The 71401-nt window shown below is 37.2% G+C and overlaps 5 protein-coding genes and 1 pseudogene across 10 annotated transcripts; 2 read left to right on the top strand and 4 right to left on the bottom strand.

Moving 5' to 3' along the window:
- Positions 1–22004: 22004 nt before the first annotated feature.
- Positions 22005–24115, top strand: LOC113282050 (annotated as a pseudogene).
- A 105-nt stretch (positions 24116–24220) lies between these two features.
- Positions 24221–26999, bottom strand: LOC113282051. Of its 4 annotated transcripts, none has more exons than XM_026530980.1 (2): positions 26884–26999; positions 24221–25908 (listed from the first exon to the last, which is right to left on the bottom strand). In XM_026530980.1, the coding sequence occupies exon 2, from the start codon at positions 25889–25891 to the stop codon at positions 24473–24475; it is 1419 nt and encodes a 472-aa protein (XP_026386765.1). In that variant the 5' UTR covers positions 25892–25908; positions 26884–26999; the 3' UTR covers positions 24221–24472. The 4 variants fall into 4 exon arrangements, with proteins under 4 accessions (XP_026386765.1, XP_026386767.1, XP_026386768.1 ...); XM_026530982.1 differs by having other exon boundaries at positions 24221–25903; positions 26884–26995; XM_026530983.1 differs by having other exon boundaries at positions 24221–25903; positions 26880–26981.
- Positions 27000–27137: 138 nt separating this feature from the next.
- On the top strand, positions 27138–31643 carry LOC113282053. Of its 3 annotated transcripts, XM_026530985.1 has the most exons (10): positions 27183–27262; positions 27693–27734; positions 27885–28126; positions 28257–28383; positions 28466–28541; positions 29714–29786; positions 30145–30240; positions 30481–30531; positions 30612–31001; positions 31154–31643. In XM_026530985.1, the coding sequence occupies exons 3-10, from the start codon at positions 28061–28063 to the stop codon at positions 31481–31483; spliced, it is 1209 nt and encodes a 402-aa protein (XP_026386770.1). In that variant the 5' UTR covers positions 27183–27262; positions 27693–27734; positions 27885–28060; the 3' UTR covers positions 31484–31643. The 3 variants fall into 3 exon arrangements, with proteins under 3 accessions (XP_026386769.1, XP_026386770.1, XP_026386771.1); XM_026530984.1 differs by lacking the exon at positions 27693–27734 and having other exon boundaries at positions 27138–27262; XM_026530986.1 differs by lacking the exons at positions 27183–27262; positions 27693–27734 and adding an exon at positions 27269–27419.
- Positions 31644–33061: 1418 nt separating this feature from the next.
- Positions 33062–34573, bottom strand: LOC113279238 (putative uncharacterized protein DDB_G0271606). Its single transcript, XM_026527940.1, has 2 exons — positions 33626–34573; positions 33062–33445 (listed from the first exon to the last, which is right to left on the bottom strand). Exons 1-2 carry the CDS (start codon positions 34571–34573, stop codon positions 33062–33064), a joined length of 1332 nt encoding a protein of 443 aa, XP_026383725.1.
- Positions 34574–49814: 15241 nt separating this feature from the next.
- On the bottom strand, positions 49815–54551 carry LOC113282049 (ERAD-associated E3 ubiquitin-protein ligase component HRD3A-like). Its single transcript, XM_026530979.1, has 6 exons — positions 53856–54551; positions 53273–53761; positions 52299–52514; positions 51059–51382; positions 50681–50923; positions 49815–50367 (listed from the first exon to the last, which is right to left on the bottom strand). The coding sequence occupies exons 1-6, from the start codon at positions 54438–54440 to the stop codon at positions 50143–50145; spliced, it is 2082 nt and encodes a 693-aa protein (XP_026386764.1). The 5' UTR covers positions 54441–54551; the 3' UTR covers positions 49815–50142.
- A 727-nt stretch (positions 54552–55278) lies between these two features.
- LOC113282048 (40S ribosomal protein S19-like) lies at positions 55279–57360 on the bottom strand. The gene is made up of 4 exons (XM_026530978.1): positions 57172–57360; positions 56663–56753; positions 56391–56574; positions 55279–55607 (listed from the first exon to the last, which is right to left on the bottom strand). Exons 1-4 carry the CDS (start codon positions 57253–57255, stop codon positions 55529–55531), a joined length of 438 nt encoding a protein of 145 aa, XP_026386763.1. The 5' UTR covers positions 57256–57360; the 3' UTR covers positions 55279–55528.
- Positions 57361–71401: the final 14041 nt, after the last annotated feature.

Below are 71401 nucleotides of genomic sequence, written 5' to 3'. Positions count from 1 at the left end.
GGAAGAAAACTGAAAATCAAGGGACTTCGAAATCTCACGGAGACTCATCTGTCCGTGATTCTGGCGGAGAACAAAATCAAATCCAGGGAACTTTATTTTTCACGGCGATGTGAATGTCCGAGATTTGACCGAGGAAAGATTTGCACTGTCAGTTACTTAGAACTGACAGGCTATTGAAAGTTGAGAGTATAAAGAAGCTGGACTGGGCTTTATTGTTCGCAAGCCCATGAAGGTTGTTGGACGTGGGATTTGTTGGTTTACACGAGTCTGGCCGAGTTTGGCAATGATTTGGTTAAGTTTTGGCAACTTAGTTCGCAGGGGATTTGGCAAGGGCGCAGCTATAATTTGGACACCTATAAAAGAGAGTTTCTATTAAGAATCTTTTAATTTTTTTATCAAGCCATTGGAGAGGAGAACTCAAGAGAAGAAAAGCTAGGGTTTGGAGCTATTTCCATCACCGTAACTATTTCTTTACCATTTTATCATATGAAACTCACGGGGTTTGTTAGTACCATGAGTAGCTAAACTTCTTAGTGATTGGGGATGAATTCTAAGTTCTATACATGATTTGAGTTATTATATAAATCTATTTTGAAGTTTTTCACATGATTATTGATTGTTTATACTAATTAGAATATTTATGATTGATTGATAGATAGATTGTTTAGGTGGCCAACTGAATTAATTTGTTGATTCAATCAAATGCTAGTATTGAGTTAGGAGATAAGTAATAGTCAAATAATTCATACAAAAGTAGAGAACACAAGACCTTGCAGAGGGATTCCGTGTAGCGATTGAGTGTGTAAACAACACTAGAAAGTGGACCTTGATCTAAGAGTCTAACTACTAGGATCAATCTATAATTCACAAAAGATAAAGCATTCGGACAAATTACACCTTGAGTGAGCTACTACTAGGTGGTTTCGAAGAATAGAATCTGGTTTTGGAGAGCTTCCGTACCCAGTGATATAAGAAATTTAGGGGATAGCACTGAGCTAGCTGTTATTCCACGGTTGGTAATAATCTGTGATTAATTGTATTAATGGATGAATATAATAACTTGATGACGGTTTAGTAACGAAGAAGGATTCTCTGATCATATTTCTCTCAATTAATTGCAACTTTATTATTTTTAATTGTTTTGTTATTTACTTTGTTCTAAAAACAAAAAAACCTCATTTGTGACCTTTTAGACAACTAAACTCCCTGCTCTTCGTGGGAACGATCCTTGATTCCATTATATTACCAGTTAACCTGGAAAACTAACCTGGAAAACTGAGTTTAAGCTTTTCTGTTTCGGGAAGAGCTTTCAAATTCTTATTATCCAACTGCAATAGAAGTACACAAACTCAATTTATCATTTAGAAGCATTTGGAAAGAAGTGTTATAACACAGTGAAGTTACGATTCTTAAGCCTACATGCACTTAAGAACCAAAGTTAGGGCACATTCACACCATTCATAGTCATTCTAGTGTGACACAGTTCAGGCTTGCAACATTCCAGCGCAAGGCTCAACCTAAAATCTCAATGTAATACCATAACAGTGCGACAACCTAATTACAGTTCTATTTCTACATCAACAGACCACCACCATACTTTCTGAAACTTTTCCGCCTTATGTTGATCTCAACTTCACCCACTATGCAACAACCTCCAACTATACCTAAACTATAAGTTCACCAACACAATCTGCATCAACCACCATTTATCCATTCTCTACACATCAGCTTCAACATGAATTACACTATAACTACATTTCAGTTAAGCTCAACGGAGCACACCCATCATTATAGTATCTGTAAACACCATAATGCACCATCTATTTTACTTCTTTAGAGATTCTTAACTGTAATAGCCTAACATTCATCTAAACTCAATCCATTTTAAGATTCAACAATAATTCCCATATTTCCCCCCTCCATGTGATTAAACACAAACCTAAACTACAATCACAACTTCCTTCTATACCCAATTCAATCTCAGTTTCATTCACAAACATAAAAACTCAACAATTCAAGAATTTCAACTACAAATACCAAATATTAAACAACATAGGGACTTACGCAAACATTAACCTTCTCTGAATTTTCATTCACAAACATATAAACTCAACAGTTCAAGAATTTCAACTTCAAATACTGAAAATTAAACAACATAGGGACTTACCAAAACATTAATATTCTCTGAATTGTTCATACACCAACCACTTCTGCTGAAACTCTAATTCAATTTCCAAATTAATATCCATGCGTCTCACTTCATATTGTTCTTCGATAAACCCAAAATTTAAAACCTAGGTTTTTTCAAGTTGCATGAGAACATTTGTATAGGGTTTTTTTGAAGTTGCAGAGAAGAAAGAGGGTGAAGAGAAAAATAGTTGGAGATTCTTTGATCACAATTACATTTTTTTTCTAGTATAGGGTTTTTTCAGAATTTAAGCTTAGGTTTCCATTACTTTCTACGGAGAAAAAAAAATGTGAAATCGCAAAATTGCGTTCAGTGGGGTTCGACGCTGGATCCTTTAGTTGCCTACTTTACAGATATAACCTTCCTAACTTCTACGTGCTAGTATTATTATTCGAGGGATAATTTGGATATTTCCATGGTGTGACACCAAAACTACCCAAAAAAGGGTCTTTTCTTTATATTAGTATAGTACTAGGTATCACCCAGGCCTTCGGCCTGGGCTCAACCTCTGTCTTTGCGTCAACTATCAACATCAGTGAAACTCAGGCCATATGGCCACATATCATCCTTATTTTCTTTTCCACTGCCGCAATTGCTTTATATTTTTGCGTGTCTTTATATTTTTTTCCTCCATGTTATCTAAGGAATTAGACTCATATAATTATCAACCGGCGTGGACTGCAGACTCCAAGCCCATGCCTTGCCCTTAGAACTGTTGTCTAATTAGAAAAATAACTTTCCGGAAGAACAATATATTCAGCTTTCTCATTTCGAACTTTGGATGTTAAGTTTTTCTTAGTGTACTGGAGACCTCATCTTATCAGTTTATAAGATGAGACAATGGTATTACAATAGGAATCTTTAAGCTGAGATCTTCCTGCTCATACTATCAATCTTTTCAAATGTTATGTATTATTGTACTAGTCTTCATTTTTTTTTTCTTCACTCAATAGATTTCAAGACATCCAAACGTAAGTAACAATACTAAAATAGTTACATGAGAAATTTGAGTTATTTCGAGCTGAGTTGATTGAATGCCTTTCATGTTTCCTAGATGGTGTGGTTGGTTGGTTTTCTCCGGCACCGCCAAAGCAAATTTTCTATGTAACTTTAGTTTTGAAATTCTTTGTCGAAACAATTATTTTTGATTGATAATGGATTATTGTCAGCGGATTTGCGAGGAAGTTGTCTATCAAAATCATTTTAGTATAAACGGCATTGAGAAATAATGAAGCATGGTTTCTCAGATGGGATAAATTAATCCCTCTAATCTGAAGTCCCCATGTTAACTTTTTTTTCGAATGAGAAAGTTTATATTAAAGAGAAAACCAAGAAGGAATTTTGAACATAGAACAACAGTTGATCCTACTGCCATCTGTACGGAGAGCAGAAAACGAATACTTGAAGAAATTTCAAAAGTGAAAAATACTAGAACCCCCTACTATATGGGTTCAATATATAGAAGCCCCATAAAATGGATCTTTCATGGTCAACTCCATACTTTAGGAAAATGATATTGCTAGCCCAATGTATCAAACTCTCTTCAGATCTGGCCCATAATTTTATATAATGTATTTTCATATTGACAAAACTACCCTTTTCAATAAATACAAGAGGAATATCAGTAGATTTTTTCATTTTTCCAATTTTCTTTCTCTCTCATCTTATCTCTCTCGGTTGCAAAGAAAAAAAAATTTAGGGTTCTTATGAGATTCATTTTCATCTTCTCATTTTATATCTTCTACTGCAACAAAGATGAAGAAGTTTTAGGGTTTTATCTCACCGTTTTTCATCTTCTCCATCGATTCCTCTGTAGTCTCAGTTGTTGCGAAGATCAATCGCATCTGATAAAGAGAGATCATATGGAAGATGAAGAAGATCAGCTGCACCTGAAGATTCATCTACAGAATCAAATCGACCTGCAGATAAGTTTCATTTGTTGTTACGAATTTTATATTTTGATTTTCGAAGTGATTCAAGCAAATATCTATCTGTATTTGTTCTTGAAAGTTTGATTTTCGGAGTAATTTAGTTATAATCTCACCTTAATCATACTTTTGAGAGAAAATCACTAAAAAAACAAGAAAAATTATAAGAAATTTTTTAGGGTTCTTGAACAAAGTTCGATCTATAGTTTAATCTCTTATCTCGATCGAATTTTTGTTTTTAGATTCGAAATCAATGAATCGTTATCTCTTTTACCCATCTATTTGATACGAATTTTATTTACTTTGATTTTCGAACTAATTTGAGCTCATATTTAACATTATCTGTTATTGATTGATTTTTTTAAGTTCGATCTAGATTTGTTTTAGTTCTTCAAATTTAAACAACAAGATGAAATACGATTTCAAGACTTAGATTATATATCTAATCGAATTTTTTATTTGTCATCAGCTAATATCTGTTATAGAAACTGATACATAATGCTCATTTCAGAATGAAACTTATTAAGTCTTTGCTTAATAGGGTGAAGGAGGAGTAGATGTTGTTGAAGCTAGGTTTCACATTTGCAAGTGAAAACAACTCTGATTTGGAGAAACAATTGAATTTCAATGATTTTAACTCTGCTACGAAGATAAAGGTAAGTGTACAACTTCCTAAATATGTTTTTGTTATGGCAATTGGATAATAAATCATCTATGTGGTTGGGCTAGTTCAACTTGACTTCAGATCCTAATGTTGTTATTATGTGATACAGTGGACTTTTCTTCTTGGAGCTGTAGAAAAACTAGGAGCTTCTGTGGTGACTTATCCTCTTATAGTTTTGAAGGTAATTATTCATACTAAGAGCTTGTTTTAAAGTGTGGTATACTGAACTTACAGTGTGGTAGTTAAGAGTCAAGATATTACAGGATATGAAACTTGTTTTATAGTGTGGTAGTTAAGAGTCAAGATATTACATGTATGGCTTCATAATATGCTGAAATATACAAAGTTCAGGTTATATGGATGTGTAACTAGAAGTTACACAAGCTATATGGATCTGTAACCACTAGTTACACAAGCTATATGGATGTGTAACTACTAGTTACACATGCTGGTAAAACCACAGATATTATCCAAGAAAACTTGCAAGATGGAGTAGAAGCCATGGAGAGTTTTTACAGTTTGGTGGTTGCAGAGAAGAGAAGATAGAGATGTTTGTTGTTGACTATACTGAATTTCAGGCAGTGAAACAGATGGTGGTTGCAATTGAAGCTGCAAAATGGACTTGGTGGTGAGCTTAGATGTATGCTTAGGTTGCAGTTACAAAGTTCAGGTGCAAGCTAGTAAGGCAGCAGGATGAGCTGCAGTGATGAAGTTCAGGAGTTAAATGGTTGTGTAACTTTTAGTTACACATGATGTCGTGTTGTAATTTGTGGTTTGTCTGCTTATTTCCTGTTATCTCTCTTGTACTAATGTGATTGAAATTCAATGCTTCAGGACATTAAGAAAGAGAAGCTGGAGAAGATCGCATGCAAGGTATGGGTTTCTTTTCATCATATTCTGTTAATCAATTGAACAACAGTATGCTATTATAATAGTAAACTCTTGCATAAATCATAATTAGAGTCCACTAGTTATCATTATTATAACTCTTAACTACACATCTGACCCATATATTTCTTGTATTTCCTACAGTATAGAATGAAACATTCGGCTCATCCGCAGTCTGCTGCCATGTGTAACTCTTAAATACACATGCCAAATGCATGTCTAACTTTTAGTTACATAAGCCAGATACATGTGTAAATTATAGTTACACAAGCCATATGCATGTGTAATTCTTAGTTACACATGCTAAGATTAGCAGACCTTACAAATAATTACACATGTCAGGTACACAAGTTTATATGGATGTGGTATGACATGAGCAGTTCGATCATTTTCACTTGAAGTTATGGTGTTGGAATCCATGGTGTTCTAATATCTTTTGTCGCATGTGTTTTCAAATAACAATGTGTTTGAAGCGATGACAAATTTTGAATTTTACTCTGCATTTTTGAATTTTGATGTAGTTATTATAGTTGTTGATCATGCATTTAGTAGACCTTAAATGATTCTGCTTTGGACGCCGAAAGTTGCTGATCATTCATTTAAGTATGTGTATCTGCTGATTACATTCCTCCATAACGTAACTTCTGGAGTCCACATTATAGTCGACCTTTTACACAAATAAAAGGATGATTAGAGCTGCAGCTACGAGCGGAACTTCTTATGGAATGTTGTTTTTATAAATGTTCCCTGTAATACAAAAGTACATTTGTTTTTAGATCTTTGTGAAAATTCTTATATGCATATGTTGATCTCAGGTATGAGGCTCTTGAGTTACGTGATGGTGACAATGGGAAATATCTTGGAAAAGGTGTTAGCAGAGCTGTTAAAAATATCAACAAGAAGGTGTCTGAAGCTCTAGTTGGAATGGATCCAACACTACAGTTCCAAAATAGACTATGATAGGCTATGATAGGCTTGGACAAGACTGAAAATAAGGTATGAGAGTCTACTTTGTACTTGGGTATCTTTTACATCAAAATATTTTGATATTCAAGTAGTGGGCTACTATACTTAACAAGATATATAGTTGTGGAGACTATTGATATTAGCTTTTGCACACACGAGCAGTATAAGAAAACAGACTTTAATTTTTCATTTTCTAAGTTATTATAGCTAAACTTCAGAATAGCCAACACTCAATCAGCTAGTCATATGCATGTGTAAATGAAAGTTACACAAAATTTTATGGATGTGTAACTGCTGATTACACATGCATATTGCATGTGTAACTATTGCATACACATCTATTTTTGTAGTCACCGAAATTTGAAGGTTCCACCAATTTCCCTTCAATTTCAGTGTTTGGAGTTTTAGACCATTTATGTTGCTTATGTTGTGTTGCTAGTGAAATTTATTTGGTATATTGTTGCTTATGTTTTAGACCATTTCTCTTTGTGTAACTGCTAGTTACACTAACAAGATGCATGTGTAACTGCTAGTTCATTGCCATCGACATTAAGCGATATTTGTTTTTCTCCTAAATATCGAACAATATTTGTTTGCATTTTTGTGTTGCCATTGGTTCATATGTCTGTTCATTGCTATCGACATTAAGCATTTTTATGAACTATTTTTTGTTGTTCTCCTAAATATTGAACAATATTCTTTCGCATTTTTCTATTGACACTGGTTCATGTTTGTTTGTTGTTATATTTCAGGTTTCCGATAACTTCATAAAAGTTAGTTGCTTATTTGTGGTATTGGTCTCGCTGGAATTGGAGTTGGCGCTGAATACACAAGTCAAATGCATGTGTAACTCTCGGTTACACTAGATAGATGCATATGTAACTCTCAATTACACTAGACAGATGCATGTGTAACTTCTAGTTACACGTGCTAAGAAATTATTGTAAATGAGTATTAAGGTAATACATGCCTTTTTTGTATGCATTCTTTTTTATGTCTATTTTTTTAATGTGTAACTTCTAATTACACATGCATATGAATGTGTAACTTCTGGATACACATGTAATATGCATGTGTAACTCCTGTTTATACATTCACATTGTACTTTAATAATTTTGGGCCTAGATTTTATAATTTTGGACTTAAATTTAAACTTTATTTAATTTGGGGCTTGACAATATATAAAAGGGCATGTATATCTTTTAATAACTCGGGAGTCGGGATCTAGATTTAAACTTCTTTTAATTAAGGACCTCATATTATGGGTTATCCATGGATTGGGGCTTAACATAATTTTCCCATTTCAAAAAGTATGCATGGTCTATGTCTACTTAATATATTTTGCACCAAACGTATATAGCATATTTTGTTGCCCAGGAAACATAAACCCCACTCGGTCCTAAGCCAATGTTGGTGATAACCGTATACATAGAATAACAGTTGGTCCTAGTGGAAGTTTTTACAACTCGCACAGGTAAGTACTTTTTTGGTTGAAACTTCAAAAAAGGTAATTTACAGCATAAGAAAATGTCTTCACTACCTACAAAATTAGTCTAGTCTTCATTGCAGGTAATTAAACATGACTATGGCCAAAGTATGTTTCGCACCGTTTCGCATATCACTTCACATCCCACAAAATAAGCGTGCCAGGCGTTTACCTAATTCTTCAAAGTTGTTAAAAGAAGTTCAAGGAATTGGAATGGCTATAACAATTTTGAGGTGCTGCGGATTCAGTTACCATCAAATGTTTGTCACGCTCATGTGGTTGGCCTTTTATGCTTCCGTCAAATGCTTGAATAGAGCTGGGTGACGACATCTGTAACAGACATGAAAGCTCCACTGGTACGGACAACAAATACTTGAAGCATATCTCAGGATTATACAAATAATCTATCCTTGAAGTTGAGGTACATCAAGATTAAAGTAGAGCTCGGTAGCATTCCTAGACGATGATTTGTACTTCCCTGCAAAAGTAAGTGAGAGTTTTTTAGTTAAATGTTGGTACCAAGTTTTTCTTTATAAAGTAAATAAAAGGCAAAGGGAAATGCAGGCGACTACCTAGGTATTTTTTCACAAAAGTTGAGTTAACCGCAACTATGACGACCAATATTCACGTGCTCTCCAACATTACAGTCTACACGCAGTGAACAGTCTTCCGAGAGACCGAGTACAAAAAAGAACAGCCTTCCGAGAGGGGGTGACAAATATTTATAAAACCAAACAGTAATTCGTTTCGAAAATTTTCTACAGTGATAACATCATCCGGCAGCAAGAGTATATAGCTATGAGCTAAGTCTTCTATGTTGTCTCCATTTACCTATAGTAATGTGGACATACCCACACGGATGCAATTTAGTAATTGTAATAAAATTTAGTATATAATCTAAACGGTAGACCGTAGTTGCGTCGATACTAATTGGTGTTAAGAAGGGGGCAACAAAATATAGATGTTTACCTTATGCCTACTTAGCCAATTTATATAGCCCAGTAGGAGAAACCAACCTGTTGATTATGCATCAGTGTTTCAACATACACTGAAGTCAGTGCCTACATTGCGAATCTAGTTTTGCAGAAATGAGATAGCTCTATACAATTATGCTTCCAGTTAAATCATAACTTGTTCGTCCTCGTCCTCGGATCAAAATACCAGCAGCCTAACCCTAACCTAGACTTCTTTTTGATCTTCTGCATTAGACAGCGAAAGAAGTTTGAAAGAATAAAATTAGTAGCAAGAGAGAGACGGGTGAGAAGAATTAGGGTTTAAGCTAGAGTCCGGCAAAGTCAAGGTTCGGAGGTGGTGCTAAGTCCTTATTTCTTTTTGGGCCGCGGCAGATCCTGGCCGTTCTTCTTGAAAGTCAATTTGGTCATCTCAACCGTCCTTGTTCCCAAGACACATAGACACCACATTTCCTTATATTCTATATTGATTGATAAAATTAAAAAAAAAAGACAAAGCTGCTCGATTTACCCAGAAATAGACATCGTGATTGGGCGGGCTATATTACCTGCACCTATCCCAATACTGACTACTGCCCAGACTACTCTTGGATTTCTTTTTGGAATTTAGACTGCAAGTTTAGCAGCACTCAAAGTAAAGGAAACAGAAACAAAAGAATCGTGGACTCAGCGAATCAACTCAAAGTGGACCCCAAGGTTGATTATTAGCTGTTGACCCGACCCATACTCTACTACTCCACATTGTTTGACCCGATTTGAATCCAAAATTCAGAAGGTAATAGACTTTGAGAAGGATGGTCCTGCCGCGAAATGGATTTGTGTGCATTGTATTTGTATCCATGATTTCGGATTATCTTTAAAAAGGTGGAGCGCAACAGACTCTATTGTAAGGTGTTTTGAAAAACTTTGACTTTACTCTGTAGATAGATACCCGTCACAATTTAGATTTAATCAGACTCCGGCAAATTATTTAGTAAATCTATGCCTTAGATATTTTATCTACCAATGGTCTGAATAAACCCTGTCATATAAACCAGTGATATTAGATAAACAAATCAGTTAGTGCCTCATGATAAAGAGAGAAAGAAAGTAACATCATGAAGAGGGTGGTTGCTTGCTTGTAGCAAGTAATCTTATGCCACACTGGATAACCACAAAAAAAAAAAGTGATAGGATATAATTATCTGCCTCACAAGCTTCAGCCACTCTAGTTGGTGGGGAACTGGTAAAGAAATAGACATCTTCATTGTGTGTGAAGAAAAATGGATCTAGATAGGGACTACGAAATTTTATTCCATGATTAATTGCTATGTTTCTTAAAATTCTACTCCCTTCGTTCTTAAATAATAGGCTGGTTTTAATAAATAAAAGTTTCAAAAAAATAGGTTGGTTTCCTAATTGGGAAGTCAAATGTTACTTTAGTTTTGTGAGACCACTTTTCTCTTAATTTCTTTTGATGACAAGTGTCATGTGAACCACTTCACTTTACTTCTTTTACTGACAAGTGTCATGGGGACCATTTCCCTTCACTTCTTTTATTGACAAGTGTCATGAGGACCACTTTCAATGATTAGTTCACTTAATTTCCTTAATTTTCTCTAAAAATAAAACCAGCCTATTAAAAAAGAACAGAGGGAGTAGTAATTAGCAAGAAATGCACATAACAACATTCGTGCAGCCTCTAAGAGCCTTTCGACCGGTATTCAAAGCTTCCACTAATACCTGATGGATGTACACCGGGAGTATATAGGGCAGCAGTAGGTGTCGCGGCCAGGAAGGTTGCCAGTTCCCTTGGTGCAGTTGTAAATGGAAGCTCGCAAGAGTTATTGCCATCGTAAGAGCAAGTCTTATGGTGGAATCCAACCTATTCCAAGTGTGGAAAAACCATGGAATGTCAAGTCTAGTGGCTTCCAAGTTGGGGTTTTCCACAAAAAATCCAAGGAGGGTTCCATGATTTGATAGAAGGGTTCGTGGAATCCATCTAAACGCCAATAAGAATAGCGCTAAACGCAAATAAGATTGGCGCTAAAAAAACGCCATTAAGAATTGCGTTTTTTTTTATCCGTAGATTTAAAATGAGTTGTTGAAATCTAATGGCCGAAAAAAAAAGCTCCATTTTTAATTGCGTTTTTTTAGCTCCATTCTTAATTGAGTTTTTTTAGCTTCATTAAGAATAGCGTTTCTACTATTCCACCATTACACTTGGGCTTTCATCCACAGTTCCAAGTGCTGAGGTGGCGTGGAAGATGGAAGATGGATGGATTCCACCATAAGACTTGCTCTAATGGGTAGATAGGATAATGTTTGGATCAACTTGACTTTAAATCATCTCTAAGTTACTGTCATCAGTGGTCACCCCAAACGTACAATTATTTTGAGCCACACCACCAATGATAATAATAAAACTAGACATACCCATGTGACAAGTAACCATCACTGTGAGTTACGGAATTATTAATATCGGATTCTCATTATCATTGCCGTTAGAAAATGAATCTTATACATATGTGAACACGTAAATCACGAAGGCATCTATATGTTCACAAACAATGTTCGCACTCTAGGTACCGTCTCACACTGATAATACGATTGCATTGATTCCTTGGCTCAAAACCCTCGGGTTTATCATAGCCTCATCTAATAACATTGCGAGGGGCGTTTACGCAGGGGAAGATAAAGAAAACGAAGTATAAAAGTAAAACTCAAGGAGCGTTAGGCGAATATAAAGTGCTGAAATGTAAATAAGACAGGGATTTACGTGGTTCAGCACTAAGGCCTACATCCACGGGGTTGTTGTTTCACTATATACTTGATGGTTACAGGGATAGTCGAGCGACTTTGGAGTTTACATAGATCTGTATATTGTAAAGGACTAACTTACACTCGCAATATTTCTCTCTCCTTCTCTCCCTGATTTTTCCGATCCCCTCACTCTTGGTGGAGAGGGGATATTTATAGGGTTAGAGTGTGGGACCCGTCTCTGAGGGCCGTTGGAACCTTATCTTCTTGTGTTTTGTTTCCATCACGCGGAGGTCTTCGTTCATTACTTGATCACGCAGAGGCATCCTCGTCCGTTCCACGGGTTGATCGACACGTATGCTTCTCAGAGTGTTTAATGCGGGTAGTTGAGGCGCCTGCTCGTGTCAGACAAGTGTCTTCTGCCCCTGTCACGTCCATGTCAGTTAACTTTCTCTTCACCGTTGATCTTAGCTTCTTTTGGGGATGAGATAAAGTAACTCTTCGGGAGTTATTTGGTGCTCCGCAGTACATCGTGTTTTCGGTGCATCTTTTAACTTCTGCCCTTAGATTTGTTCGGACAAAGATCCTACGTCGCCGGGATAGGCTTCTTGGATATGGGCGTGTGTCATCGTGTTTTGATGACTTTGCCTGCATGCTCTCCGCGTATTTTCCTATATACACGTGTTCGATGATGAAATATGTACACACAATTTGCCCCTTTTCTTCGGGCTTGAATGTTTAGTGGGAGCATTGAAGAAAACAGACGTTACATATTCTTCCTCTCTCCTAATAACTTCTTCTAGATACTTGGGAATGTTTCTTATTCGTGCATTAACTGCTCATTTAATGGGAACATTTCCCATTCCTCCATTAATTTCCTTCTCTTTCTTTCGAGTATATTAAGGAGAGAAGAAGAATTAATTTCATTCTCCTTGAAAATTAATTTCATTCTCCCTGTCAGTCTTCATTCTTTGTTCTTCAACCATTAAATTGTCTCTGCCTTAACATTAATCACCCTCGCTTCTTCTTTGTTTCTGATTGTTGTCCTCTTCCTGCTGCTGTTTGTGGTGGTAAGGTTTCTTCTCTTTGTTCCTGTTGTTTTAAGTTGTGTTGATTGTAAATTTTCTGCTGTTGATCGTATCGTAGCCTCCTATTTCTGTTGTTGATCGTATCGTAGCCTCCTATTTCTGCTGTTGATCGTATCGTAGCCTCCTATTTCTGCTGATGTCGTCCCTTGTTTGTGATGAAGAACCTCTTTTAATGCTTGTATGCTAGTTTGCCCCTGTTCTTCGTCTCAAATCGAGGAGGCCATTGTTTTACTTGTATTGATTGGACTTTTGGGTTTAGGGTTTTTGGGTTTTTGAGAATTTCAAGCATGTATGCTAGTTTTAGGGTTTCTATGCTATGTTGAGATGGACTGCTAATTTTGTGGTTTTTTGATCTTTGGTGATGTCCTTGTGTTTGTTTCTAACTTGTTTATGTTGTACCTCTTCGCAGCCATGTCTGACCGTCCGCGGCTTCCTTATCAAACTCCGGGTTCTAGTCTACCGAGATCCCCTCCGCGCAGAGAGTCTCAAATGGATCCCCGTGGTATTAGAGTTTCTTCTTCTGGGGCGAAGGCCTCTCCTCCTAGGAAAGAGGGTCCCTCAAAAAATCCTTCTGGGTCTCGAAACGCTGCCGATCATGCGGTTTCTCGTCCTCGTGATGACGTTAGGTGTACTCAGACACCTCCTCGTGTTGTTGCCTTTGATGTTCCTCCTCTGCGTTCAGTAGTGCCCGTGCAGCACCCTCTGCCGCCACCTCCAGTACTTTCTTTCAAAGGGAAGAACACCAAAGGTGGTGTCCCGAGAGCTGAGTCTTCTAAGAATTCTTCTTTGAAAAGAAGAGCTTCCGAGGCTTCTATTGGTTCATCCGATCCCGCGGAAGAGGATGAGGCTGCCCCGGTGATACGCAGCGTTTCGGTCAGCAAGAAGAAATTTACGTTCAAACATATTGACCTTGAAGTTTTCAAGGAAAAGCATGAGCTTCAAGCCTTAGAGGTTCGTTTCTATGCCCCTGAGGATGATATTACTTATGAGCTCATCTCGAAGTATCAGCTTGATGAGTTTCATTTGTTGACTACGGTTGGAGCCTTCGAGGAGGGTCTTATGCTGCCGTTGTACAAGTCTGGTGACTCCTTTTATTACGATGTGCTTGCTGGTCGTGAAGGCTCTTCCACCAATACTCACAGTCGTTCTGTGTCGCAATTATCGGGGAATTATCTCCGTGCACTGAGGGAGTGTTATCTGCGGAGTAAGGGGGAGACGACGATGACGTGTTACGTTCCAAATCCCGCGGAGAGGGAATGGTATACTCCTGAAAACTTCAACAACTCCTTTGGTGATTACGTCAATAGTAGGAACCGTAAACCGTGGAGTGTTAGCCTTCGGAATCTCGCTGCTCCTCGGGGCGAAATTCGTCTGTTAAGTGAGGTGAGCGATGCCAAACTGAAGTATGTTCCAGGCACCGAGGGGTCTAGTCAGCGGAAACTTTTTCCGGCACGTGAGAGGATCAAGCGTGACCATGATTATGGCACGCTACTGTTATTGAAATTGTTGGTCCTTGGGCGTACGGTTGGATTCCCGGTCCGCGCGGTTGGCGTCCTTCTGAGAGTAGCAGGCCACGTGAATCTCCTCCTGCTCGTTATGGAGATTTCTGTCCCTGGCGTTTAAATTTCGAAGGCATGAACTTTCCTTATGCCCTCGACGTCGTTGAAGGAGACGAGGAGGAAGGTTCTGGTGCTATACTTCCACCGAAGAGTGCCACTACTGCCAAGGTATGCAGATTCTGGCCGCGCCTCTCCTCCTTTTAAAATCAAACTGTTCGAGAAAAAAACTCTTTTGGAACGTGTTGGTTTGCAGGTGTCGAAGAAGAAAAAGATTGGGCCGAAGCAGTCTTCTACCATTGTGACGGGTGAGGCTGAGGTTCATGAAGAAGTTACCAGTCCGGTAAACGAAGAGTTTGCCGAGGATGAGGAGATTTCTGATGGGGAAGAACGCACTGATACTTCCCTCTCAATGTCGAGGAGGAGATTGGTGCGGGTTGTGATGGTGATGAGGGAGAAATAATGCCGGTAGCTGACGGCAGTGTTATCGCTGATATGTCTGTTCCTGCTGGTGAAGCTGCGGAAACTCTCCCCACCATTTCTCAAGAGTTCTCTTTTGACAGGATTTATTCCGCAGGGGAACTCTTTGACGATGCTCTCGATTTTCCTGAAGACTTCTCTCTGCTTTCCCCCAATGATGATTGGGATGTGCTCGGGGGTTCTGGTAAGGAAGACGCTTCTGTTCAGGATGGGGGCGCGGATTATCATGATGCGCATGTTGATGTCGAAACTTGTGCTGATGGGGAAATATCAGCAAAGGGGAAGTCCGTGGTTGACTCGCCTTCCGAGGATTTCCCTCATTCGCTGACGTTTGAGGGTGAGGACGCCATAATGGATTGGCTCAAGAAAAAGGGTCTGATGTTTGTCCCTCATCCTGCCCCGGTGGTTGCTGGTGAAAAGGATTCTGATGCGTATACCCGTCGGATGATGTAATTATCTTCCAAGGCGCGGGTATCTGAGATGTGGGGGAAAAGCTTGAGTGTACCCGAAGCTTCCCTCGTATCGGAGCCTCCTACTTCTGTCGCGGATATGATGGCCATAGCCGATAGGTACCAATATGGTTTTCCTTAGCAGCGTGTCTTGGAGGTAAGTCTTCGTACATATCTCTTCGTGACGATTGAATCCTTCGGTGTAATAATGTTTGCCGTTTTGATGTGTAGATGATGAGGAGTGAGGATTGTAACCATGTGTTGTATCAGTTCTTTAAAGCGAAATCTTTGAAGCTGGAGGCTAAGCTTCGTCACAGAGAAAAGGAATTGTCTGCGGCTGAGGTGGAAATAGAAGAACTGAAGAAAAGCCTTAAAGAGAAAGAAAGGCTGGGTGAAGCGTAGGCTGGTCTTCTTTCAGAGCTTGCTGCCGTTCGCGCTGAGTTAGAGCAAACTCGCGGCCAAGTTTCAGCTTTCACAGGTTTGGTTCTTTTTCCTCTTTTACCCTCGCAGTGCGTCGTAATTCCTCTATATTACTTAGTTGTTCTGTCTGAGTCTCCCCACCCTATCTCCAGTGGGTGGCGTCCCCGATCTGATATGGCTTCGAAACGAAAGGGCACGGCAAAAGTCTCGTATCAAAGAGCTGGTCGAGAAAATTAAGAGCGAAGCCAAAAAGTGGGACGCTCGGGCTGAGGTATGGAGCGCAAGGCATGTTCAAATGGTTGATATGCAGAATCTGTATAACCATGACCGTACTTTGTTCAATGGTACACTGCTGTGGACACGTGAGAATCTGCGGGAATCCCGTGAGCGCACTTCATTGTTGGAGTCTAGGATACATCTTCTGGAAGAGGAATTACAAAAGTCTCACTCCCTTCCTTTTCCGGGAGTTAAGGAGAGCATGTTGTCTCTTACCAGAGAAAGGGACGATGCCCGAGCCGAAGTTGGGGCTCTAAGCAAGGCCCTTGCTGCATCTCGCGCTGAAATAGCTCGCCAGGCTGAGTCTGAGAGAAATCTTGAAGTATGTATGTACAGACTTAGCAAAGGGGTATCAGAGATAAACGACGAAGTCAACCACCTTCGTCACATGGATTAGATGAAGCAGGTAGAATTAGATGCCAGTCAATTTACTCTCACCAACCTTCAACTAGATTATAAGAAATTATCCGCGGAATATGACCATCTTGATGAAGCGCGATATGCGGTTGTTAATGAGTATGAAGAGGCTTCATCTTGTGTCGAAGGTATAACCTTATTTCATCGAGTGTGATTGTTTCTTTTCTGTGCTAAGTCCCTGGTGTTGTCTTTTTCAGATCTCGAGGGACAACTCCGCGTTGCAAATGAAAATTTTGAAAAGGCTCAATCTTCCTTAGCGCAGCAGGAAGAACAGACTAATCATTTTAAGAGTTTGGCGGCATCCCGCGAGGAGGCCGTTGGTGCTGCTTCTAAAGAAGTAAATCGTATATCTTCGTTGTTATCCCAAGCCCAACAGCGGACGACAGTTATTATGCATAAGGCTCGGTGTCAATTGGCTTAGGAGACAAACAAGATGCTGGAGAAGATTGAGCTTGGCCTCAAGACCGAGCATGGCCTCGTGAAGAGCTATCCGCGTCATCCAGTGCCTACTTCCTTGCCTGGCTCCTCGGGACCCTCATCTGGTGGGAGCGTCCCTTCAACTCTTCGGAACAACCCTGCTGATGGGGCGGCATCATCTAAGTAGAGACCGCGGCATCATTATCCTTTCGTTAGATTTTGCTAGTATTTTGTAAAAAGAATATTTTTGATGTGTATTCCTTGTATTGGCCTTGCCGCTTTTTGTAACCAACCTTTATGAAATGGATCATTTTTTTGATATACCTGCAATATCAGTTTGTTGTTTATTTTAAGCATTGTGATGAAAGACGCTAAAAACAAAAGAAGAGTTTTTTAAGTGTTTGGGTGCGATATCGAAGGGAGGTACCTTCGTGATCGGCCTGAGACCTGTCACCCCGCTGGCGAACCCTTGGCCAGAGGATTCCCAAACGGTGGGGGCCGAGGCAACGTTCTAGGATATGGGGTTAAAATATTTACATACACCCATTCTGTCGACCCGTTGCCTTAAGATTGGTTGGGTATCTCTTTCTGCTGGGTGCCTTTCCCCTGGTCTTACACTTATGGACACTGATGGGGGAGCCCTGAGAGATTGTAGATTAACTACTTTCCCCAATATTGTTGATAGGTTTTGTTTACTTGAATTTTAGAAAGCTTGTTTGATTGATAGGTTGAGGCCTGCAATTCTTCGTCCAGAGATAGAAACATGTAGAGCGGTCACGCTTCCTTCTTCTTCTGGTCTTCTTCACGCAGATGCAAAGCTGCGTTGCTCCTATGGGTAATATAGTTTAAGCCACTTAGCATTCCAAGGATGCCGGAGGACTTCGCCTTTCAGATTGCGAAGGTAGTAGGAACCGTTTCCCGCAATGTCGTGTATTATAAAAGGTCCTCCCCGCGTAGGTGCTAACTTTCCCCATCTCTTTTCTCGTTGATACTGTGGGATTGTTCTCAACACATACTGCCCCTCTAAAAAATTTCGAAGCTTTACCTTTTTGTTGTACTCCCTTGCTAGTCTTCGTTGATAATTTTCCATCTTCTGCAATGCTGCTTCCCTTCTTCCTTCTAGATCGTCCAATCACTCTAACATCATGTCTGTTGTGAGATTTTTCTCCCATGCTTCGGCCTTTGTGGTTGGCATGAGGATCTCTGTTGGGATGACTGTTTCAGCTCCATAAGTGAGGAGAAACATGGATTCCCCAGTGGCAGATCTTCTTGTTGTTCTGTATGCCCATAACACATTATGCAACTGTTCACACCATCGCCCCTTATGTTCGTCTAATTGTTTTTTGAGGATAAGGGCGAGGGTCTTGTTAGTGGCTTCTGCCTGTCCATTGCTTTGAGGGTATATGGGGGTGGATTTGTTTTTCCTTATCTTGAAAGTATCGAAGAGCATGTCTATGTTTTCCCCTGTAATTGCTTACCATTATCGGACACGATTTCTGCTGGTATGTCAAACCTGCAAATGATGTTCTGGAATATGAAAGTAAACACATCCACGTCTCTGATCCTGGCTAAGGCTTTAGCTTCTACCCATTTACTGAAGTAGTCCGTGGATACTATCAAAAATCGTCTTTTCCCCGACCCTTCGACGAAAGGCCCGACGATATCTATGCCCCATTTTGAAAATGGCCACGGGCTATCTACAGAATTTAACATTGTTGCCGGCGCGTGAATCTTTTTGGAGAAGCGCTGACATTCTTCACACCGTCGGGACATCCTTGCGGCATCCTGTATCATTGTGGGCCAGTAATATCCTTGCGTTTTTGCTTTGTCGGCTAGTGATCTCATGCCGCTATGATTCCCTGCGTCACCATAATGGATGTCGTTTCGAATTCGATGCCCCTCTTTCCGGGATAAGCAACGTAGTAACGGTCCGAGGAAGGATTTCTTGTACAGGGCCCCATCCCGGAGATCATATCTTCCTACTTTGGAGAGTATTTTCCTAGCTTGTTTATGATCCGCGGGTAAGCTTCCCTTTTCGAGAAACGCATGGATCTCCATTCTCCAATCATCTTTGTTGCTGAAGTGTTCGTCTTGATTTTCTCTTGACAGGATATCTTCTTCGTCAAAATCGTTATGAATGTCTTCTCCTACCTGGTCTTCGATATTTTCTTCCACTGTATCTTGATTGGTAGCGAAGGAGAATTGAGATGCAATCGAAGGCTCGTATACCCTTGTTATTTTAATAGCTTCGACGCTTTTATCCTTCAACATGGATGATATATATGCTAGGGCATCCGCGTGCCTGAGATCCCTTCTGCATAAGTGCCGGAACTTGATGTTCGGAATTTGTGATGCCAATGTTTGGACCAAGGCCATGTAAGCTGAGAGGGTGTCATCGTACACATTGTACTCGAGCCCTATTTGTCGTATGACAAGCTGCGAATCACTTGTCAGTCTTACATCGGTTACCCCCATTTCTATTATTACACGGAGGGCATGTACAACTGCCTCGTATTCGACGATGTTGTTGGTATGCTCTTTGAATTCTAACCTGAGTGTCTGTACAATCCTTTCTACGGTTGGGGTGGTGATGACAATGCCTATTCCTGCTCCTTCCTTATTTTTGGAACCGTCGACGAAGACTTCCCATTGTCTTTGACTTACGGGTTCGAGGATATCCATTGGATCCTTGCTTTCTTCCTCGGCTTCTGGTATTCCCTTAATCTCTTCGTCGTTGTCCAGGGGGAGGTCTACTAAGAAATCCGCCAAAACTTGGGATTTTTGAGAATGTTGAATTTCATGAATGATGTTGAATTGGTCCAGGTGGGTGTTCCACTTGGCTATTATGCCCACTTTTCCCGCGCTTTTGAGGACTGCTTCCAGTGGTGCTTTGCATGGGACCCGGACGAAGTGAGTTAGGAAGTAGGTTCTCAGCTTTTGAGTAGCCCATACCAATGCTAGGATAAGCTGTTCGATCTTTGTGTAGTTCCTTTCCGCAGAATTGAGGGTCTTACTGACGTAATAGATAGGTTGTTCTATCTTCGTATTGTTTTTGACCAACACTGCGCTGACTGCGTCTTCTGTTGCTGCTATGTACAATGCCAAAACCTCATCAGGATCCGGCTTCTGCAGGATCGGAATTGAAGTTAGGTGTTCTTTGATTTTTTGGAAGGCTTCTTCGCATTCTGCGGTCCATTCAAACTTGCTCCCTTTTTTGAGAATATTGAAGAAATGTTTGCATTTGTCTGAGGATCGGGCAATAAATCTGCCCAAGGCTGCGATGGACCCATTGAGTTTCTGCACTTCTTTTAAATTCTTCGGGGATGGCATTTCTACTATGGCCTGAATCTTTACTGGGTCTACCTCAATGCCCCTTTTTGTTACCAGATACCCGAGGAATTTCCCCGAGGTGACGCCGAAAGTACATTTCTCTGGATTCACTTTCATGTGATGTTTTCTCATTGCTTCGAAGATATCTCTCAGATCCTGGTGGTGATCGTTGCGCAGCTTACTTTTGACGAGCATATCGTCAACGTAGACTTCTAAGGTACTACCAATCCATGGCCTGAAGATAGCATCGACCATTCTTTGGTATGTTGCCCCTGCGTTTCGAAGTCCGAAGGGCATTCTAGTGTAGCAATAAAGGTCATGTGGGGTGTAGAACGCTGTGTGTGGCTGATCTTCTTCAGCCAGGGATACTTGGTTGTAGCCAGAATGTCCATCCATGAATGACAATTCTTCATATCCTTCTATTGCTTCTACCAGCTGATCTATGTTTGGCAGGAGATAACTGTCCTTTGGACATGCCTTGTTGAGGTTAGTAAAATCGATGCATATTTTTGAAGCTCTTTTGTGATGTGTCGCATCAGGTCATGGACAAGTATAGATGGGAGATACAAGTTTTGCCTTAATTAGAGAAAAGATATCCTTATTAGGGTGTCAAACTCCAATAATTGTTATCTACACTCATCAAATTTACCCCTTAATAAGAAAGACATCTTGCGTACACTTTCCACACTTTGGTCTTGCATTAGCTACGAAAAAACACATGCCCAAATGATATTCTTTCGTTTATAAAATGAAACATTTAAAAGGCGTGTTTTTTTCAACACAGACCTTTCCTTTTCAAAGAACAAAAAAACAAAATAAATAAATTGCGTGCAGCTGTGAATCACCGACACGTCGGTATTGATGTTGTATCTGCTTCCGACGCGCGTCGGACACAAAACGCACATGGGATACTTACACGATGTTCGTGTAAAAATCTATGCCCTATTTTACTAGTTGGATAATCTAGTGCGTTATGGAGATTAGCATAATAGTTAATTTTTATATCTGTGGACTAACCTAATACCATAAAATTGAGTTTTTTCATATAATTGTGTGATTAATGTATTTGATATACCATAAAGCTATGATTTTAATATATAAAAATTACTTAATTAGTATATATATAAAAGTGTTCCTGTCTTGAAGATTTTGAATTTTGGAGATATTTGTATCCGTGTCAGTGCTTCCTAGGTCGATAGCCATAAGACTCATAACCGACCAAGTTGGGCAGTAGAAGAAAGTCCATCCAACCTTGGTACTTATGCATGGCAAAAGGAAGCCAATTTTGCGTATGCCCCCCACCATTTAGGTGAACCACACCCGACAAAACTTCATCAGCAGCTAGTCGAAGAATTAGATTTGTATCCTTATCAATATTTTTACGATGGAAAAAAAAATGCATATATATAATTTCTTATATTTTTTTGGAAAATTGTTGTATACCATTGTCAACCAACATAAAGGAGGGATGCATAGATATTTTGTAACACTCATTTGTTTCTATTTTTATACTGATCATGCAAGTATTTTACCAAGAAGACATTTGTATTAGTACGGAAATTCCATCTTATTTCTTTTTTTTTGAACGCCTGAACCCCATTACATCTGAAGGAGTTGCACTTGTCACCCAAATTAATTTCTGGGACACTAAAATATCCTCCAAATGTATCAATCAGGGGACACTTGGGCACTGTTGGTTAGTGCCATAGACCATGCTATAAATTTGTTCACCAATCTACTCTCAAATTGCATCAGATTCACTCATTCACAACAATAATGGATGCCTTTTCATCTTCTTTCTGCACCAAGTTCTATCCACATACAAATAAACTCACTTTCTCTCCTACTTCTACTTCTTCTCAAACTCATCTCTTCTATATCTCAGCTGTAAATGTAGAAGAAAGACCAAAACGTACTACTACTTCGCAAAACAACAGTTCATCATCAACTTCTTCAACCATTAACACTGAAACACCAGTACTAGGAGGAGATCATTCAAAGAAACCAGTATTAACCAAAAGAAGACCAAGTTCAAGATCATTTGTGGCAGAGACTCCATCGTTTCAGTCTACTATCTTTAATACATTTGATAACTTCGTTAACAATTTTATCGATCCATCTACCCGTCCTTCTGTCGATCCACAGCACGTACTTGCTACCAATTTTGCACCTGTTGATGAATTTCCTCCAACCAAATGCACTGTACTTGAAGGTAAATTCTAGCTTACAATTTTTTGCACTTCATAATGACTTGCTTGATCAATTTATATTTGATCTGACATATTTAAGGTGTTTCTTTGGAAAATCAGGTGAGCTTCCAGAGTCAATAAATGGTGCTTACATTCGGAACGGACCAAACCGGCAGTATCTTCCGCGAGGACCTTACCATCTATTTGATGGAGATGGGATGCTTCACTCTCTTCTCATCTCAAATGGCCAAGCAACTTTCTGCAGCAGATATGTTCAAACATATAAATACAAGATTGAGCACAAGCATGGTTCTCCAGTCTTTCCAAATGTTTTCTCTGGTTTTAATGGCCTTACTGCGTCTGCTGCACGTGGAGCTATTACTGCTGCAAGGGTTCTTTCTGGTCAGTACAATCCTATAAATGGAATTGGTGTTGCAGATACAAGTCTTGCTTTCTTCAGTAAAAAGCTTTTTGCTCTCGGAGAACCGGATCTTCCTTATGAAATCAAAGTGACACCTAATGGCGAAATTCTCACCGTTGGTCGTACTGATTTTGATGGAAAGCTGTTCATGTCTATGACTGCGCACCCTAAAGTAGACTCGAAGACAGAGGAAGCCTTTGCATTTCGATATGGACCAGTTCCTCCTTTTCTAACTTTTTTCAGGTTCATCTGGGGTGAAACAAGCTGATGTGCCCATTTTCTCCATGACTCGACCAGCATTTCTTCATGACTTTGCAATCACCCAGAAATATGCCATTTTCACCGAGATACAAATAGGAATGAATCCAATGGAGATGATCTTCGGAAGTGGGTCGCCAGTTGGGGCAGATCCTAGTGCAGTATCGAAAATTGGTGTGATTCCACGATATGCTAAAGATGAGTCAGAGATGAAATGGATTGATGTACCCGGGTTCAATAGTATCCATGCTATTAATGCATGGGATGAAGGTGAAGATGAAATTGTTCTAATTGCACCAAATATACTGTCAGTGGAACATACTTTAGAAAGAATGGAACTCATTCATGCACTAATGGAGAAAGTGAGAATAAATCTGAAAACAGGCATGGTTTCACGACAACCGCTATCAGCAAGAAATTTGGACTTCGGCGTCATTAATCAAAATTTTACCGTGATGAAAAACAGGTTCGTTTATGCAGGAATCGGTGACCCAATGCCGAAGATTTCAGGAGTAGTGAAGTTAAATGTTGGTGAAGATCAAGAGCATAAAGACTGCACAGTCGGTTGCACGATCTTTGGCCCTGGTTGTTATGGTGGTGAACCTTTCTATGTAGCACGTGAACCTAATAACCCAGATGCAGACGAGGATGACGGGTATGTAGTAACTTATGTGCACGACGAAAATAAAGGAGAATCTAAGTTTCTGGTGATGGATGCAAAATCACCAACACTTGATATTCTGGCTTCTGTGAAATTACCAGGTAGGGTTCCTTACGGGTTTCATGGAATCTTCGTGAAGGAGAGGGAACTGAAGAAGCTCTAGGCTAATAAGTTGTAGAACAAGAAACTAGATGATCATGATACATGTAAATATGCATATATGGAGTATATAAATCTATACCTTTTCAGTGTTTGAGCTTTGTAATGTGTTGGAAGATAAAAGCTTACAGATTCCAATTGTTAATACAATCACATCATTCAGACACTCCACAAACATATACTTTCAGCTGGAATGTGGAAATAAAAAGAATATGCAAAATAAGTGAAAAAAAATACCATATGTAGGAAATGAAGAGTGGGAGCTGAAGTACGAGGACAATGTAATGCGAGAAATACCACATTATTATGCTATATACATTACATGTAAAACTAAATCTACAAGAAAGAAAAGTAGAATCCTAAAAAGTCGCATTTGTTGGACATGTTACCCGTTGCAGCTCAGTGACGGAGCCAGAAAATTTTCACTGTGGGGATAAAATATAGGCTACGTCCGTAAACAAGAAAATACTACATTCAAGTTATATTGGAAAACTTTCAAGTAACTAAAATATCTGTTTTATCTATATGCTTAGCTGCTGTTGCTGCAGGTGCAATGGACAATCTTTCATGTAATGACCAGTTTGCCTACAGTAGAAACAGAGTACCTGACCCTCTACCGCTAGAGCTGGCTGTTGCTGGAGCTTCAATGGACAATCTTTCTTGCAATGACCAGTTTGCCTACACCGGTAACAGAATATCTGACCCTCTACTTTCAATGGACAATCTTTCTTGTAATGACCAATTTGTTGACACCGGAAACAGAGTAGCTGACCCTCTACTGCTAGAGCTGTCTGAGGCACAATGTAAGGCTGATGATGTTGTTGGTGGTGTTGCTGCCAGCTGGGACTGAGCTTGGTCTTTCCCATTTTTCTCTTCTTCTCACTTTCCCAAAAGTCCTCCATATTAACCTCCACATGTGCAACTTCAGGTTGTTGATATTTTTGTTGCCTTCTCAGTTGCCTTCTTTGTTGGCGTTCTCGTTGCAGCTGCAGTTTCTGATCATTTATCGCGCGCAGCTTGCGTGGGTGCTGCAGATGTTGTTGTTGTTGTTGCTGCTGTTGTTGCTTCCACCTGAGTAAACGCTCCAGTCTTTTTTGAGATTTCTGCTCATGATTGGTATTGGAAGTGGGAGAGTGGCTGTGACTGGAATTGGAATTAAGAGTCGGGCTCGGATTGGGGTCGAGGTTGGGGCTGGGGTTGGGGTTGGGGCTGAGAGTGGAACTAGGATTGGGATTAGGATTGAGAGTGGAACTGCAACTGGGATCGGGAGTGGAACTAGAAATGGAGAACTTGGTCTTAGGGTCTTGCATCTTTGATGGACAATTCTTCACCAAATGACCACTCTCCTTACAAGCAAAACAAATCTTTTCTTCAGTAGTGACTATCGGCTCGCTATATAAATTAGCAAGCGGCCATTTCCTTTGTTTCTTCTTTTGTGGTTTCTGAACAGACTTGCCTGCTTTCCTTTTCTCAATTTTGTTATCCACTCTATCCCAAAACTCCTTTCGAACAAGTCGCATGAGTTCAATCTTTTTCATGTTCCGGTCTGAAAAAGGATAATATCTTTCCAAGAAGGAATCCACAAATTCTCTCCATGTCATTCCTTCACTGACCACAGTGTATTTGTTTATATCCCACCAATGACTTGCCTCTCCCTTAAGCATATCAGTAGCAAGGATTACTCGCTGCTCATCAGTAGCACTCATTAAAGCTAGTTTCTTCTCAATATCGCTAAACCACTCTTCTGCTACAGCTATGTCCGAAGACCCCGTAAATTCTGGTGGATCAAGTAGTTGAAACTCCTTGACCAAAGAGTCATGCACTGTCATATGCATTCCCTCTTGGGAGCATCCCACTTCATTCAACTGTGATTCCTGAGGTTCCGGGACTTCGTTTGCTACTGCAAGGTAATCTATATTGCATCCATCGCCAAAAGACATCTTGCAACCAAACTAAACTGATACATGAATAGAAACCATCTAATCATTCATAATAAAACAAACAAGCCCACCAAATAGATCGAAATAAAACCAAGCAATGTGACCTATCAACAATTTGTTAAGAGTACGAACATTATCGATCACATCACAGGAACAAGCAAAAACAAATAAAGAATTTTAACTTGTCAAAGCAGAAAAATACCAAAATACTGAATCACCAAGCAATTACGGCTACTAAAACCTATAAAATTCTATAAGTAGGGTGAGCATTAGCACCCTTTGTAAGTTCAACCTCAACCAAACTCACATCACACGTCCAAAAAGCATGATAAACAAACCCTGTAACCATACAATGGAGTGAAACACATCATGTGGGAAACAAATGAATCCTTGAAAGTTCAATTACCCAACCATGTCTAAAATGAAAACAACAAAAGAAAACAAGCATGTGTTAATTTACGGGATCTTCCGTGCATTCTACAAATCACAAGCACACTGCAGCAACTTAGTAGCCGTCAAGCAACTCAATACCCAATTTAATAGCTCGTGTCAGAACACATCCCTACCATTACCGGTTAGGGTTTGTTTCCAGAGAAGTTCAGAGTCTATTCAAAGGCATCAATCCATCCTTACTGACTTCCAAACAACACAATCTCTTCGACGCGATACTATCAAATTATAACTAATTACAACATTAATATCATCGATTCTACCCATATGATACTGATATTCGGAAAATAAAAATCCCATCTTTTTTTTTCCCACAAATTAACTCCAATCTCAAACCAAAAAATCGTTTCTTCCATTCAAAAGTTAATACTGATTATTGAAAAAAGGAATAATAGAAACTAATTTCAGGAATCTGAAAGTGGAATAAGAAATGGAAAACCCAACAAGAATCAGACATCAAATACACAAAATCCTTGAACCAATTGACAATATAACTATACTTTGCATTCAAAAATTCTAAAAAATGAGTCGAACTTACTTACAAGATTGTATTGAGGGGTTTCTGATGCGTTATCTGATCATCAAAATTTCGGCAGATACATGTTAAAATATTTCTTCTGGAGAAAGGGCCGTTAAATATCGAGACGACGAGAGATTTTAAGGTCTGTGGAAGCAGTTACACGTAGAAAACCTAGTCAAATACGGGTCAGGATCGGTTTATTCGGTTCCGGTTTCAGATCTTAATAATATCCGCTGGGTAGGTAGGTAGGACCATAAACCCAAGATTTTAGAATAAAGGATCATCAGACGTGTTTAATCGGTCTGTACTTTGCTGGTAGAATAAGAATTAAGGTTTTCCATCTACGAAATCACCTCTGTGGCTATAAAATGGTTACGATGATCTATTCAGGTTTGAATCATGTAAGTTCTCCAACTTCTTCTTCGTCATCTTAAACCCTTGACCTGTAATTTGCTGCTGTTTCCATTTTGAAATTTAAGTAACTTTCAAAATTGTTTGATGAAATACCTAAGAGAAATCTTTCATTTTGGGATGTAATGAAGTAAATAGAATGCTGTGGTATGATAAATCTCTGACCCATTGTCCAGATGAGTGGCTTTTGTAGGATAAGAAAGTGTATTCATTTCATTTGGTTGATCACTTGAAGGTTCTCTTATATGATTTGTCATTTTGAAACCAAAACAATGGTGATGAACGTCTAATTTTTATTATTTACAAATTAATGGAACGGGTGAATGATTTCGGCAACTCAGAAGTTTTGAGTTAGTTCTTTGGTCTTTTATCCTTTGTTTGTCTCAGTTGGTTATTTACTGTCACTGGTTAACTTGTCAGGTCTTTATAGTTTCTAAGTCCATTGGTGGTGGCAAATTTTTGGTAGGAATCATTAGCCAAACCTTACAGCTTTTCTATCTTATTTCCGTTCTTTTCTCAAACGTCTCTACTATTGTTTTACTGAGAGTGGTAATTGATTTTTAGTGTCAAATTAGATGTCTAAATGTGATACTTGTGTTATTGCCCTTGCAGATATAGTGACTCTCCCCGAGCCAACACGACGAAGATCCAACTTACCAGCACCTTTCACTAATGTATGTTTAGTGTGAATGTGACAAAATCTTAAACATAACATCAAGTTAGTTGCAGCGAGCATGCAAAATCACTAGTAATACTAATACGCGGAAAACAATAAATTGAAAGTATAGATGGGTGAATCTGAACATCATCTGCGGCTCATTCTTCATGATTTTCTTTCCCTCAATCTCTGCAAGGTCTTATTCTCTCTCTCTCTCTCTCTCTCTCTCTCTCTCTCTCTCTCTCTCTCTCTCTCTCTCTCTCTCTCTCTCTCTCTCTAAATTTCTAAGTTGCGTTGTTTAACTCATTTATTTGAACATTTTATAGGAACTTGCGTTCATACACAAGAGCTGTTGTACCGTTGGTTACAGGCCTAATGTTTTCTCCACCACTCTGTCTCATCTCATTGCAACCAATTGTGGCCATCTCCTCATTCCTTTTGTTTCCATCAGAGGTAGTCATTCTACTTCTGCCTTAATCATTTTAATTCATAAATAAAATCCTTACGCTGTTACTTTATTTGTTACAAATATCAGAGAGACTGAAAGACAAAGTTGAGGAGTTCTTTGGGTGCGAATATGAGCTCTTCATCGAATTCACTGGTTTGATCAGGTATCTATTATTTCATATTGAACTCCTTGATATTATTTTAGTTATATCATAACAATAGCTATACCAAATTTAAAACAAATTTCAACTCCAAAACTATGAATGACTTTCAACAAGTTACCATCTTTGGGTTCCACACTACAGCCATGCCCCCCTCTTAAGTATTAAGACTTAATAGGCCCATCACCCTTCTTGAAATCTAATTTTTGTGCTATATACATACAAAATACAATTCAAATCCCTAATATATGTAATTACTATGTCTTTCAGAGACAACTGTTTATATCCAAGAAATTCCTTTTTCTAGGTGTATCAGGTCCTATACACAATTTTATTCTGCATTCACGATTAAAGTCTAACTTAGTAGATTGTCCTAGATACTGGTTAGATTTAGCTGTGAAAGACTTTTTTGCCTTCCATGATGGTGATGAGTATAAGTTAACCGAGATTGTCTAGTTATTCTAGGGGGTGAGTGGAGCTTATTTCTAGTGCTGCTGATGAAACAAGATATTCAATTAAAGAATGTGTTCCATCAAATTATTTGAGGGTGCCGTCAAACTTGGAGTTCTGTTTTGTTTGGGCACTAGCAGGAGTGCAATGCTTTTTGCATGATTAACCTTGGCTAAAATATAGTCCATAAAAGACATTGGAGAAGCAGGTTGATGTTTTAGGTTAGGTTAATTTTGCTTACCTGATTTATGCAATGGAATCCTCCACGCATGAGAATAAGAAACAGCTAGAAATGAATTACAACAGGTGACCTACTCAACAATCTCAAAACAAATACTTACTACTTACCTGTAGACGTCTGCAACTTACCTTTTAACTACAATTTACGTAGGAATTATACTAATTATACTTGTGTCCGAATTAAGATTTAACAAACTGGGCCATATTAGATGCTTAGCATCCACGAATCAGGCCTTGTTTAAAGTCTCCCTTCTTAAAGTTGACTGGATGACCACAAAAACTTTAAGGACAGGGAGCAAAATCAAATATAAAAGTTTGACCTCAGTTATTTGCTAGTGCAAAGATTTCGATGGAAGTCTTAAAGTTACTAATAAATTACTAAGAATAAAAAGAAACTACGTTAAACTCATCTGTTAGGATGTGAGATCTTATTTTGACATGTTGGTTCTTGCTAATCCCTCAATACCCTCTGCTTGTAAATGCAGCTGGACGAAGGGAGCAAGTATTGGATGGCATAGTGATGATAACAGGTCCTATCTGAAGCAACGAGATTTTGCGGTGTGTATACAACTTAACGGAAAAATTTACCTGTTAGTAGTTGCAGATTTAGAATGTCTCATCTAAATTCATAAAGACATACAAATTCATAAATATCAATCCCTTTGCCCAATATTTTGGTTGGGCCGGCATGGAGATATATTTAAGGGTTGATTCTTGACGAGAATTCTCAGGTGGATCGTTCTCACAATATCACATCATTTTTATAACTTCTAAACCCCATCAATAGCTGGCTGACAATTAAAACTGGAATGAAGACCTTACATGTTCAACCACCTTATTGGCAGTTTAGGGAATATGACCTTATAAATTCGTTAATATTACCTCTAACAGTGTTCTATATTATCTGCGTGTTAAGGCAGTCTGCTATCTGAATAATCATGGGAAGGATTTTAAAGGCGGGGTTTTCCACTTCCAGGAAGGGGAACCTACAAGTGTTGTGCCTGTGGCTGGAGTAAGTGCAAACTATTATAGCATAGACACAGAGTAGACATAGAGATTATGGGTTACACTTACTCAAATAATGCTTTAGCTCAAAGTAAACTAGATTAAAATGTTATTTATGAAATTGTAAATCTCTGGAGGTTGGAATTCTGAAATATTACTTGAGAAAGTCAATTATTTAGCTTAATTAATTTGTCGTTAGAAGTACTTAATTATCTTAATAACTCAACTCTTTGGTGTACTCTTTCAGGACTTGGTGATCTACACAGCTGACAGTTGTAATATCCATTCTGTAGATGAGGTAGGCATTTCTCACGTGTTGCTTTTCCACATTATATTAGTGCTATCTTCTTTGACTGGGTGTTTCTCATTGCATAACAGATCACTGAGGGTGAAAGACTAACATTAACATTATGGTTCACCCGTGATAGTTCCCACGATGAGGATGTTAAACTCATTTCGCTATTGTCTCAAACTCTGTTGTCCAGTAGTTTAGATAGACCATTTCCCTACCTTCCATTGCCAGCATCAAGTAACATGTACTGGTTTTCTCAAGACCAGGCTTCTCATGATCACCAAGAAGGATTCGATATTCGCTGGGCCAGAATACATGTTCTTCATTATACTTTTAATGTCAGTGATCGTAGAATTAATTATGCAACATCAGATTCATCATTTCATCTCTCGGAGCTACTGATGGAGCCATTAAGGTTAGGTAGGGAAAATGAGTTATTCAAGAATGAATTTGTCAACAGTTTGCACGCTCTTCAGGTATCATTTTCATCAAAAGTTTGACCTTGAACCTTCTCATTTCGAGGTGCACTTAGATTCTTGTGATAGTTTTGAAGTGAACTTTATGTTATGCGGAAAGTGATAACCTGATTTTCTTTTAACGTCTGAGTTTGCTTCTGCTTTTTGGATAGGTAGTGCAATTTTACTGCTGGAAAGCCACTGAACTACCAGCAGTGAATATCATCAGCAAAGAGTTCAGAAAACTCACAGAATTATCTTGTACATTGGAGGACTTTAAAAATGACAGGCTAAAAGTGATGTTTCTAGGTGATCAGCAACATGTACAATCAGTTTTTGGCTCTGAATCTTCTAACGAGAAGATGCAATCTTCCTTTAATTGGGCACACTTCGCTTCTCTGGTTGCTGCTTGGGAAGATTACAGCCTTCAGTTACACAAGGAATTGGTTACAAGTTTACCGCACTGGAGAAAGAATCAATCTATTTTTACTGTTGTAACCTGATACGTTAGAAGAGGTGCCTTGTGTTGCATACTCTTATAACTTCTTGAAAAATGCTAATCTATTCCTATAAAACACTATATACCTTGTCCACCAATCCTTGTACAGATTTGGTGAAAGAAAATCTAATGCTATGCCCTTAAAATGCAGAATTTATTTATCAGTTGGGCATTTTTGCTCTTGGATCAATTTGTAATCTTGCTTGTTGGAATATTTTGGATCCTTACATAAAATGTAGACTAGGACTAATTAGGACATCTAAAACAAAACTTTCTCCCATGAAGAAGAGGACGACAAACAACACCTATGTTGTTGGGACAGTTTAACTCCTGCAAAGCCAACTGTTATAGCACCTTTATGTCTATGTTTTCTAAAAATATGATACATACAACCAAGACTATAAAGTTTGAAAATAAAAGAGAAAGAGTAAATTACTTTGAAGTAGTTCTCTTAGAACGTCCACACTGGTGCGAGTATAACCAAAGATCAAAGACTAAAAAAAAAGACCAAATTTGGGTTTAGTCCGTCGTGTGACGCAGTGGAGAAAGAGTAAATTTGGTCGCGCGTTGATAAAGCTTACGCCTGGAATCAGGCGTTGATAAAGATAACGCCTAAAATGAGGCGTTTGTAAAGATCTCGCCTGAGTTTGGGCGGGGAGATTCACAAAAAAAAAAAAAAAAAGAAGTGGGGCGTTGATAAAGATAACGCCCCAAAGAAAGATTTGGAAAACTTTTAGGAGTGGGGCGTACATTATATGAACGCCTAAAGAGAGGCGTTATGTATACCAACGCGCGATGAAAGGCGAAGATTATATCAACGCCCGTAGTGTAGGCGGACATTATATAAACGCCGGACTATATTTGGGTTTGGTCTTGATCGCCGACCAAATTTGGTTTGGATTTTACTCTTTGATCAAATTTTGATCGATGGTCCGTCCCACTACGCCAGCCCACTCGACTAAAAATTTGGGTTTAGTCGTCCACTGCAGTTGCTCTAAGAACCCTCAGGAGCAAAATTTTACTTTGAAAAGTATTGGAGTAAAATTTCACCATGATGATGGTAATTTCATTGTAATTTTTTTCCAAAAATTATGGTGGTAATATTTAGTCTACAGGCTTTCACATACAAACACCATATTTGGTTATCAACCAAAAACTCATATTGTCTGGAATTGCAAGGGTTATCCGCACAAGTGCATTTGTATAACTCCTGTATACCCTAGTGTTATAGCTCTTCCTTACCACCTCTTGATACAAAGATCATTCGGGGGAAAAGCTCCTAATCTTTTATTAACCATCTTACATGTAACTTTTTAGTCACTGACATCACAAAATCGAAATCATATTTTTTGCAGCAGAACATTGGTTTCCTAAGACTAAAATGCAAGAAGTTTACTGCAATAATAGGCGCATACTAATCAAAAATATGAATATCATGTTAGGTGTAGAACTAAGAACAGATCAGTTTAGGCAACAAGTATCTCACTTAAATTAAGATTCCCCTCTTCTTTGGTCCCAATCATCTTTCTTTGGTCCACACTTACAATATCACTTTGGCTGGACATGTACTGGTTGTTGCTGCTCACTCAATAGACCAATTTTCCCCCAAGAGGGAAACTTTCTCTACCGCGGTGCTTGCTGAGGCTGAGTGTATGGATGATGATGACTGTTGTTTCTCTGCTGTTTGGACTTGCTTTACAATTTTTTTTGCCTTTTTCCTATTCCGCTCATTAGCCCAGAACTCCTCCATGTTAACCTGCACAAGTGCGACCTCTGCATTATGATGTTTTCTTTTTTTGCCTTGCTTTCTTTCATTTTGGGGTGTTTGATGATCTTGTCGTTTTTGTTGCTGCTGCTGCTGCTTTTGTTTTTGTTGTTGGTGTAGATGCTGCTGCTGCATCTGTTGCTGTGGCTCTTGTTGTTGTTGCTGCTGAAGCTGCAGCTCTTGTCGCTTTTGTGGTTGCTGCTGTTGTTGTTGGCATGGTTGATGTTGCTGCTGTTGTTGTTGCTGCATATGTTGATGTAGCTCTTTTTGTTTTTGTATCAGCTGCTGCCAATGCTGCAGCTGTTGTTGATGCTCTGGCTGCAGCTGTTGATGTTGCTCTGGCTGCAGCCGCTGGTGTTTTCGTCGAAGTAGTTGCTGAACCATCTGCAGCAAAACTCGGTGCATATAACGCTTTGTCTGTAGCTGCACCTCTTTTACCCGTTCCACTATATTACTTCCACCATGCGCAACCTCTGGCTGTTGTTGTGTTCCTATCAGATTGGTGCTCGCACCCACAAGTGCAACCTCTGGCTGTTGTTGTCTCTGCTGTCGGTTTTGTTCCTTCGTATTAGACTCCACAAGCGCAAGCGGCTGTTGTTTCTGTTGATGTAGTTGCTGGACCTGCTGTGACACAAGTTGGTGCACATATTGCTTCATATTTTCCTGCAACTGTTTTTGATGCTCCTCTAGATTAATCACTGTATGTGCAGCCTCGGGCTGTTGTCTTGAGTCCTTCATATCACCAGTAACCTCCACAACTGCAACCTCTGGCTTTTGTTGTTTTCTCTGCTGTTGGAGCTCTCCATTGAGATTTGCATTCCGTACCTCGATCGCACCATCTTGCACTGCTTGTTGTTCTTGCTCCACCCTCAAAGGGCTGCAGATTCTCACATCATCAATCTCTTCAGACTCCAATTTCACCATTTTTACCGCACCACTAATCTCCGAAGACCCGGCTTTCCCTTTGTCTCTTTTCTTCTCTACACTATCCAGATACTCCATACGAGCAAGTCTCATAAGTTCAATCTTCTTCAAATTCCGATCGGAAAACGGATAATATCTTTCTAAGAATGAATCCTCAAATTGTCTCCAAGTCATACCTTCATCAACAATGGTGTCTCTGTTGATATCCCACCAATGACTTGCCTCACCTTTAAGCATTGAAGTAGAAAGAATTATACGTTCTTCATCAGTAAGTCTCATTAAACCTAATTTCTTCTCAATCTCATGAAACCATTCTTCAGCAATAGATATATCTGAAGAACCTCTGAATACTGGTGGCTTAAGTGATTGGAATTCCTTTATCAGACATTCATGCTTATTATCCATTGCTGTAACTATTGCTGTATCTGTTCTCTCAAAGGGATAGAATCATACCATCAACGTACCTCGGATGTGGTTGTGGTTCCGGAGATCGGAGCCTATCTTCTTCTCCTTTGAATTGAACCCCTTTCTTCTTCTCCTTTAAATTGGACCCTTTCTGTCAGAATTCCCATTTAGGGTTTTCCGACTGTAATTTATTAGAACTGGAAAAGCAGAAGACTAGTGAATGCCCGGTTAAGGACAAAGTACATAGGGTAACATAATGGACCCTTGAATCTTAGGGTACCCCCGAGATGCAATTTTGGTTCAAGGGGTTATGTTTGTTGCCCCGCCGGTTTTCAGTCTGCTAGTACATTAGTAGTTCCGGCTTTTTCGAGATGATGGGTTTCATCCCTTCCCTCGGGTGGGTTGCGTCTCGGCGTGCTGGCAGCCGGTGTAAGAACTTCGCGGCATATATGAAGAGACCCGTCGTTACGCGATACTATCTCTGCTCGACCTGGTACTTGCTACTGGACAAGAGCTTTGGCTTTGATTTTGGTTTTGTTTTTTGGGATTCGTCGAATGGATATAGGGAGAGCGTTCTGTGCATCGAGATTAGGAAGGACAGAAGTGAGCCCCACCTCCTACTCACACGGTGCTTGATTTTCGGTGTATAAACCATTTTCGTAAGCCAAATCTATGAGCATGAAACCACTCATGGATGGTTACACCCTAGCCAAAATATAAAATCATCGTTAAGAAAGTAACGGGTAGCTAGCTCAAGTGGGTATCCCTGTTCTCTAAAGGTTTCATGCGTTCCAGGTTCGAGTCTCAATGACGTAATATATCATAATTTAACATGGAAGGTATAGTTAGCTTTCTTCCACCCCCACCCCCCACCCCACCCCCGCAACATAATCAGCCCCCTATCCGCTTCGGCTTTCTTGGATGGTTCCTCATGAGCCTCGCTGGTAATGCAATAGTACGTTGTTGGAGCTTAGTTTTCTTAGGCTTCTAACTAGTTTCTTGTAATAATTCTCTTTAAGAAAAATAAAACAATAATAAGTTATCTTATAAATTGAGACAAGGTCAATCGGGATCATTAATACAATGATGATAAACACGTGAACTAATGATAGAAGACTCGAACAGGAAATGCAGTTGTGATAGATAACGACCCTGACAGCCATTACAGAAACAAATAATAACTGATGAGGTGTTAGCAGAGTGTAAGACATAAAATAAAATATATTCATATATTATATGTTACTATTCTCCCCTCAAACTGAAGAGGAGACAAAATCTTCGGTTTGTTCTTGCTCTAAAGTAGACAGATAAAGCACCTGCAAGGACTTAGACTGTACTAACTCTCTAACAAAGTGAAAATCAAGAACAAGATGTTTCATGCTACTACGAAAAACTGGATTTGAAGCGAGAGAAATTGAGATTTTCTTGTCAGGGGATATAGTAGGAGAATAAGAAAGGAAAGCATGTTGATCTTTAAGAAGTTGACACATCCAAATTACCTCAATTGTTGTTGAAGTTCATGATTTGTGTTCTTCCTCAGTACTAAAGTTAAAGATTGTACCTTGTTTCTTGGCAGACCAAATAATAGGGTTTGCACAAAAAAAAATACATAATAGCCATTAGTGGATCTCCTATCATTAGGATTTCCAGACCAATTTGCATCTGGATATCCTTCTAATGCAGTGAAACCTTTAGTAAAACGAAATCCATGATCATGAGTACCTTTCACATATCTTAACACTATTTTAAAAGCACTCAAATGAGAGGTTGTAAGTGAACGTAGGAACTGCCAAATCTGATTGACTGCAAAACAAAGCTCAGGTCTTGTCCATGTTAAGTACTGAAGATAATCTACAATGTATTTGTACCCGGTGGGATTAGACAAGAGTTTACCATCACTTGCAGTGAGCTTGAAAAAAGCAGTACAAGGAGTTGAACATGGTTTATACCTACCAAATTAGTCTTCTTTAGCAATCCCAAAGCATACTTGGTCTTAGATAGAAAAAGACCATATTTATTTCTCTTTAACCTCCAAACCTAAGAAGTAATGAAAATCAAATCTTTGACACAAAATTGGGTGCATAAGTGAGCAATAACAAAGTTACAATGAGCTGAACTATTACCAGCGATTATGATAATATCAACATAAGTCAAAATTATGGTCAATTGAGATCCAAGTTTTTGAACAAACTGAGAAAAGTCTACAAGAGAAGGAACAAATTCAATGTCAACAACAACATGCATCATTTTTTTCATATCATGCTCTTGGTGCCTGCTTCAGGCCATACAAGGATTTGTTCAACTTGCATACATAGATGGGGTGTTCTTTATCTTGATATCCAGGAGGTTGTGACATATATAACTCATTCTTCAAATCTCCATGTAAGAAGGCATTATTGATGTATAGTTATTTTAATTGCCAATCAAAATTAACAACAAGAGACAAGACTGACACTATTGTGGAAGGCTTTACAACTGGATTGAATGTATCTATCTAATCTAGCCTTTCTAATTGTTGAAACCCTTTAGCTAACAGTCTGGCTTTATATCTCTCTATAGAGCCATCAACATTATACTTGACTTTAAACACCGATTTACAATCAATCAAGTTCTGAAAAGGATATGGTGTTACAGATGTCCAAACTTTTGTATCTTTGAGTGCATGATATTTTTGGTCCATAGCTTGCTTCCAAACCTCCACTTTCGCAGCTTGAGAATAACTAGTAAGACTGAAAGATGAGACATATGTTTTTGGCTTAAACACACCATTTTTTTCTCTTGTATGCATTTAATGGGTAGAAACAACTTGTATAATAGTATTGTCAGAAATTGATGTTGTAGTAGAAGTAGAAGTAGCATAGTCTGAAACGGTATTGCAGCAGAACTATAGGAAGCAATGTTAGAATTATCAATAACATAAATAACATGTGCAAGAAGTGTATTTTTTGTTGGCGTAGAATCATACTCATCCAGAATAGTAGGATGAAGAGAAAAATCAAGAAATGAAGAATCTGAATTAGAAATAGTCTGTGTAATAGAATGCGGAAAGACCTCTTCATGAAAAACAACATGTCTAGAAAAAATTTACCATTTATAGGATCTAGACATTGATATCCTTGTTATGAGAACTATAACCAAGAAAAATACATTTGACACTTCTTGTTTGAAGTTTGATTGATGTATATGGTTTCAGCCATAGAAACACACAAGCAGACAAAAGATTTGAGAAAGAAGTAATCTGGATTCTTGTTGGGATAAAATTATAAGGAGAATAAAAAGTTAAGGATCTAGTAGGCAACATGTTGATCACATAATTGGCAGTAGAGAGCCTCAGACAAGAACAGATAAGCTAGGTTGAATAAAAAAGGTTCTTGTAATTTCAAGAAGATGCTTATGTTTGGACTATGCGACTCCATTCTTCTCAGAAATGTGAGGACTAGTGATATCATGAGTTATCCTAGTATTTAAAAACATGAGTGATCTAATCTTTTGTTCCAAATAGTTGATGAATCTTTAGCACAAGATAAATCAGTTGGAGCTGAGTAAGATAATATGCTACAAGTCATTTGATATAAGTACAATTAAGATAACAATTATTATCTCTTGTGAATTTGTGAACCTAAATCAAATTCTAAGTATCTAAAGGAACATGAAGTATGTTGTTCAGGTTAAACTGTTCATTTAGAACTGAAACAATAGACAAGCCAGAATGTAAGACAGACATACCATTTCCATTAGTAGTAGTAGTAGTGATAGAAACATCTCCACAATAAGAAAAAATTGAAGCAATATTTGTAGCATCAGAAGTCAGATGTGAGTAATTCCAAAGTCAATATACCATGGATTTTCTCCTAGAACATCAGCAACAGCAAGCATAGCTTGTAATATTTAGGAGGATCCCTACCTTGATATGCAAAATTAATGTGATTCCAACAAACATCAGGAACATGACCATACTTGTGACGGATCTCACAAGAAGATTTATCTCCATAAGCAAAATTAGATGGTCTAACAATAAAAGTAGGAAAAGATGGAGATGGAGATGAAGATGAAGTAGGTAATATTCTAGAATTCCTACCACTCAATTCAATGCTTAAAATATGAGGATTTTGAATCCTTATAGATGTAGAAAACGCACTAAATTCAGGATCTAAAGCAGCTAAGGTGACTACAACAATTTCATCAATAGAAATTACAGATCCAGAAGTAGAAAGTTAATCTGTGATTGTCTTAATCTTAGTTTGTAAGAATCTATACAAGAGTTACCTTTTTGATTGTAAACAGTTTAGTGCGTAACTGGATAAAATGAGTTGAAAAAACCCTTGCAAAGTGATCGGAAATAGCTTTCCACAATTCGTTAGAAGAAAAAACATTATCAAACAGTATCTGAAATTGTCGAATTAATCCACATGATAATGGTGGAATCCTCATCAATCTAATTTGTGTAAAGAGGATTCTCCACACCATTGTTTGCATTAGCTCGGTTTGTACACTGAACTGGACATCCATGTGATCCATCAAGAAACTTCATAATCTTGAATTTCCTAATCGCAAGCAGCATCAAAGATTTCCAAACCAATTAATTATCATTTTTAAGTTTGAGAGTACAATACTAGTTAATTGATTGATTGAAACTTTCGAAATAGACAAAGAAGTAAGGTTTCCATGGGAGCAGATTTGTAATTCCTTAGATCAGAAAAATAAAAGAAATGATTAAAGAAAAATGAAAGGATAAGAATGAAAGAAAAGAAAAAGATAAAGAAGATTTGAAATTGAATATACGAGAGGCGGAAGCAATTCAAGATCGAAACCACTAGGAATCTTTAAGATATCCCGTCTGATACTATAGTTAACTCTAGCAGAAACAGAAAATCATCATTAAGAAAAATAGAATAGTACATTGTTTTTATACATTGAGACAAGCTCAGTGTTTACATGACCACTAATACACTGATGGTCAACACATGTGCCAATCATAGAAGACTTTAAATAGAAATATAATTGTAATAGATAACTGTAAAAACCCTCAAGCACGTGAACGCTATTAGACTGGTCAAGAGTCGATTAAGCCGATAATGACTTGATTAGTATTACACAAACGTTAATTAATAGAAATTAATCTAACACCGATCTAGATACGAAACTAGTATCATTAGATATATCTCGAAAAGTTATGTGAAATGGACTACAAGAACGCGCAAATCGGATACCGGACGAGGAAGATATCGTACTCGGAAATTTGGATGTCGAGGTTTGACCAAAGTCAACCAGGGTTGACTCACCGTTGACCGATGAAGCTTGGCCGTTTGACCGTTGATAAGACCTTTCGTCAGTGATAGGACACCCCTTAGTACTTTAATTGGAATGAAATAGTAAATCCCTATTTTGGTGTAACGGGAGTGTAATTGAAATAAATATATATAAGTTAATTAATTTGGAATCTTGATATTTATCCTCTTTACATAATGGAAGGTGGTGGTGTGACTCTGTAGGGAAAACAGAGAGGGAGTGAAAGAGGAGATCGACAGCTTGGTAGGAGAGGTTGGATATAAAGTAAAGAAAATAGGAAAATGAACAGAGTTTTGCTTGTTTAAAATGAATAAGATAAAGAAATTCGGGAGAGGTATGTTTGAAAGTTTGTTATATATTTCCTTTGAGCACCCCTTTGGGGATGATGTGCTCATTCGTTTCCCACTCCAGTTTCAGATAACAGGTTCGATAAGCGTTCACGAAGATGATCAAGACTGGATGATTCTGCTTTATTTGTTTTTATGTATATACCTGGTTTGGAAATAAACACACAATTATATATGTATCATCTTAGAGGAATTCATGTATTTATTTTCAGAGAGGGTTTAGTTTTGGGTTAATCTTATTTTAAAACTTCTATTTATTGCTTAATTATACGTTTTAGATCATTAGTGCCTCATTATATAGTTGATCTCTTGGATTAGTAAGCTGCTAGCTTTAAGGGCACTACAATAACGATCCTGAAAGTAACTACATAAACAGATAATAACGAACAAGGTGTTAACATAGTGTAAAAAAGAAATAAAAAAAAACAATTCCCTATATTTGTGTTACTCATGGATACCAAAAATCATCAAATTGGCCGGTCCAAGTCATAAATATTTTCTACTACGAAGACTACGGGATGAAGAGACATGTTACAAGAGAAAACATGATTCATTCAATAGACAAGTTGTAAGAAGAAAAAACATGATTCACTGCAAGAGATGTTGCAATAAAAAACATAATTCATCTCAAGAGACGCTTGACATATTCAGTTATTTCTTCCCTACATTAAATTTGCTTTTTAGTTAGATCTACGATACAAAATCTATGGGGGATTTGGTACACTCTGTTTTTTTTTTACAATTCCATCACTCATCTTTCTCCCATTCAGAGCCCAGGGCCGTCTCTGGCATTTAGATGACTCTAGGCGAGAACGTCTTTTTGACGAACAAAAAAAAATTCTTATACGCATACAAACTATATGTTTATGATAATGTTTGTTTATATTATACTAAAATAAAATAATTTATACTAATTACATTGTTAGTCTCTTAATAAATTATAAACCTACTAGCATTCATGCGCAAAAGCTAAAGTTATCAACTTGCTAAAATTCGAATTTCGATAATTAAAAAGAACTTTCAATAGTGATTATGTCGGAAGAATTAACATCGTTATTTTAATTTCGATCTCCAAAATTCTTGTTAGTAAACTCATCAATCAATTTTCGGGAACCATTTGTGTCTAAATTTTCTAATATTGAAAGAAAGCAACCGAAAGGAAATAGAAAAATCATTTAAAAAAAAATGCTATAAACTTATTTAATGACTAAGATGCACTTATATCTAAGATTAAGGTTTTTATACATTTTGGTATTAAGTTTTCTACCCATGTAAATAAGGAGTTATAAGTATGCAGTTACACACATATGGATAGAATTTACTCTTCTTATTTCTTATACCGACTCTTTTTTATTTCATAACACGTTATCAGCACGTAGTTCTAATCACCAAGCTATTTATTTGTTACAATCGATTTATCTAATTCTTCTATATCAATCGCTTTCTTTGTTTTTGTAAAAACTAAATCATTGTTTTTGTAAAAACTAAATCATAATTGTTATTTTTAATTAATATTAACTTTTTATCTTCTTTACATCTAAAAGCTAACTTTTTAGGTTGTCTCATAAATCATATGATATGATGTTTATGAAAAAAAATACTTTTCATTTTTTCGATAGTATCTTGATTCATTATAATCACACCATGTCATTTTCATATTTGCTAATCACTTGTACACCATCAATTTTGTGTACAGTTCATATAAAAAAATTGATCACATTAGTCGTATTAATATTATATCATCCTTATTAACTAAAGAAGGTTTTTGTTCCTATTGTAATAAGAGTTGTCACTTTTAAAATTATATTTAATTGGTTAATAATAAGATGTGAATAATTGCTCGTTTGAAAATCGTCTAAACAGTTAGAAGTTTTTGTTGAATACATCAAGTATTATCTATTATTTTATTCATATATGCTAGTTTGATTAACTTTTTGTTTGATGTTATATATAATTTAACGAGCAAAAGATATCATTATTGTGATGTACAATGGAGGCACAAGCATGCGTTTTACTCTCTATACAGTAAATTTATAATATGTACAATGTGATTGATTTTTTGATTCACTATTATATGCAGGTGGTTATTAACTTCGACGTTAAGTTTGATTCTCATTTCTTTTCTGATTCCTTCTGTAAAGTAAGAAAAAAAGAAATCTTCGAAATGGTTTACGGTTTCCTTATCACTAAAAGAAACTACAATCACCAAAAATTAGTGCCATCCTGAACTTTATTGCCCTTTATGTAACTGATCACATGCATGGTTTGTAAACTTAAGGCAAATTAAGTTTGTTATCTTTATTCATTGGACGAAGACCACGAAATTTATATATAGTTTCTATTTATTTACAAGAAACCGTCCGTCAACCACAAAATGGATTTCCAATATGTGATGATTAAAACAAGTTATTTATGGTCGATTAGATTTTAGTAAATTATCCAAACCATTGATATTGGTTTTTCTCCATCGTTTCTATAAGACCGGAGAAAATAAATTGGCATATTTTCTAATATCAATATGATGTGATTCATTGATCTTTTAAAATAAAGTAACCTTTATCATTGGATATGAATTTTTTTTCAATGGTTGGTCACATTTCTTATAAGAAACCATTCAAAACGAACCATCGGTTTCTATTCCTTGCAAGAATACATCCATAAAATAATGATAATGATTTTTTTATATTCTTAAAAAAAAAAATCTCTTCAATCCTAAAAGGATAAAATATCGTTTTAACAATTGAAAATACCAATGAAACAAGAAGTGTTACATTCTTAAGGGTATTGAGCAATTTTGATTTACTTTCTTCATGGTAATAATCTCTGAAATTTGGCTTCATTCCACTTGTAGTTGGAACATCCCACGGCACTTATGGTCAATAAGCGTGCACCCAGCTTTTTAGTATATATCATTATCCCTTGAAGTGGCTTAATTAATTGATATTGACTTAACTTTCTTTTGGTAAAGAAAGTGTCCATAATTTCATTCTATTTGAAATTTTATTATATATTTTCTATATTTTTTGTTATAAATAACCAACAAGATATTTGCTTTCAAAAATAATTCATGGTTGATGGTAAATATGTATGTCTAGAAGATTACAAATGATTTTTATGTTGAAGTACATAATTATTTGCATGGCTCTTGATGTCAGCATTTGTTGTACAACCTGATGTTATTAAAATCCAGAATTCAATAAGTAATATCTTCAAATTAATCAGATAATACTTTACGAAACTTGGATTTTTCGTACACAAGATGAAAAAATTCAACCATAGTTAGGTGGAGACTCTATGCTACTAGAAGTTGTTGTTAATTAACTCAAAGTCAATCTCTCTCCCCTCACAGATCAAATTAATAAAGGTTACTAATATATAATTGGAGTGAAATGTCTCATTTTGTCTTTATAAAGCTTTTACCTCTTGAAGTGGAAATTCCAGTTACATCTATCAAGCTTGTAGCGTTTTAAAAGAGGCCACAAATAGTGCTCATATAGAGTCTATTAAAACATGATTAACATTCTCTAAATTATTATCCCCTCCTCGATTATATCAGGTTTTACAATCCTTTATGTGTTTTCCAAAAATACCAGAATTCGATTTAGTTGATGAGATGAACTTTATAGATCTCCTGAAGAGTCCTTGAAAACAATAAAATCCACGTTTAAGCAACATAAATTTTTATTTGTTGTATTGGTCTGCATTTCCAAAATTATGCTTGTATAGAAGTTCTCTATTAAATAGACTATACATTTTATTTTGATGCTAGTTTTTTGTGATACTCATATAGTTGAATTAGCAATCCATCAAAAGTTGTACTCATTTTTCTTAATTTCTTGACAAGTTTTTAACGAGGCAATAACTCACTGGCATTGAATTTTCATTTAAAATGTTGATATTGTTTTTTTTTTCCTTCGTCCAAATTTTTTCTATTGGGTTTTGTTGGCAAGGTTTTAGTGAGGTAATTTATTCAACCTGGTAGTCATCAAAGGTTATATAAATTTGATTATTTAATGGATGTCCGCATTTGATTAGACAACATCAACATAACCAGGAATTTGAATGCCCTTCTGAACTACTAAGGTTTAATCACAAATACATTTTTTATTCACGTATGGTAATGTACTCGTAGTTTGGATCTTTGTTGAAGAAACTACATCAACTACCTCTGCAAATCATCTCCGAGAAGTTAGCAATTCATGGCGTAGTTCCTCAATGTGTTTAAAGAAGCACGAAGGCATGAGAACGCTATTATCCGAACACAATACCTCTTATGAAACACTAAAGAAGACTACAACAACTAGAAAACTTTCACGAGAGCATCGCTATCTTTAGCATTCAAGAAATTTGTTCGTCAAAATTGGAAAGTCTCAACTCAAAGATTTGTAAGTCAATATTTAATTGTAGTACTCATCAGGGGGAGCGCCATCATCAAAGGTGCACTTACTGGACTTATCGTGTTGTACTCTTTTTCCTTCATTAACGTTCTTCCCAATGGATTTTATGTGTCCAGGTTTTAACGAGACAACTAAATTAAGTCTTTACATGCTTACGTAATTTCAGGTTTTTCCTCTTTTGAGTTTTCCCTATATATCGTAACGACTTATGCACATTAATGATCATCAGGTAGATTGTTATAAACTTAAGTTTGTTAACTAAGATGTCATTTTGTCAAAAATTAGGCTTTCCATATACTTAGGTACTAAGTCTTATATCCACAAATACGAGCTTAAAACTATATAATTACACACACATGAATAGAATTTTTTCTTCTTCTTTCTCTGTACTTTTGACTTTTCTTATTTTATAACAAAATGAATAATATTTATCAGTCACTTTATAGTTAGACGGGGATTGAATTCTTAATGTTGTACTTCTTAACAACGTGAATTAATTGAATTGAGAAGACACACAAAAAACTATGTAAGACATGCACTATATTTTATCCTTCTCTTGGGATTACTGGTGTTATTTAATGTTAGCCCACAGTTATAAGGGCAATTCCTGTGGGAATGAACAAACAAATTCTTTTGTTCAGCCAGGTGGATGGCCAAACTAGATTTTCCATTATGGTAAAGCACTGGGCGTTAGACTAATAGGCGCGCGAGCAAGTTAAGACGCTGGCGTCAGTAGATCCAACGCAAGCGTCGGGAGGACAAACGCTAGCGACGGAAGAACCAACGCGGCGTCCGAAGGTTGGGCGCCGGCATTTTTTCCACGAACGCCAACAGGTAGTTTTTTAAAATTCGAATTTCACTTTTTACCTCTATAAATTACCACCATCTTCAAACAATTCACTCACACCAAAATTCACTTGAATTTTCTCTTCTAAAAATGGCTGCAAAGGCAATCACACTTTTTTGCGATGCAAAACTTGAAGCTGTTGTTTCTAAGATATGTGGGAGTTTTAAAAAGATTGAAAAATGTAAAAGGGAAGTGCAAGTTTTAGAAGTTGATCCAAGAAAATGTTCCGCTAAAAGGCAAATAATAGCTCCAGTTTTGAAAGTTAACTACAAAAAATTCAAAAACAAAGGTGAAACTGTCAAAGAGCGCGTTGAATGGAAAATACGTCAAATGAAGATAACATGAGATCCAAAACTTGTACTTGATTTTTATTGAAGTTTTTACTATTTTCTAAGATTAAATCTTGTAAAAGAATTGGCAGTAATATCAGTGAATGAAAATGTTTATATTTTAAAATAGATTTCCACTTCAGATTAAGTGAAATTTATTACAATTTATTAAACTTGCAAATAACATCAAACTACATTTTAATAAACCACAACAAAGGCAAAGAAGAGCTCCAGTTTTGAAAGTTAACAACAAAAAATTCAAAAATGAAGGTGAAACTGTCAAAGAGCGCGTTGAATGGAAAATACGTCAAATGAAGATAAACATGAGGCCAAAACTTGTACTTGATTTTTATTGAAGTTTTTATTATTGTCTAAGTTTATATCTTGTAAAAGAATTAGCAGTAATATCAATGAATGAAAATGTTTATATTTTAAAATAGATTTCCACTTCAGATTAAGTGAAATTTATTACAATTCATTAAACTTGCAAATAACATCAAACTACATTTTCATAAACCACAACAAAAACATCAAACTACATCAAATCCAACGACATTCTCTTTGTAAAGTTCATAGCATTCAAAATGCCTAAACTCTCTCCCGCTTTCTTCGGTAAACTTGGTCTGAGCGATGGTTTCCAGATCTTCGTTGGATAATCCAGAATTGCTACGATGAACCATCCACAATACTTCCGCGATGCTACAAAATGTCCCAATACTCTTTCCCAGAAATTGTCATTGTTCATTGGTCTCACCATACGATGTAACCAACATCAAACAAGAGCAACATCTTCTTCCATTATAAATTCCGGCAGCGGCATTCGAGTGCAGTAACGATGTGCTTGAGATGGATCATCTTTTAGAATTCTGAAACACGCTTCGTAACGAAAAGACTTACCGTGAGCTTCCTCCCAATTATCAAGAGTTGTTTGGATCACTTCATCTTCAGTTACACCGCTGAACTTTTCTCGATCAATTTCTATTACCAGAGCAAGAAATGGCTGGACTGCAAGCCTAATAGAATGAAACCGAGCACGCAATCGACGAGCATCTCGCTTTCCTGGGTTTCCCGTCAATGAGACGAACATTGAAAAAACGTTCTCCCAAAAAGAACTGTCATGAGAAATAACAACACCAGTGATTACCCTATGAAAGAAATATGCTTTGCATAGAGTTATATTCTCTTCCTGGGTAAACTTGGGACCACGACTTCTAATAGACATTTCTTCAAAGGAGGAGAGATGTACGAAAAAAGAAGAAGATGAAGATGTGATTTTGGAGATGGGAGGAATGAAATTTATAGGTCGAGAAAAGTTTGTCGTTGGAAATGAAAATTTAGCCGTTGGCGTCTGTAGTAAAATCGCCCGCGACTTGCCTTTGAGCGCCCGCTTGAATTACCAATGCCTATTTTTTATTATAAATACATCACTAGGTTTTATTCTAAACCAAACCAACCGATTTCTTTCTCATCATCCACCATGTTTTCTAAAGGAAAAGCGAAGCAAATATTATGTGTCAAAGGAAAAGAGGTATGCCCATTATGTTTCATGGATAACCACAGTCTTATGCAATATCCTTGGATGTATTCAAAGTGTTTGCGGGAAGGTTGTTCACGCATCAGAATGGTGATTGAATCACAACCCGAAAAGCTCAGATATTTGCAATGTCAAGATCCCAATTGTCCAGAGGAACCACATATGCTAGATGATGCTATGAAGATTAAAAAACAAGAAGAAGAAAAGATTGCAACACTCTGCAAAAACTTCAAACTTAAAGCCAAATTGAAGAAGGAGTTATTACACTGTAAGCATTGTGGATATGGAGATCACGAATACAAACATTGTCCACAGAGAATCAGTTCATGCTCAAAGCCCGGTTGCAGGACTTTTATGCATTTGCGGACTTCTTCTGAAGAAGACACATATGGCAGGCATTTCTGGGAATGTCCCAGGTGTTCTTTGGTGGAGTGGGATGATTGAAGTTTTAGGACAAATCGATTCACTATGGTATTATGTTATTTAATTTGTTGTTTATTCTGTGTTATTACGATTATCTAAAACCATCAATATCAAGTAATTTAAATTTTTCTTGGATTAAACATTACACCATCAATTTCATAAATAAAAACATACTGCATTGAACAACCACACTATACATGAGAATAAAAGAAATACATCAGATTAAAACAACTACTACATAGGCGGCGTCAGTTCTCGGCGGGTGGTGGAATTCCTAGGGCGATGTAGGGATCGTATTTGTTGAGCATCCTAAGAATGTTGAAACAAGCATGGAAGTCGAAAGGACGACCGAGGTGAGATGCTTTCCACATCGCTAGAGTTCTGGGTTCCACTTCATGTTCGGCTTCACCGTTGAGCTTATTTTTGTGATTCTCAATTAGTTGAGAGATGAATTCCGATACATTACAACTAATTACACTAAAACGATGCGCCAATCCGTGACAATCACGCCTATTAATGTTCATCGTTTCAGCAGCGAACATTTCAAAAACTTTCTGCCAGAACGTCGATTGTGATACATTCCTACCGGTAGCAACATCAGCGGCAACATCTTGTGTTTGAAAAACGTAAGCTCTGCAAATTGCTAAATCCTCTTGTTGAGTGAATCTAACAAAACGAACTCTGTGAGGCATTTTTGTAGATGATTTGAGAGGAAAGAATGTGTAGAATGTGTGAATTTAGAGTTGAAATGAGGAGTATTTATAGAATTCAAAAAATGTAGCCGTTGGATCAAAGGGTTTTGCAGCCGTTCAGATTGAGCCGTTGGCGCAATAGAGTCGGACGCTGGCAATTCTAATACGGACGCGGGCGTTCGAACTAAGGAAGCGCGGTTATAATAACGCTGGTGTTTTTTCTTCTGACGCTAGCGTTTGTAGAGATGTCGTGCGTCCTTGACACAGACGCGCGCCCAGATGTTCCGACTCGATGTTCAATTCAACAGATTTGTTGATTTGAACATCCATTTTTCATGTTTGTTCATTCCATAGTGGGAGCAAAATGAACAAACTCTGGGTTTGTCCATCCCATAGGAACTGCTCTAACCATTTAACAAATATTAGCCTTCAAGATAGTTTTGCTTTTTTGCTACCCTGGGTTGGATTTTATAGTCGAGGTTGTCTGGCTCCAGATCCGGGCCTGGGGGTGGGGAGAGCTTCTGTAAAAACGAATTTTTGCTAGAAGGAAAATCAAAATGATACGAGGAGAGAGAAAATCGTAGTCGACCTTCTGATGACACAGACCATACAAAAGTTACACCCATTTTTCCAGGTCGAACAATTCCATCACTAGGAGCAACTCATCACTGAGTTCTCATACCATCATATACTTCCTCTTTGTTTCACTTGTTTGTATCCATTAATTATTGGAAACTAGGTACTTGAAACATGCTCGCTATGGAATATCTTTTCTTTCTTTCTTTTTTTTTCTGTAAAGGAACAATACTTCTCTGATTATGAAACCGAACACGACCTAAAAAGTAAAATCAGTCAATTTCTTTGTAAGCATATACTAAAAATACAGAATTCATCAGATAAATATATACGAATACAAGATGAACAAGTTATTAAGCTAAATTGAATCATAATCCCGGAACGTAAACAAAATATAATCATCTCCCTTTTTTCTAGAATTAGAGACGAAATTAAAGTAAAAAAGAAATGATTGAATCTTTTAATATTTACTCAATTGCAATATACACGATCTTCATAGTACTTGATTTCATATTAAAAGATCTGGTAGCAATTTTAGCTGGGCGTGAAGCAATTTTCTGTAATTTCATAACAATCACCTCAATTTTGTTGAAACAAGGATCTATTGCTGCTTCAAAATATCCCCAATTTCCCCCTCAGATTTCGTCGGTTTCTGATCCTTTTTCACTCTCGTTCTAACAAAAAAAACTAAAACTACGTAATAATCATCTCTTCTTCTTTCGCTATACTTCCATATTTACCAGTTTGCCTTGCAATTAGTCAGTTGAATTTTTAATGTTATACTCCGTACTTCTTAACCTAATTGAGTTGGAAAGAAAAACGCTATGTATCAAATTAATTGAGTTGGAAAGAAAAACTCTATGTAAGACTTACACTATAGGCTCCTTATCTTGGGCTTACAAATGTTGTTTATCCACGATACAAATTTTTAGCCTTCAAGATGGTAATTCTTTTTTTTCTTTTCCTACCCGCCAGGCTTCAGAGCCGAATGCCAACTAACCTCTTAAATGATTTCCTAATCTCATTTTTTACACAATCTTCCCTTTTTAGGGAACAGTTTCCCTTTTCATATGTCAGATAAAGAGTACTGTATGAAACGACCCATGACAGAATTTCAAAACCATGTGTGTGAGAATTAAATTGGTGCAACTGGTAAATCATTATCGTTATTCGGTTGAGGAATGGCTAAATCTCCAGCTGCAGCAACAGCGTGCCTTCGTTGTCTCTCGCGTAGGTAAAGAACAGTTAATAGGCAGACAAAGAGAGTGAGGATTGTTGCATTGCCTTCATCCATTATCACTTTATCAACCGAAACCTCCACTTTCGGAAACAAACCAGGCAATGCATCAATCATGTCAACCTGAAACAAGACAGCAAAATGTATCAGCAACATACAGGCCTTAAAAATCAGCATAGAGACCTGTAAACAAGCTACTTATTAACTAGATATATAAATAATGTCTACATCGTTGTTGTTTTTTGTTCGCAGTTGCACAGTTATTACAAACTAATCATATTTCCTATATTCCATGCACTGATGCACAAAAGAGTAATATTTGCAGCTTTTCTTCATTCAGTCAATTATTTGCAAAACTACATCTCTTGATTACGAAAATTTTTTAAGCATTACTTTTAAGAAAAAAGGTAGCAAGACAATCTATAACCAAACTTACCAGGATAGTGTTTGCATAGTTTTTCCTTACATACAAGCTCATAAGGGCCAGTGTGACTGGTAATTTTGCTGCAGGATCAATTTCTAGGGCCTGGTCATAATATCGTTTGGCGAGATGAAGATCAAGCGGACGCCCTTGGCCATGCTCATGCATGTACCCAAGGTTGAATATAGCTTGGGCATTTGATTGTGACTTGGCATGCAAGTAAGCCTCTGCAGCACGGTCATAGTCTCTCTCGGTGCCCTACAAATACAAATTGTTTATCGAGTAAGAAGCCGATCGATGATGATAAGAAATTAGCTGTAGTAAACAAGCACAGTGCCAACACAGAAATCACTTATGCAATAGAATTCCAACAACCCAGCTACTAAAACATACCCTTCCGTAGTAATATGCATCACCAATAAGCAGGGCTGCATGTTCATTACCCTGCTCAGAAGCTTGCCACCACAAAGAATGTGCACGTTGGTGCCTTTCAGAATCTGTACAAAATCCAGATTCTCCCATACACATACTACGCTCCCCATATTTGTCAAGAATCCATGCAGCATTACTTTGTGCAATCTCATATCCTAGCTCTGCCAATCTTGAGTACAATAAGAATGCCTTCCCTATATCACCTTTCATGTATGACTCTAATGCCCATCTTGACAAGGAACTCCAAGGTCCCCTCTCAGCAACTAATTTGTATAACGCGGTAGCCTGTGAACAAAGGAGCAGTCAGTTCAGAAAGGTAAAAAAGATAATAATGAATGAATGAGGTAGAAGGAAAAAGAGATGAGTTCCAAGATATCTAATTTTGACCAAAACTGTGAAAACACTAACTGCCAGTGATGTAAAATATGATTTAATTCCTAAGCTTTTCATGCAACAGAAAATGAAAGAAACTTGGCTATAACGCCACATCTCTTATGATTTATCATTAGTCTTTCACCCGGACAACCATTAGACGGAATTTGGGGGCACTAACAACCAGAGAAAACTAAACATCAACGAATTCATAAACTATCGGCAGCTATTGCTACTTGTTCTCTACAGAACCATCAGACAGCCTCTGAAACATAACCTTGAATTATGTCAGAAATCTCTTCTAGCATCAGAGTGCTCGATGGTCGATGCAACGAGTTATCGAGTTATCTAGTGCAGAAATAGTCTACCAAAACACTAAAGACTCCATATATGTCATCCTACTCCACTCTTTTTTGTCAAAATTAGTTATAGCTGAGTTTGATCTCAGAGGTCATGGGTATCAAAACCAAACTACTTCACCACCCTATTAACAGGCATCCACATACTCGGACTAACATAACCTATCAAGTAGCCAACTCTTATAAAATGCAAAATGTCATGGTCCAAGGAGACCTAATATGTTTCCCCAAATTCTTCTCTGAATCCTTTGAAGCATCTCAATAATTTGGTGGAATGTCTGCTTGAAATTATCAAAAGGACTCAACTTATGCTTCAGGACTTTTCTTGAAGAATACACTTGTCAGATGTTTTTAAAATGAGAAACATGCATATATATCATATTGGCCTTTTAGTGGAAGTAGTATTCAGATTGAATAGGTTGCTTTAAGCATCAGGGCATAGAAGGAAAAAAACAAAACAGGTAACTCACCATTGGGAGATTCTGCTTAAGCCCTTTCCCATACTGGAACATTCTTGCCAATTGGTAATATGCCTTCGGCTGACCAGCATTGGCTGCTGTAATGAAATACTTCATTGCTAGGTTTACATTTTCTTCTACACCTATCCCTTTAAGATACAGCACCCCAAGGTTATAATGACCACCAGCCTCATCATTGTCAGCAGCCTTTTCAAAATACTCTTTTGCCTGTAATGAAATGGTTTAGGTCCAATTGGATATCCAAAAAACGCAGCGATGGATATTTACAAAAATGAAACACTACATACGCATTCTCTGAGAAAGCAAGAATAAATTAGTAGTAGCATAACAGCTAGACAAGCAAACGTAATCCTTTAATCATGAAGGCGGCATGGAAAAAGATATACCTAGCCGCTAAGGATATATTTTTCCAACTTTACTACTTAGCCATTCCGTTAGGCTGCCTTAAAGCAATGAGTATAAATTCCAAACTGGTTAAGTACAACAGGTAAGTACTCAACTGCCAGAAAAGCCTAGGATGTGTAGACTTGGTGAGCTACAATGTTTTCATATTCTATGATTGACGGCTGAAGATATAATCTATACTTTATTACCCCGCATTTTTTGCCAACAGTTATCATTGTGTTGATCCAAGTGTGCCTATTGGAAGTATATCCTATTAGGAGCGGAACTTCATCAAGCACATGATTGGTTCATTAGAAAGGAAAAACTAATCTTTTTCTAGACAATTATAAAATATATGATACCAACCCAAATGTAAAGAGCAGAATATTACTTTTAGCATGTCTAGATTCTTATTCAAGCATGTCGACAAACAGTATAAGGAATTAATGGGCGAACTGGACGCAGTAAATATTAGTTTTATCATGCGCATAAAGGATTGACCAAGGAACCAAATACCAAAGAAAAAATGAAGCAGATACGCAAATTAAAGAAATACAGGAAGAGAACCTAGAGCGACTTACTTTGGTGTAGTTCTTTTCCTCTACTCCAAAGCCTTTCACATACAGATAACCCATTCCATTATAAGCCGACAAATGTTGTTGTTTAGATGCAAGAGCAAGCCATTCAAGTGCCTTTGTATAATTTCTCTCAACACCAGCACCTCTTGCATATATCTCCCCAAGTAATTCCATTGATCTTGGCTCTCCCTTTTCAACAGCCTTCAAAAACCAACTTAATGCCTTAACATGATCACGCCTTACACCTCTTAATCCGAAATAATAATAAATCCCAATCTTATACATTGCTCCTGCACTCCCTTTTTGTGCCTGGTATTCACTAATCTGAAAATCTTCATCATCTTCTCCTCTTGATTTCCTCAATGCCTCTTTATTCTCCTCTGCTCCAGTATGAATTCTCACAGGTTCAATCACTGGATCCTTTGAAATCAAAAAACTCGATACCGCTGCTTCTGCTAGCTCCGCGTATAGCTTCACTGCTTCTTTGTGCATCTGTAATCAATCAAACCAATTCAAATTTGAACAAAAACAAAGAGAAAAATGTCAAAATTCGTCGAATAAAGTCAAAGTTAGGGTTTCAAATTACCTGTCGGCGATAGTAAGTATAAGCAAGAGCCATTTTAGACTGCATATTCCCAGCTTGAGAAGCAAATTGATGATATAAAAAAGCTTTAGCACCATTTCTCTCTCTCAATTGACCAGTACCATACAGAAACCCTAGGGTAGATTGAGCATGAGGATACCCCTTAACAGCACTAGCTTCAATCTCTGCTGTAGCTTCTTCCATTAACCTATAATCCCCATTACTCACAGCTTTAACCATTTTCTTAAGACCAGAGTAATAAAGAATATCATTATCTGATTTAGATGGTATTGAAATAGAATCAGGTTCAAAGATCTGACGCCATGAACCTGGATCAAGTTCATCTTCTGATTTATTATCTGAATCATCAAATTCATCCCATTCAGCTGTTGACGATGGCGAAGATTTATCACCACCGTCGATAAATGATGGCGGTGATGATGATTTATCACCAGCATCGACAAGATCGTCTTTACTAATTACTAGAAGGAATGGAGGAGATGCAGCATTTGCGGTGATGAAGAGAAGTGTGATTGTGAAGATTATTATGGAGAATTTGTATGCAGAATTATGAGTTTTTCGATTCATCTCTGTAAATTTTGGGTAGTTTAGAGAGAAGGGGAGAGATTTATTGGAGAGTTGAAAAGAGGAAGAAGACGATGAGTGAGTCGTTTGTTGGTGGTGACTCGTCCGGGAACATCTAATATTGCCACGTCTATAAGTGATGAGAACTATTGACATCTGGCAGTTTTTGTCAGGTCAGACTGTTGAACCGGATTTGTGCGCTGCATCGGGACTCATTGACTCATTTAATGTTGAAGCCAATATTCCGTCAGAACTGGCCACTGAGATGGTGGGATGGAGTGGTGTGATGAGAGACTGGGAGAATCTAAGCTTTTGGATGCTATGTTATTCAAATCGATGTTGGGGCTGCTGTAAAGTTGCAAGGTCGGGTTTTTATGAGATTCATGGATTCTCTGTGAAGGAAAGTCAGATGAAGAATCTGTGAGGAAACAAAAATTAAGAAGTGAAACAGAGGTTGCAGAGCCGGAGGTGAGATAGATAATGATAGGGGAACATGTATTGAACTGTGTCGAAACATTAACGTGGCTAGTGTTAACTCGGAACCATGTATCACTATCCATTAGAGTAAGAAGTTGAGTAACTCTTCATGTGACAGATTACTTGCGAGTTCAATTGCTATAAACACAGGCAATACTAGCAGAAAGACATGTTTAAAGGCTTTTCCATCTCTTTCAAGTGGCACGTAGGACTGCCTAAACAAGATGGTGATTTCTCTTTTGAGTTTAGAGAATGAGGTTGAACACCTATCTGATGGCACAAGGTACACAAAAGAATTGGGTTCCCTGTTGATAGGACATTTCTAAAACAGCATTCAATTTTCTTAACCCATTAGAGACCTGGATTGTGAAAGAAAAATCTTCCCCTTCTTGGGAGGTACTGAAACTCTAATAGAAGAAACAAGTTTGGTTTCAGACATTCAGGTACTGCAAAAATCACAGAATCTCTAAATAACAAACACAACAAATATCTCAGTATAGGAAAAAGAACGCTAACATACTCTAAACATCTATCCGTTGTTCCAACAAAAATAAAATACTAAAACGAGAACTTCGAAATTCTTCAAAACATGACTGTAATTTATCGTTATCAAATTAAACTTGGGCAGCAACTACAATGCGTCCTGCAACTTGATCAAGATCCCTTCGGCCACTGGATGTGATAATCCTCCCTCTGCAACAAAGTTAAAATTTCAAAATTATATAACCACCAACACATTGAAAGTTGACATGTTCATAACTAGGGCTGTCAATGGATGTTAACGTAACGGATATTGTCTCTTCCGCTGCCACTGCCATTAAAAATTAGCGGATATCCGTTATCCGTTAAGTTCCGGCGGAAATAGGAAAATCAAAAACGTTGCCGTTACGTTGGATTTACCGGATAACGGATATTTATCCGTTACCATCCGGTACAAACAGAAAATAGGCTAAAAACACATATCAGGTATTAAATCCAACAAAACAGGTTCTAAATCCATGCCACACACAGAAAAATAGACATACAAATATTCAGATGTTCTAGGCTTCTAGCAAAAGAAAAAATCATGTTTTTTGAAAAGAAAAAGACATCTCCATGACTCCATCTCCATTTTCGACGATACACAAACACAACACAAGTGAAAAAATTTACACGTGCAATACGCACGTTAGCGGATAACGGAACTAAACCTAACGGAAATGCACGGTTCCACTACCGTTACGTTAAGAATAGATTATCCGTTAACTTATCGGTATCGGATATCCGTTTACCGCTATGTCGAACGGTAGCGGTAGCGGTAACGGCTAACGGATTATCGGTATCGGCTAACGGAAAATCGGTATCCATTGACAGGCCTATTCATAACGCTTATTAGTTGTTATTTTATACAGGTACCTTCCAGTATAGATGTGCAAATACAGTTCATTCATGAATAAGAACCATAAAATATGTGAGAACAGATAACTAAAAACTCACCCTTTTGGGTCAACTTCAACGATGTTCATGGCCTGTAGTTGTTGCAGAATATGACGACCAATTGAACCACTGCTCTTGCAGAAATGGGGTGGACGACTTCCATTCCTCTTGCGCCCACCATAGATTTTCTTGAAACCACCAACTCCAAGTCCTTGCCTCAAGTAGATCTTCCTGGCCATAGAAGCTACAACACGAAAAACTAATTACAATCCAAGCATTGAATACAAAGAACAAAAGTCATGCTGTTTCCAAGACATTATAATACTGCTTACCAGCTCTGATGTAGTACCAGTCTGCATCATATGGAGCAAGCTCCTTGAATTTTGCAGTCTTGACAATGTCAGTCCAATGGGGAAGCTCCATCTACTCAAATGGAAAGACATGTGTGTGAAAATCAACACAAAAGAAATAACATGAAACAAAAAAATTTATAAACAAACATTTTGTTCACGTTATCACTAATCGCACCTATCTGCCATAAATAGTTTGCTAAACATAGATTATCATCACAAAACCAATTTGTATCCAATCAGTTTAAGTTTTGAAACCCTAATTGCCCCCTCAGATCAAGCAAATGAAACATGCCTTCTACAAACAGTTTAAACATTTCAGACGTATAAATCAGTGATGAAAACAACCCTTTTTCTTAAATCGAGCAAAATTGTTGAATCTATAAAGCTATCGAATGGGAAACATACACAGAGTTAACAAATATGAATCAATCAAACTGGAAAAACACCAAAAAATAACTGCAACACGATGTGAAGAGATGTAAATATACCTTTCCAGATCGCTTAAGATGAGCTGAATAATGCTTGACGAAGTCATGTGGGGAAACATCCTTCACAGTTCTAGCAGCCTCCATGGTTGGTACTTCTTTAGGGTTTACAGAGAGAAGACCTGCTTGGAAGTGTTTAAAGCGATATCACGTTTCCTTTTCTTCTAGGGTTTTTCTTCTACTGAAACAAGTTGTAATATATACGTAAATACCCATTACGTGGAAATGTTAGAAGTTATAGGCTTGGGCTTCTATAACAGGTTTTTCTAGAACGGTTTTTTGGGACCATGGTCTTATTAGGCCACTTTCCCTATAGTTATAAAGGGTGTCCTAAAATGTGGAAATGACTAACCTATCCTTAACCTAACTTAATTTAAAACTAACCTAATAATCACACATATATATATACATATATATAAATAACCACCACCGCCGCCGCTACCACTAACGACCATCTCCGACCACCACCACCTCTCTATCTATATATACATATATATCATCAAAATATGTATATATATCGTTTTTGGTTGAAAAAAAATGAGAAGTAATCACCAAAATGAGTTGAAAATGGAAGTTGTAGAGAGAAGTTCGGTTAGGAATTATGTGAAAAACTTTGTCGAACTAACCGAACTCAACTTTAATGGAGGTTTTTCTTTTTCCAGAGAAAAGTTCGGTTTCGTCGCAAAAAGTTCAGTTACGTCGCAAAAAATGTCCCAACCGAACTTCGAGTTCGGTTACATCGCAAAAATGTCTCAACCGAACTTCGAGTTCGGTTACGTCGCAAAAAATTCAATTACATCGCAAAATAAAAGTTCGGTTTCGTCGCAAAAAAATGTCCCAACCGAACTTTGAGTTCGGTTACGTCGCAAAAAGTTCAGTTGCGTCGCAAAAAGTTCGGTTTCGTCGCGAAAAAATGTCTCAACCGAACTTTGGGTTTGGTTACGTCGCAAAAAAATGTCCCAACCGAACTACATTTGCAGAAACAAAAACTCCATTAAAGCTTTGGTTCGGTTGCCTGTGATTTTGGATTTATTAACCGAACTACATTTGCAGAAATTTCGGTTACATGTTCTTCATATAATATAACCGAACTTTATTGACTTGGTTGAAATTTTTTGTTACAATTTTGATTTTGACGATATTTTAGGCCATTTATAACAACATTCACTAAGTTACAAGCATATTTCGGTACCGAGAGAATGTTTTTTCTCCATATTTACCCATCTCAAAATAATTTTTTTCTCCATCTTTTTCTTCTTCTATTACTTTGGTCACTCAATAATTCTATTTCTTTTAAATACAATCATCTATTAATTTAACCTTAATCAATGATTAATCACATTAACTAATCATTATACAAAAATAATCAGGAGGATAATTTTGGTATTAACATAAATATTTAGATAAGGGGTGACCTAGATTTACTTCTAATGTCTTACCCAAAATAAAACAATGGTCCCCAAAAAAACACTCTTTTTCTAGGTCGGAAGAAAAGTATGGCTTGGTCCAATTAGGCAATTATGGCTGCAAGACTCATCATTGTATTTGAAATTATAGTAGTGTTGTGACGAGGTCACCCTCGTAAAAGCTTCCATAAGGGTGCACCTTACCGCCCTTAGATATTATATCTTAAATATATTCGTATCCCGAGAGATATTTAAAAATAAATATATGTTTATTGTTTCCTTATTTTATTTCTTTATTAAGTCATTATATTTAATCTTATTTTAATCCTTTTAGAAAATCAAACTCTTAGAAGAAAAAAAAACTTTGGATTAGAAATGATTTTTGATTGACGTGTGTAAATAAAAAAAATCAAATTGAATTTAACCCAGTCGGACCTACAGTATAATTTTCCTTTGTATAAAAATTGTTTAGGTTTGATCATCTGGGAAATATATGTCTTTCTCCTAGAGAGAACTTGTTTTACTCATACTGCGAAAAGAAATTTAAAGAAGAATGGGTTAACTGGCAAAATGCCCCAAAATGGACCACATGGTTGTGAAAATGCCCCGGTCGTTAGGCGAAACATGGTTGTGAAAATGCCCCGGTCGTTAGGCGAAAAATTAAAATGCCTCAATCCGTTAATTTGGCCGTTAGGCATGGTTAAGTGGTCAAAATCAGAAGCATGTGGTCCGCACGTGTGTTAACATGACATTTATACCCTTTTGACAAATATGATGACATAAGGGTGATTATTTTGGCTTCTGGGGTGATTGTTTTGACAAATATGATGACACAAGGGTGATTGTTGAGCTACAAAACCACCAGACTGCAACCCTAACCACCTGCAAACTTCTCAAGCAACCATTTCCATCATCTGCCAGTGTCATTTCAGCTCAGTTCAGCTGCACCTTGGCCTACATTTTCACACACAACCACGGCAACAAACTCTGCACCTGCAATCCTCATTTCATCTTGTCCTAAACATACATCTATTTTATATACTCTACTCCTTTCAGTTTTCTGCAACCACCAACAACCAGCTACAAGACCAGCAACTCAACCTCAACCACCCTATTTGATTAGCACTATCTATAGTTGTATAGCTCCACAGTCAATCCCCGTCTACAACCATTTGAAACTGCACCACGCTTTAACTTCAAGCAGCATCACCCATTGAACATCATCAGTACCACCAACGAACACCCATCACCTGCCATTCAAAATCAATTTATCCATACACAACATCCTTTTGAATTTGACTCAACCCTAACTTCAATTTCAGACCCATTATCACCATCTGCAACTGATTTTTTCTCGAATTCAATATCAACTCCAAATTCTTCTCCTCCATTAATCATCTCCAGCACGACCATCTCCTTCGAGAACTCTTAAAACCCTTATTTGATTTCATCTGTTGTTGTCGATTTAAGAACATCAACTCCATCAATACAACAACTTCATCAATTACATAAGTAAGATCTCTTTCTCGTCTCAATGAAACCCAAAATCATCTCAATCATCAAATCCTGCAAATACCCATCCTTCCTGTTCATTTGAGAGCATCAACATCATTATGTGCCAATCTCAGAATCAAATCAAACCCTACTTCGAATCAACAGTACCCATGACTCAACACCTTCTACATCTATGAATTATTTCAATTAAAGAACAGATCCACTTCTAATTCTTCATGAACTCTCCGTCAGTATCATTTAATTCTTCCATTCCTTGGTTTCAAATCTTCAAATCCCATCGGGTTTATGAGCAGCTGCAGCTATGGGAGAAAAAAGAAGAAGAAGAAGAAGAAGAAGAAGGAATAAAGATAAAAAAAAAAAAAAAAAAAACATTTGGAGGTGGTCGGGTTCGACCTTTAACATTAGGATTCATGATTTCGAAACCCATACTCTGATTCTTCAATTTCGACACAAACCCTAACTTCTGTGCTCAATTTCTTTCTTTATCCCGATCTCCTCTTATCGACACAAACCCTAACTTCTCTGCTCAATTCCTCCCCGATCTTATCTTCTCCGTCTCATCTATCTTCTCTTCTCGATCTGCAACTTCACAGTTCTTCCCCGTCTCTCGATCTCTCTTTGTCTCTCTCTCGATAAATCTCTTTGTCTCTATCGTTCTGGTGTTTTTGATATTTCTGAGGTTGAAGATAAGAATCGTGGTACTCGAGCGAACCACACGTGTGTTTGACCACGTGTCAACAGTCTACATTGCACGCATGTAATGAGTTCATTAGCACACGTGTGACGTAATGATTGGGTTATTTCTGTCGAAGGGAAAAAGAGACCATTCATATAGCAGTTGACCAGTCAAAAAAAAAAATGCCCCATTTTGATTATTATAGGCAAAATTAACGGATTGGGGCATTTCGATATCATTTTGGGACATTTTAATCTTTCGCCTAATGGCCGGGGCTTTTTCACAACCATGGGATCCATTTTGGGGCATTTTACCATTTAACCCAAGAAAAATATGTCCAAAGAATCACAACTAAGTATTATTAAGTTTATTTATTTTCTTTTTGTGTGTTTTTTTAGCTAGTTTAATTTATGGATTTTGAATCTTTGATTATGTTTTTCTGACGGAGATTGGAGAAAGAATCGGAGTTTCTCATAAAGTATCCCGTGATATTGTTTAACAACGTAAAGCGGGATTATTTGGAAAAGCATCTCCTTGTGTCTACAAATGTGATGACAAAAAAAAAGCTTTGTTTCTCTTTGACAAAGTTTGTTCACGGTAAACACCATAAGCATATAGTATCAACTCGAGACTTTGGAAATGGAGCAACCACATGAATCAATCATTATTCTGTTGAATAGGATTTTTCCATATTCCATACTCCGAACGACCTAAACAAAACAAAGAACAGTACGAGAAGTTCTCACCATTTGATATAAATTATCAAGAGATTTAAACAGCGTTTGGATCCTTTCGGTCGAGTCATTACCAGTACTTTGCATATATTCCATGCTGTGACGTTTGATAAAACAACATTTGGATCTTTTCCGTCGAGTCACTGCCAGTGACTTTTCGTTTGATAAAACGAAAAGAGTGAAGTTAATGATTCATTATCCTGGCTATGAATGAGTTAAGAAAAAGAAAAGAAATATAAGGACGTATTTTAAAATATGAATAAAGAGATGTAAATATACCTTTCCAGATCGCTCCTTAACCCACTTAATTCTTGATTTTTGCCTCATCATAGTACTGAGTTTCTCTTGAGTTGTACTCATTTTGAGCTTGCACTAATTCACTCAGTACACCAATATTACGAGGATCCCTATCTGAGATAATCATTTTAGCTTTGACATTTCCCTAAGCTTCCTTGATTTTTGTTTGTACATCTCCAAACACACTCCAATTCCAATTTTTTTTAAATTTGCTCAAGTCTTTTAAGCTTTTGCAAAAACACAAAAGCAGGACCACCTAACAAATGTGTTGTCCAACTGTCTTCTACCAACTTCAAAAAACCTGGATGTTCAAGCCACATCTTCTGAAATCTCATAGGAGCATTCTTTGGCTTAAGTATATTGGCACAACCTCCAAGTAAAGGTGAGTGATCTGATACCACTCTAGGTCCATCTTTATATCCCCAATCCTGATATTTTTCCAACCATTCCATGTTAAAAAGAGCTCTATCAAGATGGCATAATATACTTTTATCTCCATGTTGGCAATTTGACCAAGAATAATCCAGACCAGTTTTGGGAGCTTGAATTTACTGACATTGATCCAAAAATTCATTAAAATCTAATATTGATCTTCTAGAAGGAGTTCTATCACCCACTTTTTCTTCAATTGAAAGAACTGCATTGAAGTCCCCCAAAACAATCCAAGGTTTTTTAAATTCACTTATCATCTGCATTTCAGACCAAATAAATCTTCTTTGCACCATATTAACACTATCATGAAATCGTGAGACCAGAACTTCTCCAACTGCCGCTGTTATCATCTGACTTGTAATAGATGCCACTGAGGGGATAAAAATGAAATTGCTCCAAAATAACCAAATGTTACCTTTATGATTAGAAGAAGTATTATGAATTGCCATGTATTGCATTCCAGGAAAATTCAATTTATTACAAAAAAAAGAGCGCAATGTATATGTGGTTCTGCAATCCAAACTAAGGTAGGAGAAAATTGATTAACTAAAGTTTTCAGCTTCTGTTGGGCCCTAGCTCTTCTAAGGCCCTTTATGTTCCAAAAAAAGAATCTTCATATTGAAGGTTGGAGGTTTTTTGGACCTCCTTTACCAACATTTTCCCTAAAGTTGTATTTAGTTACCTTCTGAGTGTTTCCAGTGATATGCTTGTCAGGTGGAGAAGCTACATTTGTTATACCAGAATATACTTTTCAGGTGTTGCAACTGCATCTGAATTACTTTTTCCAGCTGACGTAGAAGTTACATTTGTTATACCAGGAATATACTTTTCAGGTGTAGTAAATGCATTTGACTTTTTTCCATCTGAATTAGAAGCTATTGAAGACCAAGAAGTAAAAGCAACTGGCTCTGAAGTTACTTTTCCTGAACCAGAGTCAACAAATTTAACCACACTGTTTTCTAAGTCAGTATAATCTGCTATTTGTATTAGTTTTTGTGGCTCTAAGTCAGCCATAATTTCTTCCTCAATACTACCTTCATCCTCATCTTGGTTTTCATATGGAGTCAAAGTATTAAACCTACGACCTACTTTAGACATTGGCTCAGGAGTTTTAACTCTTTGTTGTGAAATAGGGGTAGTAATGCTGTTCACAATTGAATATACTTCCATTGGTTTATTAGAAGTTAAACTAGGTGTTTGTACCACCTCCTTGTTCTTAACCTGCTCCTCAACTTCATATTTATCTCAAATATCAAAAGGACTATGAATAAAAGGAGTAAGAGATTGTCTTACATTGGTTTGCTGAGAAGGTTTACCCATTGATTGCCTCTTGTTTTTCTCTACTCTACATTCAGAGATCAAGCGACCAATATTTCTACAAGAATGACAAAATTTTGGGCAATCTGGAATTGAGATGTCTTGAAAGAAACCTCCATATTTAGTATTAATCCATATTTTATTAGGAATGGGATGATCAAAATCTACTTCTACCAATGTATGGGCATAGTAACCCACTTCACATTTTGTTGTTATTGTATCAATTTTAATTGGAGTACCAACCTCTTCACATATTTTAAACAATATTTTCTCCTTGCAGAATTCCAAACCCAAACCTGGAAATCTTACCCAAACCATAGCTTTTGAACTTCTTTGATTTGCAGGACGAAAGTTAAAAACCCACTTTCTGATTTTAAGAATTTGATTTGGCACTTCCTATAAACCAGATTTGATAAACTTACGATCAACTTCATTATCCAGTTTGATAGTGAAAAAACCTTTTTCCAAAGGAATAAGTTTACAGTCTACTACCAATTTCCATTGATTTTTCAAAATAATAGCTGCATCCACAAACTTAATTTTTTGTAAATTCAATCTACCGACTACAAAGAATTTCCACGGATTCAAACCCTCTTCAAATAGATCATCCGGTAAATCAATCGATGAAACTTTTTTTTTTTGAAATTTCTTCATTACTAACATTAGACATATTTAGATTTATTATACCGTTGACTGAAGTGAATTTAGGACAATTATTCATTGGAATTGAAGAAAAAATCGAAGAAAAATCACCTGAATTAATGAAGAAAGAGCTCAGAAATCTAGATTTGGGAAGAAAAAATTTCGCCGAGTCAGTCGCCGGTTTGCAGAGCGTGACTCACCCGATTCCTTCCAAGTCTAATTGTTGGTGAACCTGCTAACATTTCAAATACAATAGCTGAAAAAAGCGAGGGTATAATAACCACACCCAATATTTCGTGCGATAATCTAAATGGACTAAACTCCAATACAATTCCGATAACACCAACTTAATGAGACTCAATCAAGAAATATATCAAAGTGCTTTATCTCTATTTCTCAATACAATCAGCAAATCGAACAGATAGAATCTGTGAGCTTGATTGATATGAGAAATAACATGGACGGTACCAAAGACCAATTAAAAAGATGAGTGTACCCAAATACACCACAATCTTTTTGTTTCAACCTATAAGTCCTCTTACAAAGTGTGATCGTCTATAGACAAAGTCGAGACAATACAACAACTTCGGTATTCACACTTTGTGTGATTGTCTATGGATACGAAATCGAGACAATATGACAACTGATGGTATTTTTCAATTGAGTTGTAGTAAGATGATTCGTTCACTCAGATTTGTTGAGAATTTGTTTTAAGACTTAATAAAGAAAATAAGGAAAAATATATATACAAAATTTGTCACAGGATGAAGAGAGACCGGGACTCGGGATTTCACTACTTTTCATATTGTTGTGGTTCGGTCATTAATTCTAGACAATAAAGCTCAAACAAAAGAAGTTGTGACTCTAGTTCTTTGCCAAAAATAGATTTCGTAAAATATTATTTGTAAGTTAAAAGCATGACGCATCTGAAGTAATTAAAACTAAGCATGCGGCATCTAACAAAATAACAAGTAATTAATAGAAATCATAAAGAAATTAAATCTGTGCAAAAAGTCAATAAAAGAATTAATTCATTTACCACAATCATGAAATATTGCTTCCTCCGTTGTCCCGGTGGTGGGGTTTAGCTTCTCATGGTGAAAACACACTCAAAGGAATTTTCCATTGCTCAAAAAGGTGCTTACAAGGATGAAAAGGGAGGAACAACAATAAAAACCGGGTTTGTAAGAATTATATTTGTTACAAACCAGAACGACCCACAATATGTGTCACTGATACTGTTTTTCTAAGACTGCTGCCGCTGTGTCGCAATAACTGTAGCAAAATAAGACTGTCGCCGTTGTGTCGTAAAATTTGTAGCAAAATAAGACTGCTCAGTGTGGGTCTTATGTTCTTCGTGTTCTTGGTGCAGCAGCAGCAATGGAGGTTTCTGAAACTCTGATTTGTCTTCTCTGTTGTGTTCTCTCTCTCTCCCCCAACTCTTCATCCCCTCTCTAAGACATCCCAGAACCCTTTATATACCCGCATCATCCAGAAAATCTTCGTCATAATTCCCAATAATCTTCTTTTATTTCTCGGGAATATTTTCCTTCTTTATCTATTTTTTAGCCAACCACAGGTGTAATTCATCTCTGCACGCGTTATTCTTCAGCTCAACCAATACAACACGGTTCAACTAGATGTGGATACGTCTCAGATAACGTTGAACTTGCAGCAGCCACATTAAAACTTTTCGAGAATAATTCGACCTCTGTCTTGCCGAGTGTATATCCTTTTCTTTTTTAACACGCGTCTTCTGAGGTGGCTAAGTCCAAAATATTTCGCAAGATCAAATCGAATCAAACAAGATACACAATGTCCAAATCTCCACGCAACTGCCAACTATACTTCAAAACCAAAACCCGAGAAATAACTCTCTCCTTGTTTCACCCAAACCGGATTATCCAACCCAAGTTTGTTGATTTGAAGGCCTATACCATCCCTGTTAATCCCAAAAAGGTCCACTGAAACCAATTACAAAGATTGAATCTCCTCCAAAACCTCCAAAAATCCGAACCCTAATTTTGGTCTGTGAGAAGCAATTTTCCCGCCACTTTTGAATTTTAAATTAAAGAAAATGACCTCCCCCTAATCCTGTATGGGTGTCCCTTTAGTACTTGCCTAATGGGGTGTAAACAGTAAAGAATGTGCCCCTTATCTAAAACTGAGAGTCCGAATAACATGTGCCCTCCGGCGGGTGCTTATATCAACTTTTCTAGCCGAATTTTCCAAAAATGTTTATTTTCCAAAAATGCCTACAAACACATAAAATACCAAAATTAGTACAAAATCGAGTGCCAACAATATATAGTATTAAGATCAAATTAGACACAAAAATGCGTCTATCAAATACCCCCAAACTTATTATTTGCTAGTCCTCGAGCAAATTTATTCTAGAGAAAAAAAATTCAAACTCACTAGGTGTCCCTAGTGACCGAGTTATAGTCTCGGGAGGGTTTACCAGAGGTGTACCCACAAAACCTTTACTCCTACTTGGTCACAAGTATCCAACCTATCTCAACCTATCTCCAAGTAACTAGAATGCTAGAGAAATTAAAGGTGCCAGCTCTAAAGCTGACTAAAGAAAAGGGGAGACACATCTGCAACACTGCTAGATAAAGAGATATCCGCTATACAGCTAGATAAACATTGTAAGATGCGTCCGCTGATTTACAGCTGGATAAGATTAGGAGAGAGATAAAGATGAGAGGGAAATCTGCTACACAGCTGGACTAATTACGTGTGATGAGTTAAACCAGTGCTAGAAAGATCTTGTGCCAGATAGAAAGCGGACTAACAAAGCAAACAAAATGCATCTCTCTTCGACTCTCTCATAGTGCTCAGTAGAAACAACGTCTTCTTCGGCTTCAACTGTTGATGATAAACTCTCGAACCTCGTAGAACCTTGACAATAAACTTTTCTCCTTAGTTTCTTGCTTGAAACTTCTTTATAGATTTCTACTTCCCTATGGCTTTATTGAACAAAACTTAACGATGATTTTTTATTTATTTTTTCGTTTTTCATTTTTTTCATTTTTTCATTTTTTTTTGTAGACAAAAATAACAAGAAAAAATTTAAATGGCCATGAGAGAAGGACTTTAGAACTTGGATCTTCGCAACTTGTGATGTCTTGGTATCATGAACTTCAACAACTTATATCATTTTTTCTTATAACTTTTTGTAACTAAGTCTTCAACTTTGATTTTTGAAATATTCTTTTCTATTGTTACTTCTAAACCTTAAACGTCTTCAACTTTCTTCATATATTTTGATGTCGCTCCGCTTGTTGATGATGATAAGTTTCTACAGAGAGGGAGTCGTAATAATCCAGTAACTAAGACTACATTGTGAGGTTGCTTTGTCTTTCTGGCATTTCCTTCTGACCTACTCGCCTTTCCATCATGGATGGTTAGGTCCATCACGGTTACCCTCTAAAAGGAACAAGTTCTCTCATGAATTTCAAGGATCTCAATGTCTTTTTCTCTAATGTCTCAATAGGTTGATATCTCTAGCATTCCAATTTCTATCTTTTCGGTGAGAAACAGTATGTAAACTTAGCTAACCGGGTACTATGTGACGTTAGAAGTTTCAAAAATGCGACTAAAATGTTTCTCCCATACCCCCAAACTTAATCTAACATTGTCCTCAATGTTCTAAAGATAAAATTAAAAGTATGAACAACGAGAAACTGTAACCACTTGAAGCAAAAGAGATAAGGAAGGAATACCGTGTCGCAAGAATATTGGGTTACCTCCCAAGAAGTGCTAAGTTTAAAGTCTTCAGCCAGACATCGGAAGGAATTAGTCACCTCATAGAATCATATAGAAGTAGTCGGAATAACTGTGGGTCATCTGGATCAAAAAGTATTACCCACAAGAAGAGGAAACTGCAACATACCAAAAAGATACCGAACATACCCTTGTTTAAGACAACTACATCTAGTTGTGGCTCAGGTTCAGGTTCTATAACTGGGTTTAGATAACAGGTTTTCATCGGTTGGATTTCCTTAAAGCTAAGATCCGGTTCAGGTATTAAAGTCTGGAAAAACTCAACTAAGAACTTAGAAGCAAATAACAACAACCTGAATAATTGGGGATCCTCTAAGTCAATTATATTTGACTCACACAGCTGACCACAATGAAAGAGGTGGTCTTCCTTAATAAAATGTGTCGACCCTAATATCCTAAAGTGATTAGGTTTAGTCTCAAAACTTAATAACCGACACATCTTAAAATCAAAAGTTCCCACAATTGGAAGAAAAGTTTTTGGTGGGAAAACAAAGTCAATCTTGGTATCATAGCCTGGGTTAACCACATCAACCAGAGGATGGGTTTCAAACAACTGAGCTTCTTTCTGGACATCATTAGGTTCGGTAAAACGTGTATGAAGATAATCTTGTAAGATGGTTGAGGCACAAATGTCAAGTCCTACAGGAGGGTACTTTCTAAGAGTTAAAGCACACGGAGAATGATAATCACCCCCAAACTTAGATTTTTCTGTGTCTCTAGAAAGACTAGTCACAACTTCCATAATTTCTAGGTCATCAGATTCCTGAAAATTGTCAATTGCTTCTTCTAAGTCTGGTTCATCCTCACTCATCTCTACGAGTTTATCATCTTCTAAGACTAGTGTTTCTAAATCGCTAGATTCTAAAACAGTATTCTCAGGATAAACTATTTCCTCTAAACCATCATCACAATCATATAAAGGATTATCAGAGAAAGTTTCATATAAAGGCTCATCAACTAAGGTTTTAATCATAGTTACCTCCTCCGATTCACTGATAGGCACATCAAATAATGGATTATCCAACATACTGCAGGCTAAAGGATCATGAACTACATCGTCTAAAATGGTGGTATCTCTAGTCAAATCCACATCCTTTTGAATAGGTGAATAATTATTAAAATTATTTGGATTTGTACTAGAAATAACACGATCATTATAAAGCTCAACCGGAGTAACAAATTCCTGATCACTATGCCTACATATTTCATGTTCTTCATAAATACTATCCTCATCATAATCATCACTATAATAACATGAAAATGATCGAACCTTATCAAAACAAGTAGTGTTACCAATTCTAACCTCGTCATCTTGATTATGTGAATAAAAACTATCCTTATTTTCGAGGGTGGTATTGGGAAAACTACACTGGAAATTAAGACTATCCTGAGCAAGTTTTTCCACAATCCTATTTGTATTCTCAGTAAACTGATTGAGGGTCATTTCTATAGATAACTTAGTTGACCGCTCTACGGACTCTTCTGGGAGAAGAATATTATAAGTATCTTTCATAAATAACTTCCGTGTTGACTCATTGAAACTCTTGAGAGACTCTTCTAGAGAAATAGAAGGATTGTTTTGCTCGTATGACCTATGGGTATGTGGATAGTAATTGGGCTCAAAATGGTATGGACCATAACCTTCAAAGGTTTCGCGTTCCCATTCACTATTCACACTATGGTCATAAAAAGGATAATGTCTAAGCTGCTCAGTCAGATACTCATTGTATTGGCTATTATAATACCAGTTCGACATCCTAACTGCAAGGGAATTCTAAACAAGCACAAAGAAGGCTGACTCGACCACAACAAGCCTATTTTATCTAGCAAACAAAAAGCATGATGGCTCCACTTAGATTGTTTCTAGACCATCTTCTAATCCTTCGAAAGGGAATTCGTTACAATTTGAGCAAACCCCTCTGGAATCAATTCGAGTCAAAGTAAGTTGAATAGAGGCGAGGGAAGCTGCGTAGAGCTTTGATACCCAAGGCCTCACCGCATTACAAGGCGGCGCAGTCACGCATTCAACTCACATAAACCATCATGAACTTTGAAGTATGCTTAAAAGAGTAACCAATATTTTTCGAATGACTTTCCTATTAAGCTCGTTACCCTATCGGTCTCGTTCTATTCCAAATTTTAAGGTTTAGGTTCACGTAGGTTACGTGTTCCTGAGGCGGGCAAGAAGTAAACGGTGTTGAAATCTGAGTCCTTATCTTGATTTGGCCAGGCCTTGCCCTTTACTAGAAAATTAAATCCGATTTCAGGTCCTCAACATATAGGCATTCAAAATCATCCAGTAAACCCGATGACAGGGGATTCGCAGGTGTTTAGAATTTTTACCTCCCGTTCTAGACGGGGGATGAACTGTTGAAGTCGACTCGGGACACCGACTCCAATGTCAGTGTATGAACCCGAGGGGCCGAGGCGATATCGTAATCGCCGTCCTTCTCTGCACACAGTTTATTTAAAAGTACCCTTTCGTAGGGTTTTAAAAAAAATAATAAATAAAAATGTCCAATGTCCAAAAATAAAAATAAAAATGTCCAAAAATAAAACTTTACAAAAATAAAAAAAAAACTTAATTACAGTTTCTAAAATAAAAATAAAAAATAGAATATCTATATACAAAAATTTTCTTCTTCACTCCTTTTGGATTCCTCCTTTCTTTTCTCCTTTGGCTTCGCTTTTATTTTCAGCACTTTCTCCCCTTTTCTTTAGCTCAGTTCCAAATCTGAAAGAAAACAAGAAATACCAAAAGGCGTAAAAAGGAACAAATAAAAAAAAAACTAATAACAAATTTATAAACAAATCCGCGTCGGCGGCGCCAAAATTGATGGTAATTTTCAATTGAGTTGTAGTAAGATGATTCGTTCACTCAGGTTTGTTGAAAATTTGTTTTAAGACTTAATAAAGAAAATAAGGAAAAATATATATACAAAATTTGTCACAGGATGAAGAGAGACCGGGACTCGGGATTTCACTACTTTTCATATTGTTGTGGTTCAGTCATTACTTCTAGACAATAAAGCTCAAACAAAAGAAGTTGTGACTCTAGTTCTTTGCCAAAAATAGATTTCGTAAAATATTATTTGTAAGTTAAAAGCATGACGCATCTGAAGTAATTAAAACTAAGCATGCGGCATCTAACAAAATAACAAGTAATTAATAGAAATAATAAAGCAATTAAATCTATGCAAAAAGTTAATAAAAGAATTAATTCATTTACCACAATCATGAAAAGTTGCTTCCTCCGTTGTCCCGGTGGTGGGGTTTAGCTTCTTATGGTGAAAACACACTCAAAGGAATTTTTCATTGCTCAAAAAGGTGCTTACAAGGATGAAAAGCGAGGAACAACAATTAAAATCGGGTTTGTAACAATTATATTTGTTACAAACCAGAACGACCCACAGTATGTGTCACTG

The sequence above is a fragment of the Papaver somniferum genome, chromosome 5 (assembly GCF_003573695.1).
Source record: "Papaver somniferum cultivar HN1 chromosome 5, ASM357369v1, whole genome shotgun sequence".
Classification (NCBI taxonomy): Eukaryota; Viridiplantae; Streptophyta; class Magnoliopsida; order Ranunculales; family Papaveraceae; genus Papaver; species Papaver somniferum.
This window is presented reverse-complemented; position numbering and strand designations above follow the sequence as displayed.

What these genes read in the sequence shown, in the direction of transcription:
- LOC113282048 (XM_026530978.1), bottom strand. Translation starts at nt 57,255, where the DNA reads ATGGAGGCTGCTAGAACTGTGAAGGATGTTTCCCCACATGACTTCGTC. An exon ending in ATCTTAAGCGATCTGGAAAG is followed by an intron (nt 56,754 to 57,171) that starts GTATATTTACAT and finishes CCATTTGAGTAG; the next exon opens with ATGGAGCTTCCCCATTGGAC. An exon ending in GTTGAAGTTGACCCAAAAGG is followed by an intron (nt 55,608 to 56,390) that starts GTGAGTTTTTAG and finishes ACTTTGTTGCAG; the next exon opens with AGGGAGGATTATCACATCCA.
- LOC113282049 (XM_026530979.1), bottom strand. Translation starts at nt 54,440, where the DNA reads ATGAATCGAAAAACTCATAATTCTGCATACAAATTCTCCATAATAATC. An exon ending in ATACTTACTATCGCCGACAG is followed by an intron (nt 53,762 to 53,855) that starts GTAATTTGAAAC and finishes GATTGATTACAG; the next exon opens with ATGCACAAAGAAGCAGTGAA. An exon ending in ACTATGCAAACACTATCCTG is followed by an intron (nt 50,368 to 50,680) that starts GTAAGTTTGGTT and finishes GTCTTGTTTCAG; the next exon opens with GTTGACATGATTGATGCATT.
- LOC113279238 (XM_026527940.1), bottom strand. Translation starts at nt 34,573, where the DNA reads ATGGATAATAAGCATGAATGTCTGATAAAGGAATTCCAATCACTTAAG. An exon ending in ACCGAGTTTTGCTGCAGATG is followed by an intron (nt 33,446 to 33,625) that starts GTTCAGCAACTA and finishes CAACAACAACAG; the next exon opens with CAGCAACCACAAAAGCGACA.
- LOC113282053 (XM_026530984.1), top strand. Translation starts at nt 28,061, where the DNA reads ATGGGTGAATCTGAACATCATCTGCGGCTCATTCTTCATGATTTTCTT. An exon ending in TTTCCCTCAATCTCTGCAAG is followed by an intron (nt 28,127 to 28,256) that starts GTCTTATTCTCT and finishes AACATTTTATAG; the next exon opens with GAACTTGCGTTCATACACAA. An exon ending in GAATTCACTGGTTTGATCAG is followed by an intron (nt 28,542 to 29,713) that starts GTATCTATTATT and finishes TTGTAAATGCAG; the next exon opens with CTGGACGAAGGGAGCAAGTA.
- LOC113282051 (XM_026530980.1), bottom strand. Translation starts at nt 25,891, where the DNA reads ATGTCTTTTGGCGATGGATGCAATATAGATTACCTTGCAGTAGCAAAC.